Source organism: Pipistrellus hanaki (assembly GCF_964339955.1).
Source record: "Pipistrellus hanaki genome assembly, chromosome: 4".
In the NCBI taxonomy this organism is placed as follows: domain Eukaryota; kingdom Metazoa; phylum Chordata; class Mammalia; order Chiroptera; family Vespertilionidae; genus Pipistrellus; species Pipistrellus hanaki.
In genome coordinates, this window is record NC_140506.1 from 102,024,905 (window position 1) to 102,079,204 (window position 54,300).

Sequence of the window (54,300 nt, forward strand, 5' to 3'; positions counted from 1 at the left end):
ATTCATTTTATTTTACTTATTTATTTATTTTTATTATTTTTTATTTTCATTTTTTGCATTGTCTACTTAAGAAACTATTTTTTTCTTTTTTCCTCACTTAATTTTACCTTTTTAATTATTACAGTTTTATTTGCAATCAGCATTATTACTACTATTACTACTATTTTAACTTTTTAAAAAAGTGTCATTTTATTTTCTCTTTATTTTACTTTGGGATTAGTGTTCTACATTCTATTTTTTTATTTTTTTATTAAGGTATTATATGTGTACATATCTAACCATTGCCCCCACCTCCACCACACTCCCATACATTCCCTCAGCCCCCCAGAGTTTTGCATCAATTGGTTATGCATGCACACAAGTATTGATCTCTTATCTCCCCACCTCTCCCTAATCTTCCCACTGTAATTTGGCAGTCTGTTTGATGCTTTTCTGTCTCTGTATCTATCTTTTGGTTCATCAGTTTATAATGTTCTTCATTATCCATAAATGAGTGAGATCATTTGGTGTTTCTCTTTCATTGATTCGTTTATTTCACTCAGTATGATGTTCTCCAATTCCATCCAGGTGGCTGCAAATGATAAGAATTCCTTCTTTTTTATGGAAGCATAGTATTCCATTGTGTAGATGTACCACAGTTTTCTGATCCAATCATCTGCTGACGGGCACCTAGGCTGTTTCCAAATTCTAGCTATTGTAAATTATGCTGCTATGAACATAGGGGTGCATACGCTGATTGGTGTTTCTAGTTTCTTAGGATATATTCTTAGGAGTGGGATTACTGGGTCAAATGGGAGTTCCATTTTCAATTTTTTGAGGAAACTCAACACTGTTCTCCACAGTGGCTGCACCAGCCGGTATCTTTCTAGTCTGCTCTTCCTGTCTTCTGAGTTGGGGACCAATTAGGTTCCTCATTGGGGAGGGCCTCCCTTGCCCATCTGTCTGTGTCTAATGTCCCTGCCTGGGCCTGGGTCTGGAGCCACTTCCAAGCCTCTGTCATTACTCTCATGCGCTCCTCAGTGTTAAAGAATGCAAAAAGGAGCTGCTTGCAGTCCACCCAGGTGGGCGTCTGGGTCTGGAAAGTCATTTCTAGGAGATCCACATGGCCTGAGGTTTTTCAGAATAAGCTGGGGTGTGTTGCTTCCAATTAAGAATGTCACTTGTGGTAAAGGGCTGATAATAATAGACCGGCCTTACTTCCTGTAAGGTTCCATCTTAACCAAGCACTTGGGCTCCCTGAATCTCCCTGAGAGGCATCTGTCATGCCGGTTGTGGCTTGGGCCCTTGATTGGCTGAATGAAAGCACCACCCAGCTGGCTCTGGAGAGCCTGGTGGAGGGGAGATGGAGGGAGGCGGTGTTTCCAGACTTTCCAGACCTTCCAGGCTAGCAGGGGGGCACTTGGTGCTGCCTGTGGCTCATATGGAGGTGGTAACACTAGTGGGCCTTCCTCGGGGGGGTGGGTCCTGTAGAATAAGGGCTTGAAATTCCTCTGAGGGATCTGCTCCTGCCCTGCCTGCCTCTCCACTCCTGCCACTAAAACCTTACTCTGTCCCTTCTTGCACACGCAGAACCGGACCCAAGGCGGCAAGGTCTGAGCAATTTCTAACCAGCTGTCTAAGTAGGGAAACTGATCTGGGTGCCAGGGTCTCCTGTGACTACATTTCACACCACCCTGACCAATCCTTCCTCTAAAGAGCCTTCCAAGGGCCAGCCAACCCCGAAGGCTGGCCATTCCACTTCACAGAATTTCCTCAGTGTTTCAGAATTCATTTTAATTCCATAATCTCCAGCAAATCCCTTTTTAAAATTTTTCAACATGCAATTGAGAACAGTGGGTTTACTCTGTCCCGACCCCATAATAATCGGTAGCGAAAGACAGACAAGGGAGGGGGTGACCTGTTTTCACAGATCCTCACTCAGATGCCCGCCTGGCCGCGTCCCTTGGGAGCTTAGATTCGTCTTAGCTAAGATGCACCCGTATAAACCCCAGGCCTGTTCACCTCCACGTGGGGGTGAGTCACCGTTATGCCATATAACGAATCGCAGAACCGCAGGTTGGGGCCCACTCGGACTCCGTAACCAAGGTCGTGGAGCCACACAAAGGATAGAGAGGGCAGGTCCTCTCCCTCCACACTTACACACTTTCACCAGACATTCACTCAGAGTTTAAACAACAATCCACCCAATTCCTGATTAATTTGCCTGAGGAAGTTCTATGGCCTCTGGGGAGGTGATCAAGCTCCCCCTTCCACTCATTCGAGTGGGCTGAACTGACAGGGCCCCTACCTTACCGATTCTGTCGACAGGTCCAGAAGTGTCTGTCTGCTCTCTCCAAATGCTGGTTGGGTCCTGGGCTGAGAGATCAGGGAGTGCCCAAAGACCTCCGGTTTAATTCTGCTAAATCAGCAGAGCGGCGCCTCCCAGAGGCCAGTCCACTCACCAGAGGCTAAAAGACCAAGCATGGATTGGTTTTCCTGGCCAATGCACCAAATTATATTACAGAGTTCCCGAACAATCAAACAACGCAGGAGGAGAGTTTGGAGAGACTTATTTTATTCATCATGCGATGGGTCCAGAGAAAATGAATTCAAATTCTAAGCAAGGCTACAAGCAGAACTTCCCTTTTTATTAAAGAGCCAGCCCTATGTGCATTTAATGGTTATCTCGATGCTAGCCTTGAAAACAATACAGTTCTATCCAATTAAAAAATGCACCTGGCATGGTATTGAGATTATGAGCATATCTAGTCTCTGGCCTACAAGGTCATACAGCTAAGTTTATCTTCATCATTATTCAAACAGGCTAAAGCGGACTAGAAAGCAAACATTTTTAGAAACAGCAGGGTTTTTTTTTTTTGTTTTTTTTTTTTTTACAAAATAGGGGTTTTCCTTCTCATAACTGCTTTAATAAATGGGTTTTATCACAACACAACCAGGGTCTCTCGTTTATATGAGAAGACAAGAGCTGGGGAAGGAAGGGCCCATCCCTGCCCGCTCACGACTCCTGCCCTCTCCCGGGCTCTGGGGCTGCGGTGACTCCCTGTGGCAAGGGCCTCTGTGTACACAATGCCTGGAGAAAACAGCTCTCCTCTAGCAGGTGTGGCTGTGAGGAGCATTGCTGTCAGCAGAGAGGGGCCTGGAGATCCACCCATTCCCTCTCACCCCCCCTCTCTCAGGGCTGTGGCACACACATGGGAAACTATTAGCTAGGGACCTCTGTTCTGAGCTTCAGACCCAACCACCCACTGGACATCTCTGCTGAGCTGTGTCTTGGGCACCTCAAGCCCAGAGCATCCCAGTCTCGCCCGCCTCCAGGGACTCACTCTTCTTCTCCAGCATCTCTGTGTTTCTGCGAGTGTCCACCTGACTCCCTGCTGCCAGGAACCAATTCCAGCATGTAATAATTACAAGAGTTTCACCAAAATGCTGGTGAAGCTTGGGCAGCTCAACAAGGGTGAGCCACATATGTAGCTTACCTGGTGGAAATGGCTGAATGGCACTTCCCCCAAACCTGAATAGGATTTGTTAACTGCCAGACAACTCAGGGCATTTTATTGCCTCTTGTTGTGAGAGGACAGGGTGGGGCGAGGATGAGCTCCTGACTCCGCCCCACAAGAAGGAGTTATCTCTATCCCTCACACAACCAATCAGGGTTAGCAGAGGCAGTGACATCACCACCAACCGGAGTAAAACCCCTGGACTGGGCGAAATTCGCGCTCTCTTCCGCCATGCTGCCGGTGTGAGTGGGAAGAGCCCATGCTAGCATGGAAAAGGCTCTTTTGTTTATTGCATTGGACTCAGCTCCCTGGTGGTCCTTGGGGATCATGAAGTCTGGGTGTAACAGTTGGCCAAACACCAGAACAGCTGTTGGTTATTCCCCAAACTGACAAAACCCTTTGAAACCTTACCCTTTGAAGTGCGTATCTCCACCTTGCCTTAGGACAAATTGTGTTAAATAAATAGCACGGAGTCCTTAGACAAAAGAGTCTTCAGCTCCTTTAGCTGAAGATCCTCTGACCCCCAATGCCTTTCAAAGTTATCTTTCATCCTTGGACTCTTTAATCATCTGCACATCAGCCCTTTTCTCCAGAATGCTGAGCCTTTTGTAAGGCTGGGGAGAGAACCCTGGCATGGGGACCCAACCTTGGGCTGGACTTCAACCCTGGAGACACTAATGGAAAGCTTCTGGAGAAAGAAGGGTTCGCCTGAGCGGATGGTAAAGTTCACTGTGCACAGAGCCCATGTCAGCTTCAGAACCCCTGGAATCTGCAAGTGTGTGAGTGATACTTTGTGTTTCAGTCAGATTATATTGGGGAAAAATTTGGTCAATAGGCAAAATTATAAAGAAATTGGAATATCAAAAGGTACTTCTTTAAATCAGGCTGAAAAAAGAATGCCATGGTCATCTTTAATGTAGTTTCTTGTTCAAATTAAAATCTTAATTTATATTTGGAATCTAAAATCTGTAATAAGAAAGGAAATCCCACTACTGAAACCACCTCTAGTGCGGAGAAATTCAAAGGGCAGAGCTATAAGCTCTCCTGCAGAAAGATTACTTAAAGTTTTATTTAAAAATTACCGAAGAACATCTTATGATAACCAAATTTTGGCAAAGATAAGCTTAAGTGCTAGTTATTACTTCGTAAAGAGAAAAAAGAAAAAAAAATTTAAGATCTGTCTTTATCTATTAAGCATGAAAAGACACGCAGCCAGAAAGTTACTGAAAACTTCCCCCAAAGCAAGCAGGGTGTGGGGAAGGGAGACACGAGGCAAGCCAATATGGAGCCCACTCTCCCAGTACGCTGATTTAGAGTCTCCTTTCTCGCCATAAAAATTTAGAAATGCGTCTGGGATTTCTGTGCTCATGGGGAGAGAAGCCTGGCTTAAAACAAAATGTGTGCAACTGTCCACTTTTTGGAAATTTAGGGTTTTGAGCTTGACTCTCTGCCAAAGCCACAGAAATGAAAAACTCAAGACAGTTTTTTCCTGCAAAACGAAAGACTGCGAATTTGACCCAGGAAAAAACAGGATTGGCAATTCCATAATAAAGAGTGGTTTTTAAAATGCTAATGAAGCATGTTAAAACAACTTTAAGACCTCGGAGAAAATCAGTAAATTGTCTGTGTTACAAAAATTAGCCCAAGTAAAGGTCTTAAAGTAATTAGAATTGGATTTGAATCTCAAAAATTGTTGAAAAATATATTATAAAGATCTAAGTAGCCCAGGTAAAGAGTGGCTGTACCCTTTGTTAATGGAGGAAGGGGACGAGGGGGCAGGGCCCAAAGAAACCCCCTGCCGGTGTCACTGGGCCCGGGCTGGCCCAGGCCTCTTCCACTCCTGATCTCGGAGCTTCGTCCGCTGGACTTTCCCAGACACGGTTTTGGGCAGGTCCAAGACAAACTCCACCTGTTGGGACAGATCGGTCAGGGCTGGCCATCCATGACTCCGCAGGTTGGCTTTTTGGAGGAATTGCTAAGTGAGGGGAAGTTCCGGGGCTGGAGGCTCCAGGTGAGTGACTGCTGAGCTAGGAAAACTCCCAGGACATATGAAGGTGCAGCAAGAAGATTCAGAAAGTGAGGCAAATAGGACCTAAGAGTGAGCCGACTGGCCTCTGACGAACTGGGGGCAGGGAGAGCAGTGCAAGGGACTGACCCCTCACAGGAGGCAGACACCTGAGCCCTGACATTAGACTCTCTATGCCCCTGTCTCTCCCAGACCTTCTACCTGGCTTTGATGGAGGCTTTCCTGAGACTCATCCTTCCCGCCCAGTCACCCGGAATCACAGCCTGTGGCGCTGTGAGGATGAGTGCAGGCTGAGCTCCTGGCAGGGCCAAGCCCACGGTGTTAGCCCTGCGTCTGGATCTGGACTAGAAACAGGCAGCTGAGGTTAGGGAGCCTGGTTTTCAATGTCATCTCCATCATTTGCTGCTGATGTGTCCTCAGCAGAACTCAAAGCCTCTCCAACTCCACCTTTCTCACCCGGGAAGGAATGCTCGACGTTCAGGACCCTCTGTCTCTAGTTCTCCTGAACCCCAAGGTGTGGGCGGGGAAGAGAACTCACCGCTGGTCTAGAAGTCAGATGGTTTTGGTTTAAGGAAAGTAATAATAGGGACACTGGTAAGGAAAAAGTATCCTTTTAGCAGCTGACTTGCCATGAGGCAAGACTAACTTTGTAAAGGAAAGAATTTGTTAAATCACAGTTAGATAAAGCTGGGGGTTGGCAAGGGCAAAATCCAGCCCTTCTGTTTTTGTAAATAAAGTTTTATTGAAACAACAGCCACACGTGTTTATTTGCAGTTGTGGCTGGCTGCTTTCTCGCTACAGGGCAGCGCTGAGTATTCCCACAAGGAGTGTCTGACCTAAAACAGGACTATTTGGTTGGAGGTGTCAGTGGAGAGTAGAAGAAAACACAGGAGGCTCCCAGCGAGGAAGAAAGTGATGTGTGTGTCCGGAAGAAGGGAGAGGAGCGGTGGTGTGTGTGTGTGTGTGTGTGTGTGTGTGTGTGTGTGTGTGTGTGTGTAGGTGAGGGGGCGGGTGCTGGGAGGAGGAAGGTGTGGGAAGAACCACTGCGGGCATTCTAAGGGGACAGTACACTGCTACCCTGTATGACCCGACCTCTCCACTGGATCCTCAGAAATATTCAGCTACAAGTCAAAATTCATAATATGCTTGGTGTGGTCCGATTCCTAGCCGCTTTTAAAATACTTATTAAATTCTGGCTAAGGTACCTTACAAACATTAACTGTTCTTCTTAACAACCTGTGGAGGGGTGACACCATTATCCCCATTTTACAGGGAGGAAAAGTGAGGCACAGAGAGACTGCTGAGTGAGTAGTGGAGGTGAATGTAAGTTTGTGTGGTGGACTCTGAGGTACCACCCAGGTCCCTGCAGGAATGGAGGACTCACTTTCCCATTGCCAGGCCCCCCAGGGAGCACAGCAGCTCAGGGGATTGTCCCGCCCTTCCCCTCCCATGGCCCCGCCCCGCCCCGGCCCCGCCCCGCCCCGCCCCAGGCAGCTGCATCCAGGCTGACCTAAAGGGGCTGTAAGGCCCTTCTCCAGCTGCTGCTCTGGAAACTGAGAGGGTGTCTTAGCTTCAAGACTCCCAGGAGCTGGCTGAGGCCACTGAGCCACATCACAGTGCAACTCTACCTTCAGTCAGCCCTTCCCCTCCCTTCCCAAGAGCACCCCAAAGACTCCCTCCAAACCTCTGGCTGTCAGACCCTGAGTCTGCCTCTCAGAGACCCCGCCAGGACAGCTTGTGTGTGCGGACCAGTTGTTAGAGGGCACCTGGTTACATAGGAGCTGGGGGCTTTGTGGGGCTGCTCTCACCTTCCGCCCAGACTCCAAAGAGGAGAAATTAAACCCTTCCCTGGGGCAAACTCTTTCGTGCCCACCTCTGCCTCGGCTCCCTGCCCCGTGAAAGCAGACACAGTGGAGTGTATGCTTTTTGCCTTTTCTGACGACGGCTCTTCCATTTACCGCGGGAGCCACCCTCCTTCACTGGTCCCTGACCTGGGTAGGGCAGCCCTTTCTCCCGTCATCCTGCATGCCCTCTAGGGGTGACCATGTGACCCATAGCTGGCCAATCAGAGTGTTTCACCCCTTGTTACAGGGATTGGGTTAGCAGTGGACTCTGACCGGAAATGCTCCAATGGGAACCAATGTGCAGGCTGGTCCTCTGGGGACCACGGGGATTTGCACAGCTCTGGAAGAGTGTGTGGAGCTGCTGGGAGCACTTCCAGGAAGAAGGCCAATACCGAAAGGAGAGCCGGGGCAAGAGCCACCCCTGACTCCCCTTGCCTGCTGTTCCCAGCGTGTCAGTCTGAGCACTCGCCCCTGCACTCATCAGTGTGTGAGAAATAAACTTCAAGTCGGGTTTCTGCTGCTCGCAGCCCAGAGAACCCGAGTAACAGAGCGAGAGCTCGGTGCCGAGAGGGGCTGTGGCCGGTGTGGCGGGAACTGTGCAGAGCCTCCAGTTTCAATCAGGGTGAGCTGAGGCGAGGCTGCCCTCTGGCACCGAGAATGCTTCTGGATGGGTTGGGGGACTTTCTCGGTCACAGCCAGGCAGGACTTTGGAATAAGGTCCTGGCCCCGGCCAGAAGGGGACATGAGAGAGGCCGTCTCTCCTCAGGCTTGGGGACAGCCCTCACCTTCCTCGGGTACTTGTACGGGGCGGTCACCGACTTCACGTGCTGCTGCAGCTCCCGGGTGAGCTGCTCCGGGTCGCAGGACACGAACTGCGGCGCCAGCACCACAAAGGCCTTCACCACCTGCGGCACGGGCGAGGGCGAGAGGTCAGACGCGTGGGCACTCCGGGGTAGCACAGTCAGCGTTAGGACTCCTCCTCAGCCACTGACCCGTGTCCTCTCCACTGGGCCTCCAGGGGCTTGGGGCCAAGAAAAGGGAGACACTGGGGTAATAATGGCCAAAGTCCAGTCTCTCAAATGGCTTACTGGGAGGGCAGTGAGGACTGCAGCCTGAGACCTGCTCACCTCACATCCCAGAGGCAACAGAGGCAGGGAGAGGCTGGACAGTACAGGCTGTGGCCACAGACCCGGAGCTCTGTGCACCCCCACGCCACCACGTGCACAGCTGTGACATGGAGGTCTGACTGTCTTCCTTAATGCGTGGGTACTACAAGGAAATCATACGCAGCCTTCCAGGCCCGAGGCTTCGCTCCGTCCTGGCACAGAGTTTTCCCACTAGAGGACCCTCTTTGGGCCTCATTTGCCTAGTGGCTGCTCTGGTTTCCATGGTGACATGCCCCATACCTGCCAGAGGTATGAGTGTCCACATGTACCTGCAGAGATGCAGCTGAACGCTGACCCACACCTCTGCACCTTACTGCCTCTCCACACACCAGGCTCCTGCAGACCCCTCTGGACCTTTGCTGTAGCCTTCATTATTGTGAGGGTCTTCCATCTCCCCACAGCCCCACTGCAACCCAAGTTCTGATTCAAGTGCCAACAACAGCAGACCTTCTGAGGTGCTTGCTATGTGACAGATCTCATTGCAAGAGTCTTGTAAATATTAACACTTTACTCATCAAGCTACCCCTCATCTTACAGGTGGGAAACTGAGGCTCAGAGAGGCTAAGCAACTTGTCCCAGATCACACCGCAAGTATGCAGGAGGGCCAAGATGTTGGCTCAGGCCGTCCAGTGGCCAGAGTACACCCTCTTAGCCATCATACGTTATGCCCTTGTTGCCCACGTCTGCACCCAGCTGCTGCCCCCATCACCTCTCCTCGGACGGGGTCTGGGCTGCTGATGACAGCTGTCTCTGCCACAGCGGGGTGCTCCATGAGGGCGTCCTCCACCTCCCCGGGCCCAATCCGGTACCTGGAAAGGAACCACCTGTCAGAGGAGACGGGCACCCCTCTGGGCCGGGCCCAGGTCTGGAACCTTTAGAACAAGGACCCGGATCCCACTCCCGGCCCGGAACAGCTCACCCGCTGGAGTTGATGATGTCGTCTGCCCGCCCCACGAACTGGAAATAGCCGTCTTGGTCCTTGATGGCGCGGTCTCCCATGAGCCAGAAATCCCCCCGGATGTTGGCCGCTGTCTTCTCAGGGTTGTCCTGGAGCAGCAGAAAGACAGCGTGTGCTGCAGAGCCTGCGCCCCAGCCCGGGCGGCATGAGCAGCCGAGCAGCCACAAGGCGAGCCCTGCGCTGGCAGGCTGCCCGAGCGGCCACCCCGCCCCAGGGAGCTCGCGTCCCCTTTGGATCACTTATCCCCCAGGTGCCCCTGCCCCTCCCGAGGCCAAGGGAACGTGCACACCTCCACGACCCGTGCCAGGACGTCCCTGCCTGGGCCGCCTGACTCCGGCTCCGTTTCAGGCACCATCTAAGGGAGCCAAGGTTGACGGGATACTCTCATGCTCCTTTGCTAGGTTTGAAAATTCCAGAAATATAACAGCTGAGGCCGGTGTTGCTGACCAGGGAGAAGGCTTGGGGTTCACCCCTTTAGCATCTGGGTGTTTGTTTACGTGTAGGCGTGTGGGCACGGATGGCCATTCAGTCTCTGGTTCAGAGACGGCAGAGGGCATGCTCAGCTCCGGAGAACACGGGCGTGCACTGTGGTGTCCAAAGCCCATAGCCATTCCCGACGGCAGAGCAGAGACTGAGGCCAAACCCTGACCCCAGGCCGACCCTTACTCCAGCACCTTCGCCTGCCGGCCTCCTCTCCGGGCTCCCTCTCCTCACCTGGACCTCACGTGGGTGCTAGTGAGGATCTCAGCCTTCTCTCTTCGCGCACGCTCACCAGCGCTGTCTAAGCCTTTCCAGAACCATGGCAATGCTACGAGGTGCTGCAATTCACAGTCCACAGGTTTGGAAACCGAGGCTGAGCGTCAGCCACTTCCTCACACAGGCAAAGGGGGAGCAGGGCTTTGAACTTAAGCACTTTGGCTCCAGGGAGTTCCTAAGGGCCTCGAGGGCTAATGAGTGTGGTGTCCGCAAGGTGTGCGAGGGCGGTGTGCCATTCGGCAAGCACACACGGAGTGGCAGCAGCTATACCACGGATTTCCTGATTGGCTAAGGCTCAGGCAGGCCTTTCTCGGCCATGGCTCAGCAGTGGCGGCTCGCATGCGCCTGTGACCTCTGGTCTCAGCGTCCTCACCTCTAAAGCAAGGCGGCGGACTGAGGACACCCATTTCTAATGTTCCAAGATCTGAGGACAGGAAAACCCCAGCTCTGTGGTGAGTCCCAGGGTGATATGCTTACGAGGCTTGACAGAGGACCGTGTGAGAGAGGACCGTGTAACAGAGGATCGTGTGACAGAGGATCATGTGGCAGAGTATCGTGTGACAGAGGACTGTGTGACAGAGGATCATGTGGCAGAGGATCCGGGTGGCTGAGGATCGTGTGGCAGAGGATGGTGTGACAGAGGACTGTGTGACAGAGGATCATGTGACAGAGGATCGTGTGGCTGAGGATCGTGTGGCTGAGGATCGTGTGACAGAGGATCGTGTGACAGAGGATCGTGTGGCTGAGGATCGTGTGACAGAGGATTTGTGTGACAGAGGATCGTGTGACAGAGGACCGTGTGACAGAGGATCGTGTGACAGAGGATCGTGTGGCTGAGGATCGTGTGGCTGAGGATCGTGTGACAGAGGATCGTGTGACAGAGGATCGTGTGACAGAGGACCGTGTGGCAGAGGATCGTGTGGCTGAGGATCGTGTGACAGAGGACCGTGTGACAGAGGATCCGTGTGGCAGAGGATCGTGTGACAGAGGATCGTGTGGCTGAGGATCGTGTGGCTGAGGATCCGTGTGGCAGAGGATCCATGTGGCAGAGGATCGTGTGACAGAGGACCGTGTGACAGAGGATCCATGTGGCAGAGGATCCGTGTGGCAGAGGATCCGTGTGGCAGAGGATCGTGTGACAGAGGATCGTGTGGCTGAGGATCGTGTGGCAGAGGATCCATATGGCAGAGGATCCATGTGACAGAGGATCCGTGTGGCTGAGGATCGTGTGACAGAGGATCGTGTGACAGAGGACCGTGTGGCAGAGGATCCATGTGGCAGAGGATCCGTGTGACAGAGGATCAGTGTGACAGAGGATCCGTGTGGCTGAGGATCCTGTGACAGAGGATCGTGTGAAGGAGGACCATGTGACGGAGGATCCGTGAGACAGAGGATCGTGTGACAGAGGATCGTGTGACAGAGGATCGTGTGGCTGAGGATCGTGTGGCTGAGGATCGTGTGACAGAGGATCCTGTGGCAGAGGATTGTGTGACAGAGGATCGTGTGAAGGAGGACCGTGTGACGGAGGATCCGTGAGACAGAGGATCGTGTGACAGAGGATCGTGTGACAGAGGACCGTGTGGCAGAGGATCCGTGTGGCAGAGGATCCGTGTGGCTGAGGATCGTTGGCTGAGGATCCGTGTGACAGAGGACCGTGTGACAGAGGATCATGTGGAAGAGGACCGTGTGACAGAGGATCGTGTGACAGAGGATCGTGTGACAGAGGACCGTGTGGCAGAGGATCGTGTGACAGAGGATCGTGTGACAGAGGACCATGTGGCAGAGGATCCATGTGACAGAGGATCGTGTGACAGAGGATCTGTGTGACAGAGGATCGTGTGACAGAGGATCGTGTGACATAGGATCGTGTGACAGAGGACCGTGTGGCAGAGGATCGTGTGACAGAGGATCGTGTGACAGAGGATCGTGTGACAGAGGATCGTGTGACATAGGATCGTGTGACAGAGGACCGTGTGGCAGAGGATCGTGTGACAGAGGATCGTGTGACAGAGGATCGTGTGACAGAGGATTCGTGTGACAGAGGATCGTGTGACAGAGGATTCGTGTGACAGAGGACCGTGTGGCAGAGGATCCATGTCACAGAGGAGGGGATGAGGCTTGGTGCAGGGCTCTCGGGAGAGTCTGGACTGTGGCATGTGGCTCAGGGCAGAGGCATTCTGCCATGTGGAGCTCCTGTGCGTGGAGAAGGCCGTCCTCCTGATGCGGGCAGTGTCAGGCTCAGGACGGCAGCGTGCAGGGCCTTCTTTCTTGGCGAGCACCCTTTCTAGGCCCTGGGCACCCTGGCCCCGGGCACCCCTGGCCCTGGGCACCCTGGCCATTGCCTCTGGGAGTCCACAGCTCCGGGACCGCCCTCCTCCCTCCCAGAGCCCGCACTCCCACCCGGACGGCGTTACCACGTAGCCGGAGAAGATGCCGATGGGCCGGTGGGGCTTGACCCTGATGGCCAGGTCGCCCTCCGTGCCTGGCGGCAGGACGTGGCCCTGGTCGTCGATGACCTGTGGAGGGAGCAGGCGGGGTGAGCCGGGCCGGGCTGGCAGCAGAGGAGAGCCGGCTGGGCACCCGGAGCCCTCGGCTCCAGTGGTGGCCGAGCACCCGGTCAGGACCTGGGGAACCAGGCGCGTGGAGCCAGGTCTCGAACCCGCCTGCCTGGCGGGGGTCAGGGAAGCCCCATGGAGCTGGGGCCAGAGGAGCTGGGACCATCCGGTTGCGGGAGCTCAGGAGGAGAGTGGCCGCCCCGTTGCTTTCAAGGCCCGGGAACTTGGGCACCAGACACATCAAAAGGCACCCTGACTGGCCGCCCAGCACGTGGTCTCTAGGCAACAAGCCCTGTCCAGAGCCTGCATCTGCAGACGGAGGGGGCACGCTGACGTCACAGACTGCTGCGGGAGGAGGGCGGGAGGGGAGCGGGTGCAGAGGGAGGGAGGGAGGGGAGCGGGGAAGAAAGGCACACTCCGGCATAAATCTCCATGCATTGCCCGCTAGTGCTTACACAACCAGGGTTCCCTGTGCGGTGAGAACATTCACCCCCCTCCCCAGCACTGCCTCTCCAGCACCGCCCTCGGTGCAGAACGCCCCCAGGCCCAGCGGACCTGCACGTCGTAGTGGGGCACAGCAGTCCCCAGGCGGCCCGGCTTCACCGCCATGGTCTTGGACACTCTGCAGGTGAGGCCCTGTGGGAAGCAGCAGACAAATGGCAACCTCAGGAGGGTCATAGGTCACAGCACTGAAGAAAACTAAAGACAAAGAACCCTCAGCTGAGCAGTCCTCACCCAGTGGGAAGACAATTTCCTTCTGCCTCAGCTGCTCTCCCCTCCCCGCTCTCTCCCCTCCCTACTCTCCCCCCTGCTCTCCCCTCCCCGCTCTCTCCCCTCCCCTGCCCTCCCCTCCCGCTCTCTCCCCTCCCCGCTCTCTCCCCTCCCCTGCCCTCCCCTCCCCTGCTCTCCCCTCCCTGCTCTCCCCTCCCCGCTCTCTCCCCTCCCTGCCCTCCCCTCCCCTCTCTCTCCCCTCCCTGCTCTCCCCTCCCTGCCCTCCCCTCCCCTGCCCTCCCCTCCCCTGCTCTCCCCTCCCTGCTCTCCCCTCCCTGCTCTCCCCTCCCTGCTCTCCCCTCCCCTCTCTCTCCCCTCCCTGCTCTCCCCTCCCTGCTCTCCCCTCCCTGCTCTCTCCCCTCCCTGCTCTCCCCTCCCCGCTCTCCCCTCCCCTGCTCTCTCCCCTCCCTGCTCTCTCCTCCCCGCTCTCCCCTCCCCGCTCTCCCCTCCCCTGCCCTCCCCTCCCCTCTCTCTCCCCTCCCTGCTCTCCCCTCCCTGCTCTCTCCCCTCCCCTGCTCTCCCCTCCCTGCTCTCCCCTCCCTGCTCTCCCCTCCCTGCTCTCCCCTCCCCTCTCTCTCCCCTCCCTGCTCTCCCCTCCCTGCTCTCCCCTCCCCGCTCTCTCCCCTCCCTGCTCTCCCCTCCCCGCTCTCTCCCCTCCCCGCTCTCTCCCCTCCCTGCTCTCCCCTCCCCGCTCTCTCCCCTCCCCTGCCCTCCCCTCCCCTGCTCTCCCCTCCCCTCTCTCTCCCCTCCCTGCTCTCCCCTCCTTGCTCTCCCCTCCCTGCTCTCTCCCCTCCCCTGCCCTCCCCTCCCTGCTCTCCCCTCCCTGCTCTCCCCTCCCTGCTCTCCCCTCCCTGCTCTCCCCTCCCCTCTCTCTCCCCTCCCTGCTCTCCCCTCCCTGCTCTCTCCCCTCCCCTGCTCTCCCCTCCCTGCTCTCCCCTCCCCTCTCTCTCCCCTCCCCTGCCCTCCCCTCCCTGCTCTCCCCTCCCCTCTCTCTCCCCTCCCTGCTCTCCCCTCCCTGCTCTCCCCTCCCTGCTCTCTCCCCTCCCTGCTCTCCCCTCCCCGCTCTCCCCTCCCCGCTCTCCCCTCCCCGCTCTCTCCCCTCCCCGCTCTCTCCCCTCCCCGCTCTCTCCCCTCCCCGCTCTCTCCCCTCCCTGCTCTCTCCTCCCCGCTCTCTCCCCTCCCCTGCCCTCCCCTCCCCTGCTCTCCCCTCCCCTCTCTCTCCCCTCCCTGCTCTCCCCTCCCCGCTCTCCCCTCCCTGCTCTCCCCTCCCTGCTCTCTCCCCTCCCCTGCCCTCCCCTCCCTGCTCTCCCCTCCCCTCTCTCTCCCCTCCCTGCTCTCCCCTCCCTGCTCTCCCCTCCCTGCTCTCTCCCCTCCCCTGCCCTCCCCTCCCTGCTCTCCCCTCCCCTCTCTCTCCCCTCCCTGCTCTCCCCTCCCTGCCCTCCCCTCCCCTCCCCTGCTCTCCCCTCCCTGCCCTCCCCTCCCCTGCTCTTCCTCCCTTGCTCTCCTCTCCCCTGCTCTCTCGCCTTTCCTGACCCTAAATTGTTTTGGAAGAAATCTGACTGACTACTCCCCCGAACGGAGGAACTAACAACCACATTTTAATCTTTTTTAGGGAGCTGTACTGTCCTAAGGGAGCAAGGGCACCCGAAGTTTTTACACAGAATGGAATTAAATTACCTCCCTAAGTCCCAGCCTGGCTGTGGCCAAAATACACTGCCACCGCCATGGGGGCCTGGGCAGACTCCCTCTGACCACCCGGGGGCCCTGCCCCCGCCCCTGCCCCTGCCCCTGCACTGTCCTCCTGCACTGCAACCCCCACCCCCCTAAGCTCAGCCCTGCAGTTCCTGGTCCTCCTCACACTGCACCCCCAGCACAGCCCTGTAGTCCCCATCCTCCCGCAGGAGCTGGAGGGGTGGCGGGTGGTGGGGAAGAGTGGCAGGGAGGGGGTGGCGGGGATGGAGTGGCAGGCGGGGGTGGTGGGGAGGGGGAGAGGAGGGGGAGAATTGTTGAGGCCCAGCAGAGGCGCTGGGGAGGGCGCAGTGCCCGGTGGCGGCTAGAAGCACCCGTGGTCCAGGTGGCGGACAGGGACGTGGACAAGAGCGCAGAGCACCTCTGGCCACCTCACCGGCCACACGGAGGTCGCAGCGCGTGTCCCCTCCCTGCAGGCCGGCTCCTGGAGGTCCCTTCCCCTGAGCAGCTGTGCTGGTCGCCTGAAGCCAGGGCTCTGCTGAGGGCCACTCAGAGGGCCACCTGCCTCTGCCAGCCGCTCAGCCTCTCCTCCCCGCGGTGCCTCCACACCGCTGTCCTGTCTCCACTGCCCCCCACCCCCCAGTGCTCCCTCCACTCTCAGTGCCCACCCGCAGGGCGCCCATGGCACTGAGGGCAGCACCCAGGAGGCTGGCTGTATGCTCATTGTCAAGTGGGACGGGGAGGGGGGAGGGAGCAGGGGGCAGCTCCTGGCCCCGGCGGCAGAGGGGGTACCGTCTCCGTCTGGCCGTAGAACTCGCGGATGTCCAGGCCTGTCTGTGCCCGCCAGCTGGCCAGCGTGCCCGGGTGCAGGGCCTCCCCGCCGCTGAAGCAGCCCTGCAGGTGCGGGAACCGGAACCTGAGGGGAGAGGGGAGAGGCAGTGTCTCCTCAGGCCCGAGCTGGGTGCTGGCCGTGGGGTAGGCAGGGGAGCGCGGGGAGGGGATCACCTGGACAGGTCCTGCTGCACCAGCATGCGGTACACCAGCGGGGCGCCCGCCAAGCTGCTGACTGGGTAGCTGGACAAAACCTGTGGAAGACAGCCAGGTGAGACCCCTCCTGTGGGCGTGGCTGGGTCTGCGTTTCAGCCTAGCTTACTGGTGTGTCTGCTCCAGGCCAATGAGCCCGGTTCTCCTGTCCCCTCACACAGACCGAGCAGAGGAACAAGCTCCGATGGCGGAGAGAAAGCCAGTGACTGTGCACTTTTGTCCGGTCGAGCTGCTTGGTCCTGCCGCTGCAATGACTGTCCTCACACCCACAGCTGCAGGCCGTGGAGCGGCCGCTGCGGCTGCCTGGCTCGGGAGCCAGCGGCTGAACCTCCCGCCCAGCTCATGATGGGGCGGGGCGGGGGGAGGAAGAGGGCCTCAGGGGAAAGGCCTATGACTAGTCAGGAGGTCCTACAGCTCAGCTGGTGCTGAGCCAGACCCGGGCCAGCACTGCTCTGCTCACAAACCACGCGTGCGTGATCACCCCGGCCAGAGGGAAAGCCGTGGCTCAGAGGCCGGGGCACACAGCCGGCGGAGCGGGCAGCATTGGCTGCTATGCCACGCCACCTCTGTCTGCACAGAGCTCACAGGAGAAGGACTGAGGCAAAAGCATAGAAAATGGTTAGCATCAGCGAATCGTGCCATTATTTCCTCCAGGCACTCTGTTTTAAACCTCACCCAAGGATATATATTTCATTGTTCTTGGTGGCGAGGGGGAGGGATGGAGAGAGAGAAACGCTGGTTGGTTGTAGCCATGCCCCACTGGGGACTGTATGCACCGGCCAGAGGTGGAGCTGCGCCCGGGTATGTGCCCTGACGGGAACCCGACCCGCGCCCTCAGTGCACGGGAGGGCGTTCTAACGCCAGGGTCTGCGCTCTGGGCTCGTGAGCCACAGGCGGCTCTCTGGCCCTTGAGTTTTTAGGCAAGGCCAGCTTAGGAGTGCCCTAATTAAGGTAATAACAATGTGCCTGCCTATATAGTTTAGGTTTAAAATTGTGGCTCTCCAAAGAAACGTCAGTTGTTGTCCTGTTGGTGTTTGGCTCTGCGGACGGATGAGTTTGCCGACCACGGCTCACACCAGCAGAGCAGCGCCGGTGGGCATCCTCCAGACAGCCGCTGAGCTCTCCGAGCCTCGGCCCGTCTCCCTGCACCGCCTCGGAGGGGCCCTCACTGTGGCGCCTTCCCCCGTGGCGTCCCGCCCCAAGCCCGGTCTCCTTGCCAGCCGGCTCCCAGGAAAACTGCTCCTCTTCACGGAAGGCAGAGCACATGGTTTGTGTAGGAGGCAGAGTGAGAGTGTGATTAGAAGGGAAAGCGACGGAATCATGTGAGTAGAATCCCCTGAGAGAATCCAGGCCACGCCTGGCCGGCGGTGGACACACAGGAGTGAGGGGCGACCCTGGACTCCCGGAGCCCCTGGGCAGGGTCCGGCCTGGCTCCTCAGAGCCCCCGACTGGGCGCCCTGCAGAGCAGCCCCCTCCCGCCTCCTGCAACAGCTGCAGGCGGGGTCAGTGCTGCCTGGCGAGGCCTGGTGAACGGACTCCTCAAACCCACCCCGCCCCCCCGTGGCGGGACCACCGCACCTCCACCGAGGGGGGAGAGAGGGTGACGGACCGCACACGGGGGAGAGAGGGTGAGGGGGCCGCATACGGGGAGAGAGGGTGAGGGGACCGCACACGGGGGAGAGAGGGTGACGGACCGCACACGGGGAGAGAGAGGGTGAGGGGGCCGCACACGGGGGAGAGAGGGTGACAGACCGCACACGGGGGGAGAGAGGGTGACGGACCGCACACGGGGAGAGAGAGGGTGAGGGGACCGCACACGGGGGAGAGAGGGTGACGGACCGCACACGGGGGAGAGAGGGTGAGGGGACCGCACACGGGGAGAGAGGGTGAGGGGACCGCACACGGGGGAGAGAGGGTGACAGACCGCACACGGGGAGAGAGAGGGTGACGAACCGCACACGGGGGGAGAGAGGGTGACGAACCGCACACGGGGGGAGAGAGGGTGACGGACCGCACACAGGGAGAGAGAGGGTGAGGGGACCGCACACGGGGGAGAGAGGGTGAGGGGACCGCACACGGGGGAGAGAGGGTGACGGACCGCACACGGGGGAGAGAGGGTGAGGGGACCGCACACGGGGGAGAGCGGGTGAGGGGGCCGCACACGGGGGGAGAGAGGGTGAGGGGACCGCACACGGGGGGAGAGGGTGACGGACCGCACACGGGGGAGAGAGGGTGAGGGGGCCGCACACGGGGGAGAGAGGGTGACGGGCCGCACACGGGGGAGAGAGGGTGACGGACCGCACACGGGGGGAGAGAGGGTGAGGGGACCGCACACGGGGAGAGAGGGTGACGGACCGCACACGGGGAGAGAGAGGGTGAGGGGGCCGCACACGGGGGGAGAGAGGGTGAGGGGACCGCACACGGGGGGGGAGAGAGGGTGACGGACCGCACTCGGGGGGAGAGAGGGTGAGGGGACCGCACTCAGGGGGAGAGCGGGTGACGGACCGCACACGGGGGGAGAGAGGGTGACGGACCGCACACGGGGGAGAGAGGGTGACGGACCGCACTCGGGGGGAGAGAGGGTGACGGACCGCACACGGGGGGAGAGAGGGTGACGGACCGCACACGTGCAGTTGGGGGGGGGGGGGGAGAGGGTGACGGACCGCACACGGTGTGGGCGGGAGAGACTGCAATCCCCCGAGCGCGTGGTGTGTGGGCCTCACCTGCAGGATGACCAGGGGGTCGAACCTGGGCAGCAGGTGGACGAACACGCAGGCACCCGCCATCCAGGGCTCCAGGAAGGAGCACAGCATGTTCAGGATCCAGGCCGTGTCCGAGATGGTCCAGACCAGGTCCGAGGCCTGCAGGCCCATCCACAGGCTGAGGAGAGAGCAACACACGTGCACATGACATGCGTGCTGGGGAGCGGGGCAGGTGTGTGCCTGCTTCGTGGGAGCGTGTCTGCGCAGAAGCGACGGAGGAGAGTTGTCTGTCTGCACTCTGCTCCCAGGAGGAGGGTGTTTGAGGGTGTGACCCGCTGAGGTCCCTGAGCGGAGGTCTGGGGTGGCTCTCACTGGTCGCAGAGCGCAGTGGCCGGCTGGGCCACAGGGCCGCTCAGCACTCCTCGCACACGGTGGTCGCTCCGGCCGGAGCCGCCGAGCTGGCCTTTGTGCCCCCGGAGCACCGGCACGACCTAAGCCTGCCCTCTCTCCGGGGACAAGCCAGTGGGTGGCCTGGCACGGAGCGCCCCCAGTGGAGCCCCGTCCTGTCTGCCGGAAGGAGGCTCTGCTGTTACTGCCCAAAGAGAACTGGGTCACCGCCACCAGGACAAGTGTGGGGCAGGTGAGCGTTCACATCTCAGACACACGGAGTGACTCGGCCTCCACACCATAGAAACTGCATGTGCTGTGGCTCCTCTAGCTCATTCCCTTAATAATGAGGCTTCCTGGCGTCTCCGAGGGCCATGCGGTGTCTGAGAGTCTCCGGGCCGGCCTCCCGCGAGGCCGAGGCCTGTGCCGCCCGGCGGCCTGGGGGCCCTGCCCACCACGCGGGGAAGGGAGGTGGGCGTCCCCAGTGCTGGCATCGGAGGCTGTTCCCTCCGGTAACCCGATGGAGCTCCTGGAAGGTCGTCTGCTGCTGACAAGGGCGTTAGAGCGAGCCACCAGCACCTCACAGGCGAGGCGGCTGGGTCTGCCACGCTGTGCGCCCAGCTGTCAGCGGCAGCGCAGGCTCAGGGCCGGCGCCTGGTGCTCTGTGGTCAGGCCGTTGGCCGTTGGCCATGCCCAGCCCGCCCTCCTTTCCGAGGCCCCAGGCAGCCATGGGCACTGGGCGGAGTCAGACCCCTGGGGTCTCTGTAGCGAGGGGAGGGTCTGCTTACCCAGCGTCCATCTTGGCCTTGATGCCCAGGCTGGCGTGGGAGTGCTCTGCCATCTTGGGGAGCCCGGTGCTCCCGCTGGTGAAGTAGATGGCCGCCGCCTCCTGGCCCGCCGTCTCCACGCAGCGGTGAGCGGGGGCCGCCCCTCTGCAGGGACAGGGCCCTCAGGCTGCCGCCCAGGGTCCCAGAGGCCCCCCTCCCGCTGGCCGCAGGGAGGGAGGCTTCCGGAGCCCCGGAGCCCGGACCGGCCTAGGCAGTGCCACGCGGGTGACACCTCCGGGCGGCGGGACGGGCTGAGGACCCGGCTCCCTCCCTCCCGCCCAGTGAGGGCCTGGGCTCAGGAGAGAGGAACAGCACACAGGGAGCTGACTCAGGTCATGCTCCTCCACTTGCTGTTGGGATCTCTGACATGGCACCAGGTGGGGTGCCAGCCATTCCCTCTAAGCATTGCACTCCTAGACCCCTCCTCCAGGGCCCCGATCTCGAGTCCAATGCCCTGGCCGCTGTCGGAACACGGATCACCAGAAGGAAGCGCTCGGCCCCCCAGGCTGTCCTGGGCTCTGTGTCTCTGCGTCCCCGGGAGGGATTGCAGACACGTGACGGGAAGCGGGTTGGCCCCCAGTGCTGCCCTGGCTGCAGCAGCCAGGCCGAGGAGTGGGAGGAGGAGGGGAGGCAGGGAGGAGAGGCCAGAAACCGGGGTGCCAGCCATCACTTGTGTGTGACCTCAGAGGCTCCGGCCGTGCCCTGGTCCTTCCACTGACCAGGCTGCTGTGTCTCGCCCACTTGGTGTTGCTGGTGGGGCCCGGGGCTCACTGTGGCCCCAGCTGGACCCGCAGTTACATGCATGCACACGTGTGGCCCGGGGGTGTGTGTGTCCCCTCAGGGCAGTGCTCTCCCGGTGGAGTCCGGTGGTGCCCATCCTCCCATGAGAATCTGAGCCCAGCATGTGCCCCCGAAGGCCGCTCCCGCCCTGACGCCGGCATGACCCTCCCCCTCACCGGTCCCCATGCTCCTCCTGACCTCCCGACCTCCTGACCTCCCGACCTCCAGGCCACGCGCTGGGCTTGTTCAGGCCCCTGCGGGGAGACACTCACTGCAGCAGCGGCTGGAAGTGCAGCCAGCCCTCCCGGCCGTGTTCAGATACCAGCAGCTTGGTTCTCAGAGATGGGCAGTCAGGGGCCACCGTGTCCACTGCCTGGGCCACGTCGTCCCCGGCCACGATGGCCCTGGCCTTGGACGCCTGCAGCCGGTAGAGGATGTCCTTGGCCGTCATCTGGATGGTCCCGGGCATGAAGACCAGGCCTGGGGAGTCAGGAGGCTTAGAGAGAACCGGGGGGGGGGGGGGGGGGGGGGAGGGGAGGGATCGTGGGGAGTGGGGGCTGGTGTCCTCCCTTCCCGCAGACACTGAGGGATGGACAGGGGCTCCGGTGGAGGGGAGGGGAGGACCAGGGGCCAGAGAGGGGGTTACACACAGCTTCCCTGGGTTGTCAGAGCTGTGAGAGGGCTAATGTCACACCACAGACAGTCTAAGCCTGATAACCCGCCCTTAGTCCCACACACCCCAACAGACACACATTGTCACACAGACACACACAGATACACACACCAACAGACACACACAGATAAACACACAGACACACAGACACACACATAAACACACACAGATATACACAGACAAACACACACACAGACACACAGATACACACAGATACACACACCAACAGACACACAGACACACACACACACACAGACACACAGAGAGACACACATAAACACACACAGACCTACACAGACAGACACACACATAAACACACAGACACACACATACAGACAGACACACTCAGACACACACAGACACATATCGACACACAGGCACACATTCAGACACACACAGATACACAGACACACAGAGAGACACACATAAACATACACAGACACACAGCCACATGTATACAGACACACACCAACTGACACACACAAACACACAGACACACAGAGAGACACACACAAACACACACACACATACACATACAAACTGACACACACATAAATACAGAGACACACATACAGACACATACATACAGACACACACACAGACACACTCAGACACACACACACACACACAGACAGATCCAGCTCCTCTGCAGTTCCCAGCCTCAGTTCCACTCCACTGAGCCGCCCAGGCAGCTGCAGACCCGCCACTCAGGCTCCTCTGCAAGGGCTGATGGGAAATGCTTAGGCTTTGGGCCAGAGCTCTCCGTCGATGACTCACAGCTGCCCTGTCTCCTGCAGCACAGGCAGGGACAGCACACACACCACGCTGTGCTCAGTGAGGCTTCAGTGAGCCAGACCTTTAATGGTTCTTAGGAAAGTCACATGCCGCCTGTCAAAGTGGTGGTGACGTGCCGATGCACAGTGGACGGTTTCTGCTCTTTCTCCGACGCCTGCAAGGCCCACGAGCACACGGCCCGTGCGTGGAGCAGGCGCTAGGAGAGTTTCCTACACCAACGGGGACGCGTGCCGTGCAGGCATCTTCTGGGAGGAGTGGTGGCACTCTTTGCCATCGGCCTCCCTCTGAGAGCCAGTGCCAGCCCAGCGGGGCCCACTACCCACCTGCTCGCATGCAGCCCAGCGTCACCAGCCACCACTCGGGCACCCGGGGCAGCACCACGGCCACGCGGTCCCCACGCTGCAGGCCGCACGCTCCCTCCAGGACGTTGGCCGTCCGCTGGCTGAGCTCCTGCAGCTGGCCGAAGTCCCAGCGCACCTCCTCCCCGCGGCCGCTCACCCACCACAGTGCAGGGCCCGGCGCCCTCCTGCCGGCCTGAGGGGGGGAGGCTGCTGGTGAGGGGCTGGGAGGCAGCCTGGGAAAGCTTTCTGACCTCAGGACCCTTACTCTTAAAAGTATTTTAAAAACCTTAAAGAGTTTTTAGTTCTATGGATTCATCATCTATATTTCAATTAGAATTTATGAAACAGTAAATTCCGTACTGCCTATCAGTTCAGCCGGTATGCAGGAACTGAGAGAAACACAATCGTAAAGCACAAAGTGAAAGTAGCCCCTCCTCACCCGCCCCCCCCCCCATCTTTCACAATATTTTCTGTGAAATGGTTTTGCTTCTCAAAGGACAGTTATGAGCACTAGTTGAATTGGTATCTCTGTCTCAGTTCTCACTCATAAAAAACTAAAGGCCCTGTGCATGAAATTCATGCAAGAGTTCACAGCCCAGCCTCATCCGGAAGGCCATCCAGAAGGACGTCTGGACGGTCATTCTGCTGTTGAGCCTTTCAATCGATTTGCATATCATGCTTTTATTGTTATAGATAAGCTGCCAACACAACTAATGCAGCCAACGAAGCTGGGGCACAGTCAGGGCTTGCGCAGGGTAGTGCCGGGTACTTGCATTGTACACGTTCTCATAGGCCTTCCCTCCCTCACAGCCCGGCTTCCTCTGGAAGGTCGTCCGGAAGGACATCCGGTCTAATTAGCATGTTGTGCTTTTACTATTATAGATAATGAATTTTGATTGTCTTTCCTTATTTAAACATTTTTAACCTAAAAGCTTTGCTGTAATTGTACGTTTGTGTTTCTGATTTTAAAGTCAGAAAACTGGCCCGCAGGTGACCGAGGAGGCTGCAGCCACGAGCATCATTGCTAACACGATGTGCATGCCCTCACCGTCCTCACCTTCAAGTCTCAGAGCCCAGGGAAGCCACCCCAGCTGATAAATACCGGAAATACGGCTCACAGTATCATAGCATTCATTCCTATTTCATTATTCCTTGATGAAGAACTATCTGAATGGCTTCTCTGTGAATAATACATTTTCCATTACTGTTCATGACTAAAGCACAATACTTATGGAAAACTGGCCATTATTTAAATAGTATCCCTATTTACTTATAATTAAGATTTTGCTCATAGATACATTAGAAAGAACAATTATTCAGGAGTTATAATGTGAAAAAATTATTAGAACTGACTGGCCAGAGTAGCTCAGTGGTTGAGTGTCAATCTATGAACCAAGAAATCACAGTTCGATTCCCGGTCAGGGCCTGGATTGCAGGCTCGATCCCCATTGTGGGGGGCATGCAGGAGGCAGCCCATCAGGGATTCTTTCTCATCATTGAAGTTTCTGTATCTCTTTCCCTCTGAAACCAATAAAAATATACTTTAAAAAATCATTGGGACAAAAAACGTTTTTTAAAACAAACTATTATGTTAGAAGTTAAAGATGAGAAAATTTATACATGTATGCTTTTAAAAATCACAGCATGAATTCATTATATATTGCCACAAATAAGATGTGAATTGTCTCTTGTTATACCTCACCCACTTTTATATTGGGTTGTGTCTTTTTATTTTTGATTTCTAGGGTCTCTTTTGTATTAGTAATATTAACTCTTTTGTTTTTATATGAGTTGCATATTTTCCCCCTGGTGGTCACTAACTTCTTTGTTGCCATTAATCCTTACCAGAGGATATTTCCCCATTGATTTTTAGAGAGAGTGAAAGGGAGGGAGGAGAGAGAGAAACCGGGAGACATAGGTATGAGATGGGTTGCCTCCTGCACACCTGAACCAGGCCTGGGATGACCCTGCAATCCAGGCATGTGTCCTTGCCTGGGGATTGAACCTGTGGCCTGGGGCGCATGTAGACACCCTAAGCACGGAGCCACACTGGCCAGGGTGTTGTTTAAATGTTGCTCATGCTGTTTGTCAGCAGAGCTGGGTTTTGGTGGCTGTGTAGTGAATTTATTACAACACTTCTTTTGTGACCTCAGGATTCTGAGTCACGATAGTAAAGACCTTCCTTATTATTCCAAGGAGGTATGTATAACTTTCAGAGAAAGGCCAGAAATCTACATTTTTATCAGAAAGCTTTAGATTTCCAAGTGTTGGCCGGATGCTGTGGGAAGTGGGCCCTGCCCTGCGGGCCATGCCGCCCAGTGGCAGACATGCGCAGCCTCCGCATGAAGATGGTGCTGAGGTCAGGGCCTCAGGGCCGCCTTGGTGTGGCTCCCTCCGAGGAGTGCCGTTTGTGCAGGCCCACTCCTCCCCGGTCCCGGCCCAGAGGACCCTTCATCCTCCGAAGGCGCACAGAGCCCCGGAAGGCAGTGCGGGTCAGCCATGGAGGGTGGAGGGCTGAAAGTCCAGGGTGGAACGGGGAGAGACATGTTCTCATCACTCTTTCTCTGATGCCGATGCTGGAGTCCTTTCGACAATCTGCCTGGTGACCAACCTGCTTGCTTACTCCAAATGGCAGGAACACACAACTTTCTGAGAGCACTGACTCAGTGTGTGGTAGGTGCTGATTCTCTTATTAAACCCAAATCTGCCTCTTGGTGACCCCAGCCCACTAGTCCTGTCTCACCCTGGGATGTCACAACAGAGCATGTGCAGAATGTGTAGGCAAACTGGGTGCCAGTCGCCCAAGGACTTACCAGATTGTCCCACCTGCACTAATCCCCTAGGCCCTTCTTTTTGCCAAGCTCTAGCATCTCTTGCTCCCACCAGATGCGGCCTCCATGAGAGACAAACATCATAGTTCATCATGGTACCTGGCACGTAATGTGTTCACTATGTACTGAATGTATGGCTAAATTAGTAAACTCAGCACAATTGTCCATCTGGGTCTCTTCTCCTCCCACCCAGTACCTTCTCCATGCCAGCCCAGTAATCCGTCACGTCGCTAGCGAAGTTGAATCTGGCAGGGACTTCCTGGTGGCCCCACTGCAGTGATGCCAGCTGCTTGGCATGAATGTGGACAGTGCGACAGGCCATCTGCGTCCTCCTTCGGATGCAGATCCCCTGGAGCTTCCGCAGCCAGTGCATGGCCAGACCTGTGAAGGGGTGACAGAGTGAGCCTTTCTTACTAGAGCTGCTCCATTAGGCAACAGCGCTCGTGGAGATCAAGCCCACCTCACGGCTTCTTCCGGAAGTGGAATTGCTTTGGGTGAGTGCATTGGCACTCACGTCCATTTCAGCCGAGCACACCCTTCTCCTCAAGCACAGCACCAGCCAGATCTTACTGCTCTAGCACTGCTGGCAGCTTTGTGGACACTCGGTTCTGTGTAGCAAGCCCCTTAGTGCGTAAAGTACAGGGCTGTGGTGGGCTGATTGTTGTTCCCAACAACTTGCTCCTTCCCTGTACTGGGATTATATGTCCCCATTAATTTTCATATGACTCGCCTAGTGCATTCTGGGGAAGAGTATGTGTCTCCCTCATGCTGACTTTGGCTTGCCCACAGATGTGAGTGGATGTGATTGTGTGGTTGGTCAGGAGCCCTTGAATTTGTTCCCTCTCTCATGAGTGTTGCATACCCCAGGTGGTCTCTACCTTCAGCTTGGATCCCTGAATGATAGCACCTGTAGGCTGAGCTGGGCCCAGCACACCCACAGCCTGCCCAAAGGCCCATGGGAAAAATATATGTGGTTCCAAGCTCCTGCGATGCTTGGATATTTGTTACTACAGTGAATGCTGATTAATACAAGTGGCATCTATTTCCTTCAACTGAACCTAGCACTTAGCACCTGGCACACAGCATCACTTTAGAAATTGTAACTGCTGTCACTGTTGTTCCATATGGGCTTCAGGGACAGTGGCTCAAGGCTGCGTAGGGTGGAGTTCCAACATGTGCACCCTGGTGGAGCCTGCGGAATTTAAGTCTAACGACCTTTGCTTTAAGAAATCAAGCCAGGAGTCCCACCTGCTGTCTGGTTTCCCATTCCCCTTTGTCTGGCCAGCAGCAGCCAGAATGCTCAAACTCTCAGACACTATGCCTCCTCTTTGATCTTCCAAAAGAACAGAAGTGAGATTGCCTGACCAACCTGCGGGTCTTACCCTATTTCCTTGGCTGCCTCTTTTGCATTCTTCAGGTCTCACCTCCTCAGAAGGCCTCCATTCTTGACCACCACTCAATCCCCGTTCTCATCTGACTGCCTTTCTTCCAGCCACCCCACCCTCTCCCTTTGCCATGCAAGACACCGACTCCTCTGCCCATTGCTGCTTCATCGCTAAAACCTGGCAGATACTCCCTTTCACCAACCCTATGGAGTGCAGACTGTGTTTTCCCAGTCCTGAATAGCTCTGGCTTCTAAAGTCTGGTTAGTGCTGTTAAGAGACATGATCCATGGAGACCGGTTTGGCACAATGGATAGAGCGTTGGCTTGGGGACTGAAAGGTCCCGGGTTCGATTCCGGTCAAGGGCATGTACCTTGGTTGCGGGCACATCCCCGGTAGGGGGTGAGCAGGAGGCAGCTGATCGGTGTTTCTAATTCTTTATCCCACTCTCTTCCTCTCTGTAAAAAATCAATTAAAAAAAAAAAGAGAGAGACATGATCCCATCAGTCCATTCCCTGCAACAGCGCTCACCTGCCAAGTCCTTTGAGGAAGTTTCTCTGGGGATCTCTTGTTCCACCCTCCTTCTGAGCAGACGGCTCCAGAATCCCTGTAACTTTGGAGGAGAGCACAGCTCACCCAGCAGATAGCTCAAGAGACCTGGGAAGCGTCGTGGAGGGCAAGCTAATCATTAACTGTGGACAGTCCCAAGCCTTACTTTCGGCAATGTCAATCTATGTAATCATTATTCAGAACTCTGTATCTGGTAAATTTCTAACTTCCACTTCAGTTGGCCCTTCTTCTGGAGGATTCTCTTGTTTGTTCATTTGGGGCTTGTTTTTGGTCTCCCCATTTGGCTGCCTGTTTGGGTTTGTGTCTATGTATTAGGTGAATCTGCTATAACTCCAAGTTTCTGGTGCAGGACAATGTCAGACTCTCTTTGTGACTGGCCCTGAGTACTGTTTGGAGCTATCAGAAATCCACAGCTTGTGGCTCCCTTAGCTGGGGCTGGGAGCCTTTGGAAAGAACGAGGATGTACAGCAAGGTTTGCTTTTCCTAGTCCCAGGCTCAGAAAGAGATCAGGCAGAGACTCAAAGCCTCCAGAGATCTGCCTCTGCCTGTAGTCTGATAATTATTCTCTGAGTCTTAATGCACCTCAGGCTATAGATCACAGCAAGGTATGGACTCCACAGGGTGGGGCCAGAGGTTTTTCCAACAGGGTGGGGCAATTGCTTCCCCAAAGGCAAAAGCTGCGTGGATGGTAAATGTCTGCCTGAGAACGATGTCCTCTGCAGATGAGGGAATGACTCAGCACAGAAAACCCAGGTCTGTGGATAGCTTGTGGGAACCCCCAACCCTGGATTCTCCTCACACAGCTCTAGATCACTCTGCCCTCCCTCTGCCATAGCCCAAGGTGAGTGGATGCACATGGAATTTTGTGTGTTTGCCCTTTAAATAGGGTGCCTGCATTTCCAACCATTTGGTTTAGATGCTGTAGAAGGTAAATGTGGGATTAGTATCCTCCCACAATCACATCAAAATTACAACTAAACTACAGAAAACTATCATCCAAAACCTCCTGAAGAGTAGCTGAACAGAAGTCTTGCAACTAAGGACATAAAGAAGAAGTTTCATGGAGACACGTGGGAAGGACAGAGATGCAGAATGGTACCCACACCCATGTGTGGTAGTTAAAAGGAGAGATATTTGAGCTGTGAAGGTCACTCCCTGAGGAGTAAGGGGCTCCAGAGCTCAGGGTTCGAGTGCCAGGAAGAGAAGTCCCCATAATGACCTCTGGCTGTGAAACCCAGTTGGATTGCTGCTGAATGAGATAGAGGGCTACAGAAGTTCCAGACAGTCCTCTTAGAGGGTTCGTGCATGAACATACATTGACTTACTCACTCTGAGATCCAACACAGGGTCAGCACGTCAAAAGGTATAGGGCACACATGAGTAGGAACTGAATAGTCTGGATATGACACAAGAGATGGGGGGCAGCTTTTCCCCCCCACACTGTTGCTGGCAGAGGCCATTGCTCCTCTGGTGAGCTCTCCCTATGCAGTCTGAGTCCCCATCAACCTGACTTATACTGTTTTCCTAGCCCTAATGATTTATTAGACCACAACCAACCCAACTTGTGGGCCCATCCAAGCTATTTCCAATGGCATTTTCATACAAATGGCCAGTCTTGGCTTATTCTTTAAACTTTCCTTAAATCTCTCAAAGCTTCACAAATTCAAAACAGACATCATCTGGCTGTTATGTGCTCTGTACCTCTTGCTAAGTGGTGCAGGCTCTGCACTAGTGACAGTTGGGCTCAGTCTGCAGCTTGGCTTCTCATTGGCACTTCCAAGCCCAACACAACTAGTAGCCATCAGAAGACTACTTTGTACTCATTCTGAGTAGCTGGGGCATGGCACAGTCAGCAGCTGACCTTGGCCTAAACCTCCCACACAGGCAACAGAGCCAGTGTGCACATGGCGAACAGCTTCAGACCACACTGGACACCACCAAACCACCTCCATGACTAACACACTGAAGGAGCAGACTCAGTTGGCACCAGAGACCTGCTAAAGTGAGTCCTGCTCTGTGAGGTTGGCCCAGCTGCTGTGGCTGCAGCTGGTTATTTTTGCCAAATGACCTGAGGGTCAATCCCTTCCATTGATATGCCAATAGCAATCAAGACTTAACTGCAACAAAGGGTGCAACTTGGATGACTGGGGGAGCTGCACCATTGGTTCCTATAGGATACCTATTACACAAGGTCATTCTGCTAAGATGGGAACATGGCAAATCAACCTAATACATAGAATCAAACACAGGGAGGCACATGAAATGGGAAGACAAAAAAGTCCTAAATGGGAGAACAGGATAAATCATTAGAAAAAGAACTAAATGAATGAAATGAAGGCAAGCAGACAACCAGATACAGAAATCAAAACAATGGTTATAATGATCTCAAAAAACTCTGTCAGAACTTCACCAGCACAAAGAAAAACATTAAAAAATTATATGTAAAAAAGAGAAATGAGGAATGTAAGAACTGAAATTAAGAATACACTAGAAGGAGCTTTCCCTTCGGCGTGCCACTGAAGATCGTGGTGTCGCCATAGGTCGCTGCCCCGCCCGGTGATGCCAAGATCCGCATCTTTGACCTGGGGCGGAAGAAGGCCAAAGTGGATGAGTTCCCACTCTGTGGCCACATGGTGTCGGACGAATATGAGCAGCTCTCCTCTGAAGCCCTGGAGGCTGCCCGTATTTGTGCCAACAAGTACATGGCGAAAAGTTGTGGCAAAGATGGCTTTCACCTCCGAGTGCGACTCCACCCCTTCCACATCATCCGCATCAACAAGATGTTGTCCTGTGCTGGGGCTGACAGGCTCCAAACGGGTATGCGGGGTGCCTTTGGAAAGCCCCAGGGCACTGTGGCCAGAGTCCACATTGGCCAAGTCATCATGTCCATCCGAACCAAGCTGCAGAACAAGGAGCATGTGATTGAGGCCCTGCGCAGAGCCAAGTTCAAGTTCCCTGGCCGCCAGAAGATCCACATCTCCAAGAAGTGGGGCTTCACGAAGTTTAACACGGATGAGTTTGAAGGCATGGTAGCCGAGAAGCGCCTCATCCCCTATGGCTGTGGGGTCAAATACATCCCTAATCGCGGTCCCCCTGGACAAATGGCGAGCCCTGCACTCCTGAGAGTCTCGGTGCTGCCCCCACCTTAACCCACCAATAAATCAGTTTTCCATCCAAAAAAAAAAAAAAAAAAAATACACTAGAAGGAATCAACAGTAGACTAGATGAACAGAGGGTCACTTGAACAATTTATAAAACAAGGTAGTAAAAAACAGCCAATCAGAGCAGCAAAATTTTTAAAAATCTAGAAAAATGAAGATATTTTAAGAAGTTTTTGCAACATTAAGCATAGCAACATTTGTATCATAGGGATACCAGACAGGGGAGAGAGAGAGCAAGAAATTGAGAACCTATTTTAAGAAATAATGACTGCCAAAACTGGTTTGGCTCACTGAAAGGTCCCAGGTTCAATTCCCGTGAAGGGCTTGTACCTTGGTTGTGGGCACATCCCCAGTAGGGGGTGTGCAAGAGGCAGCTGATCATTGATTCTCTCTCATAGATGTTTCTAACTCTCTATCCCTCTCTCTTCCTCTCTGTAAAAAATCAATAAAATATATATTTTTTAAAAAAGGAAAGAAAAGAAATAATGACTGAAAACTCCCCAAACCTGGTGAAGGAAAAGATACTCAAGTCCAAAAAGCACAAAAAGTCCCAAACAAAATGAAACCAAAGAGGCCCACACCAAGACACTTCATAATATGCCAAAGGTTAAAGACTAAGGGAGAGTCTTAAAAGCAGCAAGAGAAAAGCAGTTATTTATTTACAAAGGAGCTACCATATGACTGTCAGTTGATTTCTCAACAGAAATTTTTGGAGGCCAGCAGTATTTTCCAAGAAATACTCAAAGTAATGAAAAGCAACTAAGACTAACCACTAAGGGTGTCATTTAAAGTTAAAGGTGAAATAAAGAACTCCTCACACAAGAAAAAGCTGAAGCAGTTTATTACCACCAAACCATATTACAAGAAGTGTTAAAAGGACTTATTTAAGAAGAAGGACAAAAAAGATCAAAATATGAATAGTAAAATGTCAATAACTGCATCTATCAACAATTACTTCATTTTTTTAGTAAGTAGAATGTTTTTTAATTACCTTTAAAAGGTTGTTTTCTTAAAGGTTGTTTACAGAGATGTGAGTTTACATAACTTGGTGACAATATTTTGAAATGTACAGGCTATTTCATACAGAGGGTTATAAGAAAATATTACAAAGAACTATATGCCAATAAATTGCATAATCTTGATGAAATGAATAAATTCCTAGAAACATACAATTTCCAAAACTGAATCAGATAATCTGAATACACAGATTATAGCTAGTGAAACTGAAGCATTAATTAAAAAAAATTAAAAAACTTTTAATAAACAAAAGCTCTTGACTGGCTGGCTTTACAGGTGATTTTTATCAAACATTTAAAGAAGAACAAACATCTATCTTTCTCAAAATATTCCAAAAATTTCTAGAGGAGGGAAGACTCCCAAGTTCATTTTATCCCAATTCCAAAACCTAATAAAGACACTATAAAAAAAAAAAGAGAGAGAGAGAAAATAATAGGCCAATATCCTTGATGAACATAAATGCAAACATACTCAACAAATATTAGCAATCTGATAATAATATATAAAAGAAGATCATACACTATGATCAAGTGGAATGTATTGAGCACCTTCCCCCTAGTAGTCAGTGCATGTCATAGCTACCAGCCAGTCATCCAGTTGATGTGTCAACCAGTTGTTTACACTTTTATATATATAAATAATGAACTATAAGTAGACAAACTAAGAAAACAACCCCATTCACAGATGCTTCAAAAAGAACAGGAGTTCCAAAATGGTGGTAGAGTGATTATAAACTTCATGGACACTCTCCTAGGATCAAACTGGAATTACAGCTAAAACACATACACATTATTCTTAATAATCAACTGGAGTAGCTGGTGAGAACCTGATAACCAAGGACAGAAAGTGGAGACACGTAGAGAATGGTAGGAAGGGCGGAGGTGTGACAAGCTGGCCAGTTTCCTGCAGGTAGCAGCTGAAGTTCAGGAGAGATATCTCAGCTGTGTGGGATTCCCACTGATAACTCTGGGGTCTAAATCCCAAACTGGGTCCCTTACCCAGAGCACCAGAACTGAGAAGAGTACTCATATAACATCTGGCTGTGAAAAGCAGCAGGGTTGCTATCAGCCAGGGAGAGATGGTTGGAAATGCAGGCACCCTATTTAAAGGGCAAACACACAAAATTCCATGTGCATCCACTCACCTTGGGCTATGGCAGAGGGAGGGCAGAGTGATCTAGAGCTGTGTGAGGAGAATCCAGGGTTGGGGGTTCCCACAAGCTATCCACAGGCCTGGGTTTTCTGTGCTGAGTCATTCCCTCATCTGCAGAGGACATCTTTCTCAGGCAGACATTTACCATCCACGCAGCTTTTGCCTTTGGGGAAGCAATTGCCCCACCCTGTTGGAAAAACCTCTGGCCCCACCCTGTGGAGTCCATACCTTGCTGTGATCTATAGCCTGAGGTGCATTAAGACTCAGAGAATAATTATCAGACTACAGGCAGAGGCAGATCTCTGGAGGCTTTGAGTCTCTGCCTGATCTCTTTCTGAGCCTGGGACTAGGAAAAGCAAACCTTGCTGTACATCCTGGTTCTTTCCAAAGGCACCCAGCCCAGCTAAGGGAGCCACAAGCTGTGGATTTCTGATAGCTCCAAACAGTACTCAGGGCCAGTCACAAAGAGAGTCTGACATTGTCCTGCACCAGAAACTTGGAGTTATAGCAGATCCAATACATAGACACAAACCCAAACAGGCAGCCAAATGGGGAGACCAAAAACAAGCCCCAAATGAACAAACAAGAGAATCCTCCAGAAGAAGGGCCAACTGAAGTGGAAGTTAGAAATTTACCAGATATGGAGTTCTGAATAATGATTATAAGTATGCTCAATGGTATGAGAAAAAAATATAAAAAATGACCAGTCAGAAATGAAGAATGACATAGCACTAATAAAGAACATATTGGAAAAAAAATGCACAGCAGATTAGAGGAAGCTGAGGATTAAATCAGTGATTAGAAGACAAGGTTGAAAGAATCATTCAGAGAACCTAAAGGAAAAAATATATTAAAAAAAGGACAGCTGTGGGACAACATGAAATGTAACAATGTTGACATTATAGGAATGCCAGAAAGTGAAGAATGTAAGCAAGAGATAGAGAACCTATTTGAAGAAATAATGGCAGAAATCTTCTCTAATGTGGTGAAGGAAAAAGTCACACAAGTTCAGGAGGCACAGAAATTTCCAAAGATGAACCCAAAGAGGCCCATGCCCAGACACATCATGTTTAAATGCCAAAAATTAAAGAAAAGAGAGAATCTGAAAGACAGGAAGAGAAAAGCTATTTGTTACCTACAAAGGAGCTCCTATGAGACTGTCAGTGGATTTCTTATGAGATATGCTGCAGGCCAGAAGGGAATGGTATGAAGTAATCAAGGTAACGGAAAGCAAGGGTCTGATACCAAGAATACTACATCTAGCAAGGCTATCATTCAAAATAGATGGTGAAATAAAGAGCTTCCCAGACAAAAAAAAATGCTAAAGGAGTTTATCACCACAAAACCAGCATTGCTAAAAATGCTAAAGGGACTGCTATAATAATAAGAAATATATAGAAGAGGAACATAGGTGTAAATAATTAAAATGCCAATAAATAACTACCTATCAATAGTAGCTTTAAATGTAAATGGATTAAATGCTCCAGTCAAAAGACTTAGGGTAGCTGGATGGATACAAAAACATGACTCAAATATATGCTATCTACAAGGGACTCCCTCAGAACAAAAGACACACTCAGAATGAGAGGGAAGGGATAAAAAATAATTTCCCATGCCAATGGAAATAATAAAAAAAAAGCTAGAGTAGCAATATTCATATCTGACAAAATAGACTTCAAGATGAAGGCTATCACAAGAGATAACAAAGGTTACTACATAATACTCAAGGGATTGATCCAACAAGAGATATAACCCATTAAACATATATGCATCCAATATAGGAGCATCTAAATATATTAAAATAACTACTAGAGGACTTCAACAGAGAGATAAACAACAATACAGTAATAGTAGGAGACTTTAACACCCCACTGACTTCTCTAGATAGATTGTCTAGATAAAAAATCAACAAGAGCTGAAACCGGTTTGGCTCAGTGGATAGAGCGTCGGCCTGCGGACTGAAAGGTCCTGGGTTCAATTCCGGTCAAGGGTATGTACCTTGGTTGTGGGCACATCCCCAGTGGGGGGTGTGCAAGAGGTGGCTGGTCGATGTTTCTCTCTCATTGATGTTTCTAATTCTCTGTCCCTCTCAATTCCTCTCTGTGTAAAATCAATAAAATATATATTTTTAAAAAGTTAAAAAAAAGAATGAAATCTTGCCATTTATGACAATACTAGAAGCCCAGTGCATAAAATTTGTGCACCAGGGGAGGCGGGGGGCTGGCGTGGGAGGGGGTTGAGGTGTCCTTCAGCCCAGCCTACACCCTCTCCAATCTGGGACCTCTTGAGGGATGTCTTCCTTTCTGTTGGTGACTCCTGAGCAGAAGTTAATGGTGCTCTTGGGCCTGAAGCCGAGCCGGCCATGCCCACCCTGCGAGCAGTGAGTCTGGCCCGCTGAGGATGGAGCGGGGCAGCATCATTGGGCAGATCTCCGCCTTTAAAGAGGGCGGGCCCCCAATTCCCAGCGCCGTGTCGTGTGAGGAGCGGCCAGCGGGTCCAGGGGCATCGCCAGCTGCTCATGGGCGGGGCAGCGAGGAGCGGGGTGCAGGGCCTGCTGAGCTCAGAGGGTACTGTGGGTGGTGCTGTGCAGTGCGGACAGGCACCTCCTGGCCTTGACCTCTCCCGTGGAGCCCATGCCCTGAGGTGCTGGAGCTTGGGACCCTCCCTGGCTGCAGGGGCAGCTGCCGGAGCGTTGCTGTCAGAGTCAGGGTGCATGTGGCTCAGGGTGCTGGGACAGACAGCCAGAAACCACATCGCCTCCCCGACCCTCTCTGAAGCCCTGGCTCCCCACACAGGCCCCTCACTCAGGCCGCCCCACACCCAAGAGAACCCCCACCCTGATCTGGGACACTGTTCAGGACAAAGCAGCCTGCCCCCACCCATGCAGGCCTCTATCCTATCTAATAAAAGAGTAATATGCAGATTGACCATCACTCCAACACACAAGATGGCTGACCCCATGTGGTCAAAGATCCTGCCCCCATGTGGACACAAGATGGCCAGCAGGGGAGGGCAGTTGGGAGAGACTAGGCCTGCAAAAGATGGCAGTTGTGGGTGATCAGGCAAGCAGGTGAGGGTAGTTGGGAGGCACCAGGCCTTCAGGGGAGGGCAGTTAAGGGTGACAGGCCAGCAGAGGAAGGAAGTTGGGAGCAAACAGGCTGGCAGGGGAACAGTTAGACATCAATCAGGCTGGTATGGGAGTGGTTAGGGGAAATCAGGAAGGCAGGCAGGCGAGCAGTTGGGAGCCAGCAGTCTTGAATTGTGAGAGGAATGTCCGACTGCCTGTTTTGGTCCGATCCCACAACCAGGATCAGCCTAAATGGGAAGTCAGACATCCCTCAAGAGGTCCCAGATTGGAGAGGGTGTAGGCTGGGCTGAAGGACACCACAACCCTGGCATGTGCCTGACTGGGAATTGAACTGACGACTTCTTGGTGCATGGGTAGACACTCAACCACTGAGCCACGCCAGCTGGGCCTCAGTGACACTTTTTTTCCAGTGATGCTTTTTAAAAATTGGTCAGATCATGTCACTTCTCTGCTCAAAATACAGCCACATTCCTCCAGAAGTCTGACATAAGATGGCCATGTGACCTGGCCACGCTGTGCTGGGTACACACCCACAGGAACTGAAAGCAGGTTTCACAGGGATGTTTACGCCCATGTTCACTGCAGGTTACTCAGAGAGCCGAAAGGTGGCAGTGGCCCGAGTGTCCTGCCAACATGGATAAAAGGTGTTGTGTGGTCGAACCCTGGGTTCAGAATAAGACCACCGGAGTCTGATGATTGATTAAAAAAGCAGGCAAGGATTTATTGAAATATCTGGCCAGGACAGTTGCAAGAGTACCACATGCAGGTGGACTCCACACGACTGCACCGTTTCAGGGGTAGGCAGTCCCTTTTAAAGGTTCAAACCACAGGAATTTTCCTTTGTTCTAAATTTTAAATCCTAGAGACTACATTCTAAAGACTGGGGTCAGCCCGCAGGGTCGATGCTAGTCACATCCTGCTGGACATTGGAATGTGGCCCTATCTTGCAATAGCCAGTAACACAGAAGCAGAGCTCAGCAGTTAGTCTCTAAAGGTTATCTACAGTTTCTATCCCTGAAGCTACTGAGTCAGTGGGAATCAATCTCCTGTGGTCCTGGTCCCAGGCAAGGGAAAATTGCCTTAGCCTCCAGGTCTCCACCTGGAAGCTGAGGTTAGTACCCTGTGTTTTAATCAGGTGCAGGAGCCAAACTAGAAGGGTTAAAATTCAAACAGCAGTTTTTACCAAAGTATGGTTGCCACTATATTTCAAAGGATAAAAAATGGGCTGGCCTGGACGACGGGGCAGTGCTGAGCCTGCGAAGGAGGGCACCTGCCACCTGCGAATATGGATGGGCTCTGAAGGCACGCTGCAGAGGGACACAGCCAGGCCAGGGAGGAACGCCACATGGCCCCGTGAACCGGCTTCCAGAGTCAGATCCAGACAGAAAGCAGGGTGGTGGTGGCCAGGCCTGGGGGAGGGGAGTGACTGTGCACTGGGGGCCGGTTCCAATTTTGTAGTAAACCATTCTGACGATGGACGCACAGTGGCTGAACAACAATGTGACAAGACACTGAGCCATACACCTAAGGTGACTATATTCCAATAGTGAATTGTGTGTTACGTATGTGTTAGTGCAGCTTAAAATGCCTTCATGGCTCCTCCTCTCTCAGTGTGAAGCCCAAGCCCTTGGATCCTCCCTGATTACTTCTTTGTTAGCTCCTGACCTTGCTGGGAACCGAAAACTAACATTGTCACTGGTAATAAAATGTAAAAAGAGCTAGCTAATTTTGATGGCTCTGAATGGTCAGAGATATTAACTCATTGACTCTAAGTTAAGTCACTGGTGGTAAAATGTAAAAAGAGCTGGCTAACTGAAACGAAACATTTGTTCCCTGGTAGTAAAATGTAGAAAGATCTGGCCAACCTCAATGGCTCTGAATGGTCGGAGCTATTAACTCATCATCTAGTTGAGATAGTGGTGGTTAAGGAAACTTTAATTTGTTAATCATGTGTAAATTCTTGTTGATTTTCTGTTGTTGGAACTTCCCGCCTAAGAGATGTCTTTGTTTCAGGATCTCAATAAAAGGAATGGTCAAAGGCCAGAGAGCGGTCAGTCTTCCCACTAGAGGTGGACTCCCCTGCTGGCCCCCATTTCCCCAAATTAACTTTTCCAGTCTCTCTCTTCATTTTAGTGTGCGGCCTTCTCCAGAAACCGGACCCTGAGTGGGCCCTGAACCACGCGGGTTGTGTTAAGGCATATGTGTCAAACACAAGGCCCGCGGGCCAAATCCAGCCCGCCAGGCCTTGCAATGTGGCCCGCACCGCGCTGTCATCACTGCACTCCGCTGTCAGTTTATGACATTGTCAGTTTATGACTGTTCAGTAAACCATTCGGCCCGCGATTTAGGCTGGATTTTAGATTTTGGCCCCTTCTCTGATTGAGTTCGACACCCCTATGTTAAGGGATCCCACATGACCTCAGCTCCTACCACGTCACCCTTGCTCGCTCCTCCAGCTCACGCGCCTACTTTCCATTCCTTGGACCCACTAAGCAAGCTGTCCCCGGCTCCTCCCCAGGCCAGTCCGGAGCTGGTGCAGGAGAGCCGGGCCTTGGGGTCCTCGTGAAGCTGCTGCCAGAGGGTCCCGTCTGGTCCTCACAGGTGTCACTGACAATAAAACTGTCATGGTGGCCTGATATTCATAGCGAGCCTGGCACAGCCTCATCAGTGCGGTGTGAGGCTGAAATATAGTGGCAACCATACTTTGGTAAAAACTGCTGTTTGAATTTTAACCCTGCTGAGTCTGGCTTCTGCCTGATTAAACATGGAATACTTACCTCAGCTTCCAGGTGGAGACCTGGAGGCTAAGGCAATTTTCCCTTGCCTGAGACCAGGACCACAGGAGATTGATTCCCACTGACTCAGTAGCTTCAGGGATAGAAACTGTAGATAACCTTTAGAGACTAACTGCTGAGCTCTGCTTCTGTGTTATTGGCTATCGCAAGATAGGGCCACATTCCAATGTCCAGCAGGATGTGACTGGGAACCAACTCTGTGGGCTGTCCCCAGTCTTTAGAATTTAGTCTTTAGGATTTAGGAACAAGAGGAAAATTCTTGTGGTTTAAACCTTTAAAAGGAATTGCCTACCCCTGAAAAGGTGCAGTCATTTGGAGTCCACCTGCATATGGTGCTCTTGTGGCTGTCCTGGCCAGTTTAATAAATCCTTGCCTGCTTTTTTAAAAATTAATTAATCAGCCTCCGGTGGTCTTATTTTGAACCCAGGGTTTGACCCCACAACATTTGGAGGCCCCAGCGAGATACCTGAAAGAGAGGAGAGAGGGACCCCCCAGAAGGGGCAGGAGGCTTGTCCTCCACAGGAGGCTCTCCCTCCTTTCGGGGACCTTAGCCGGAGACAGAAGCCACAAGGATTTATTGAAATCAGGGAGACCGATCTCATAAGGTAAGGCACCCAGGTTATGGTTGAGATCTCAAAAAGGGTAAGGGTCCTCGGAGGGCTGGACGCTGCTTAACCTCCAGACTCTAGTTGGAGGACACGACGGTGTCCTCGGCTCAGGGGGGACACTACGGTGTACTGGGCCCCAGGTGTCTGGACTGGTTGTCTTGTGTTTTGTTGTGTTTGTGTCAGGCCTATTTGTTTTGTGTTTTGGTCTCGGTCAAAATGCTCAAGGTTTGCTTATGTCTCCGTGTTCCCCCCTACAATGTTTTTTGAAAAATTTCCAGGGCTTCAAGAAACGGGCGGACGAATACGACTCTGATGTTAATGCTTTTGATTTAACCACTCTTTTTCCCAGGTCAACGCCGGTCTGTAGGATAACTTTCCCCCCACAGTTCCCAGAGTATTAGTCTTATTTCCTTTGTCCAACATGAGTGCCATTTCTGTTTTGCTGAAACATTGTAATGTTACTTGTTTACTGAAAAGGTATAAGTACAGATGTTTGTTTGATATTTTGTTTATCTACTTGGGTATAATTATTTGTTCATGTAAGTGTGAAAATCTGTGAGAAAGAAAAAGAAAAAAAAAAAGAGAAAGAAAGAAACCTTTCATTTGTTTAAAGCTGAGGGCTCTGACAGCTAGCAAACTGCCCCGAATGGCCACTGGGATTCCTTTTTCCCAGGGGTGCTTTGCTTTCTGTCAGAGGGGAATTGGCCCACCTAACAAGATTTATATGTTTATTAATTTAAAGGTATGAAGTTGTAACAATTGTGGTACAAAAGGTTAAAAGCAGAGACCAAATTCTAAAATTAACTATTTACAAGAAGGAAGCTTGAGCTGGCAAAGTCACCAAGGCTGTCCAGCAAGCTCAAAAACTAAATGAATCTTATTACAGACACCTGCCTCCACCCAGTCTTCATCAGTGGTGGAGGAACGGTCTCAGAACTGTTTGTCTCAATTGGCCATTTAAGTTTAATGTAATGATTACAGTACATTGTAAAATCTTTAAAAGAAAAGGAAAATATTTTGAGGGCAACTTGGTCCTTGTGTATGTGTGTCAACTCTTAAGTTATAGTTTTAAAATCAGTAATATTAATGGAAACACATGCAGAGGAGCTTTTCAGAAAGCTCAGGGAGTCTGATTGCAGTGTAGGGGTCACCGGGGCCCCCACGGCACCTTCGCCAGCAAGAGGCAAGCGGTGGACAGCCTGATGAAAACACCCTGATGGAAGCACCGCCTTTGCCACCTGGGACCCTCGCGCTCCCTGCCTCTGTCCACCTCCAGGGTTGTTTTGAGTAGCTGGAGGCAGCTTCTGCGAGGAGAGAAATTCCTCTGTACCCCAATATGACCCCCGGTACCCCAATAAGACCCCAAAACCCCCAGTGACTGCTTGGACACTTTTCACCGTGTTCTGTTAGGGGGCCTAAAGGCACAGTTAGAAATTCTCCCGTTCCCCTTTTTAGGCTTATCAGAAACTGAGATCCTTATCTGTAGGAAAAATGTGGCAGTTTAAATTTCAAGTGGCTGGAGGCCTGGGAACAGGGTGCTGAGCTTGCTCCCTCTTCCCTCTGCCCTTTCTAAATATTTTAAAATAATGGGAGGTTTTGAGGCATGGTTATGCATTTTTAAGAACATAAAAAGAAGATTTGAAGGCTAATTTAAAAGAATGAAAGTTTTTATGAAGGTTGTGCATGTGATGAGAAGGGGAACAAGAAAGGGTTGAAAGGAAGAGAAAGCCAGCAGCCAATAGGACACTGGAAGAGAGGACATCCTGGCAGGTTAGCTGGAGAGGCAAGAAGGGAGATTTAGACTCCAAAGGTTTTGTTTTTTTCTAACTTAGAGGAAGAAGACTGACAGGACTGGGGTTCCTTTCCATTAAGCCCCCAAGGGTAACCTTACAAGTAGAGGGCAAACCTGTTAATTTCCTGGTGAGCACTGGGGCAGTTTATTCAGTCTTGACAGAGCCGATGGGACCTCTAGGAAGATATCAGTCCAGGGAGCCACCAGACAAACTGACTTCCTTGGACATCAAGAAGGACTGTAGATCTAAGAAGGAACACGTACTGGAGGAACGCAGCCGCTAAACTGGACTGAAGTAGAACAACGGGCCTTTGAGGAGCTAAAGAAGGCTCTCATCTCAGCACCTGCCCTAGCCTTGCCAGATGTCACAAAGTGAGTGAGGTAAGGGGCATTGCCAAAGGGGTTCTCACTCAGACTCTAGGTCTCTGGAAGAGACCTGTTGCCTATCTGTCTAAGAGGCTAGACCCTGTGGCAGCAAGGTGGCCAGTGTGCCTCTGGGCAGTGGCCACCACAGCATTGCTGGTGAAGGAAGCAAATAAGCAGACTCTGGGCCAGGAGCTAGCCCTAACAACACCCCATGCTGTTGAGGCCATCCTTTGAGGTGCTTCAGAGAGATGGATGTCAAATATCATCCAGTGCCAAGCTCTTCTCCTGGACCAGCCCTGCATCTGGTTCCATAAGACACTGGCCATCAACCCTGCCAGCCTGCTACCAGATAATCCAGAGGAATCCATTCATGACTGCATAGAGGTAACAGACGCAATACTGACAGATGTCCTGCCGTCATCAGCAGAAGAGGTACTGTACACTGATGGGAGCAGTTATGTTCAGGATGGGATCTGATATACAGGAACAGCAGTAGTCACCATGGACCACACCATTTGGGCACAGTTCCTGAACAGAGGAACATCAGTAAACTTTTGGCCTTAATCTAGGCCCTTTGATGGGGACACTGATCCATCCACCGGGAAAGAGGGTTACCAACTCCAGCCAGAAAGGACATTATTTTAGCCTTATTTGAGGCCATCTGACTCCCAAAAGCAGTTGCAATAGTGCACTGCAAAGGACATCAGAAAGGGGAGACAACTGAAGCCAGATGAAGTAGAGCCACAGACCAAACTGCTAAGGAAGATGCCCAAAAACCAGTGGGGCCTTTACAAGTCTTAGTAACCCTGCCGGACCCTGACCTACACCAAACAAGAGGAGAAATTGGCTGAACAGAAGCAAACCATCAAAGGGCCAGATGGTTGGTGGCCCCTGCCAGATGACAGACTGCTGGTCCCAGAGGCTCTAGGTCGGACATTAGTTGCTCAGTTACACAAGGTTACCCACTTCGGTGTCACCAAGACTTCTAAACTTCTGTGAGGCAGATACTACAAAGCTTAAATAAGATAATCAGAAGCATAGTTGCTAGAAGTACTATCTGTGCACAGGTAAATGCTAAGGTAGGAGGGTCCCCCTGGGAATATGGGCCCCAGAGAAATTCCCCAGGAGAGCATTGGGAGGTAGATTTCACAGAGATTAAGCCACCAGCATTAGGTCCAAGTACATGCTAGTTTTTATAGACGCCTTCTCAGGTTAGGTTGAAGTATACCCCACTAGGACAGAAACTGCCTTTATAGTAGTCAAGAAATTACTTCAGGAGATTATACCTAGATTAGAACTGGCAGTAGTTATAGGATCAGATAACAGTCCAGCCTTTGTAGCAAGGTATCTCAAAGTATAGCTCAAGCCTTAGGACAGGCATGAGCAGTACTCTAAAAAGTTTAATTAAATTTGTCCTGAAAAATGGTGAAAATTGGACCAACCCCCTGCCCTTCACCCTCTTATGGGCCAGGTGTACCCTCTACCAGGAGAGGTTCTCCCCCCACCTTTTTTTTTGGATCATGTATGGTAAACATCCCTCCATCCTTCCCGGGGTCAGGAAGAAACTGAAAGCTGGAATTCATAACCTTTCCCTTGCTCAAGCCCTTACAGGCTCTGCAGTTTACCCAGAGAGCCACCCATAAGCTCGTTCCAGATGCACTGCCAGTGCCCACCGTGGATCCTGTATACCCCATCCAGCCCAGAGACTGTGTGGGTAAAGAAGTTCACTGTCCAAGGACTCACCCCAACCTGAAAGGGATGCTACACTGTTACCCTGAGCACGCCCACGGTTGTTGAAGTAGACGGCACCCAGACCTGTCTACACCACTCCCAGCTCCTGCACAGAAAACAACTTGGATCCTGGCAACCAGCAGCCTCACCAGTGAGGTCCCTAGCCTGGGCTCCATGCAGGCCAGGAGGAGACTTGATGCCTGCAGGAGGGGAATTGGACTTCAGTGAGGACAGTACTAATGGGAACTGTGGTACTAGGGGTTTTGGTAACTGTAACATTTTTTTTGCTAGCCAGTGAGAAAGTCCAGGGCTAAGTAAGACTACATGTGCTATGGGACTGGAGAACAAGAACAGAATAGAGCCGAAACCGGTTTGGCTCAATGGATAGAGCATCGGCTTGGGGACTGAAAGGTCCCGGGTTCGATTCCGGTCAAAGACATGTACCTTGGTTGCGGGCATATCCCCAGTAGGGGGTGTGCAAGAGGCAGCTGATCAATGACTTTCTCATCGATGTTTCTAACTCTATCTCTCTCCCTTCCTCACTACACAAAATCAATAAAATATATATATATATATATATATATATATATATATATATATATATATATATATATATATATATATATTTTTTTTTTTTTTAAAGAACAGAATAGAGAAGTAGGATGAGTCAATAATTTGACCATGCACATAAAACCAGTGGGGAATGAAATATAGTGGCAACCATACTTTGGTAAAAACTGCTGTTTGATTTTTTTTTTTTTTTTTTTTTAGCAATCAAGTTTTTTTTTTTTTTATTAATTTAAATAGGCTAATTGAAATAAGTGAATATTCAAAAAAATTTAATTGTACTGCACAAAAAGCTGTTCCTAAAGTAGTAACTAAAATTTCTTTTTTTTAAAATATATTTTATTTTATTGATTTTTTTTGACCCCCCTCCCTCCCTCCCATACATACCCTCCCTCCCCAGAGTTCCATGTCCATTGGTTGAACCTATATGGATGTACACAAGTTCTTCGGTTGATCTACTATCTCCCCCAGATCTTCCTCCCCTCCCCACTGTAATTCGACAGTCTGCCTGTTGTTTTACTGTCTCCATATATGTCTCTTGGTTCATCAATTTATAATGTTCTTTATCATCCACAAATGAGTGAGGTCATGTGGTGTTTCTCTTTCATTGATTGGCTTATTTCACTCAGCATGATGTTCTCCAATTCCATCCAGGTTGCTGCAAATGATGAGAATTCCTTCTTTTTTATGGCAGCATAGTATTCCATTGTGTAGATGTACCACAGTTTTTTTATCCAATCATCTGCTGACGGGCACCTAGGCTGTTTCTAGATTCTAGCTATTGTAGATTGTGCTGCTATGAACATAGGGGTGCATATATCCTTTCTGATTGGTGTTTCTAGTTTCTTGGGATATATTCCTAGGAGTGGGATTACTGGGTCAAATGGGAGTTCCATTTTCAGTTTTTTGAGGAAACTCCACACTGTTCTCCACAGTGGTTGCACCAGTCTGCATTCCCACCAGCAGTGCACGAGGGTTCCTTTTTCTCCACAACCTCGCCAACACTTGTCGTTTGTTGATTTGTTGATGTTGGCCATTCTGACAGGTGTGAGATGGTACCACATTGTTGTTTTGATTTGCATCTCTCAAATAATTAGTGACTTTGAGCATGTTTTCATGTGCCTTTTGGCCTTCCTTCTGTCTTCTTTTGAAAATATTCTATTTAGGTCCATTGCCCATTTTTTAATTGGATCATTCATCTTCCTTTTATTTAGTTGTATAAGCTGTTTGTAGATGTTGGAGATTAAACTTTTATCAGTGGTAACATTTGCAAATATGTTTTCCCACACAGTGGGCTTTCTTGTTGTTTTGTTGATGGTTTATTTTGCTGTAAAAAAGCTTTTTATTTTGATGTAGTCCCATTTGTTTATTTTCTCTTTAGCTTCCATTGCCCTAGGGGCAGTATCAATGAAGAAGTTCTTTTGGCATATGTCTGAGATTTTGTTGCCTGTGGATGTTTCTAGTATTTTTATGGTTTCCCGTCTGATGTTTAAGTCCTGTATCCATTTTGAGTTTATTTTTGTGTATGGTGTAAGTTGGTGATCTAGTTTCATTCTTTTGCATGTATCTGTCCAATTTTCCCAACACCATTTATTGAAGAGACTGTCTTGACTCCATTGTATATTTGTGCCTCCTTTGTCAAATATTAATTGAGCATAGTGATTTGGGTTGATATCTGGGTTCTCTATTCGATTCCATTGATCTATATGTCTGTTTTTGTGCCAGTACCAGGCTGTTTTGAGAACAGTGGCTTTGTAATACAGTTTGAAGTCTGGTATTGAGATACCTCCTACTTTACTCTTCTTTCTCAGGATTGCTGTGGCTATTTGGGGTCTTTTATTGTTCCAAACAAACTTTTGGAGAGTTCTTTCTAGGTCAGTGAAATATGCCGTTGGTATTTTAATGGGGCGTGCATTGAACCTATAGATTGCTTTAGGAAGTATGGACATTTTGATGATGTTGATTCTACCAATCCATGAACATGGTATGTTCTTCCATCTGTTTACATCTTCCTCTATCTCTTTTTTTCAGTGTCGTGTAGTTTTCCGCGTATAGGTCCTTTACTTCCTTAGTTAAGTTTATTCCTAGGTATCTTAATTTTTTTGGTGCGATGGTAAATGGAATTGCTTTTTTAGTCTCTGTTTCTATAAATTCGCTGTTGGTTGGTGTATAGAAATGCCATAGATTTCTTGGCATTAATTTTGTATCCTGCTACATTGCCAAATTCATTTATTAAGTCAATTAGTTTTTTAATGGAGTCCTTTGGGTTTTTTATGTACAATATCATGTCATCTGCAAATAAGGATAACTTTACTTCTTCTTTTCCAATTTGGATGCCTTTTATTTCCTCCTGTTGTCTAATTGCAATGGCTAGTACTTCCAGTACTATGTCAAACAGGAGTGGTGAGAGTGGGCATCCCTGTCTTGTTCCTGTTTGTAGAGGGAATGGTTTTAGTTTTTGCCCATTGAATATAATGTTGGCTGTGGGTTTATCATAAATAGCTTTTATTAGGTTGAGGAATGATCCTTGTACTCCCACCTTGTTAAGAGTTTTTATTAGGAAAGGGTGTTGGATTTTATCAAATGCTTTTTCTGCATCAATTGATATGACTATATGATTTTTATCTTTCAATTTGTTAATGTGATGTATCACGTTTATTGATTTGCGGATATTGTACCATCCTTGCATTCCTGGAATAAATCCTACTTGGTCCTGGTGTATGATCTTTGTGATGTTCTTCTGGAGTCGATTTGCTAGAATTTTGTTGAGGATTTTGGCATCTATGTTCATGAGGGATATTGGCCTGTAATTCTCTTTCATTGAGTTGTCTTTATCTGGTTTTGGTATTAGAGTGATGCTGGCTTCATAGAAGGAGTTTGGAAGTGTTCCTTCCTCTTGTATTTTTTGGAATAGTCTGAGGAGGATAGGTTTTAGTTCTTCCTTGAATGTTTGGTAAAACTCTCCTGTGAAGCCATCTGGCCCTGGGCTTTTGTTTGCTGGAAGCTTTTTGATGACTGTTTCAATTTCTTCCCAAGTCACTGGTCTATTGAGATTTTTAGATTCTTCCTGATTGAGTTTTGGAAGTGTATGTTTTTCTAGGAATACATCCATTTCCTCCAGGTTGTTCAGTTTGTTGGAATAGAGTTGTTCGTAGTATTTAGTAACAATCCGTTGTATTTCGGTGGGGTCTGTTGTTATTTCACCTCTTTCATTTCTGATTTTGTTTATTTGGGTCCTCTCTCTTTGTTTCTTGGTTAGCCTGGCTAGAGGTCCATCTATCTTGTTTATCTTTTCAAAGAACCAGCTCTTGGTTTTGTTGATCTTGTGTATTGTTTCTTTGGTCTCTATGTCGTTTATCTGTGCTCTGATTTTTGTTATTTCCTTTCTTCTGCTTACACTGGGCTTTTCTTGTTGCTCTTTTTCTAACTCTTTGAGTTGTAGAGTTAGATCACTTGTTAGCCTTTTTTCTAGTTTTTTGCAATAGGCTTGTAAGGATATGAACTTCCCTCTCAAAATTGCTTTTGCTGTGTCCCATAGATTTTGGATTGTTGTGTTTTCATTGTCATTTGTTTCCAGGATGTTTTTAATTTCTTCCTTGATTTCTCTGGTAACCCAGTCCTTGTTTAATAGCATGCTATTTAGTCTCCATGTGTTTGATTTCTTTGGATTATTTTTATTGTAGTTAATTTCCAGTTTTATGCCATTATAATCTGAGAAGATGCTTGATATGATTTCTATCTTCTTGAATTTGAAGAGACGTTGCCTATGTCCCAAAATGTGGTCTATCTTTGAGAATTTCCCATGTGCACTTGAGAAGAATGTATATTCTGTGGCTTTGGGGTGGAATGTTCTGAAGATGTCAATTAATTCCATCTGGTCTAGTGAGTCATTTAGGATTGATATTTCTTTGCTGATTTTTTGTTTAGATGATTTGTCGAAGGGTGACAGTGGGGTATTAAAATCTCCTACTATGATTGTATTGCTATTAATCTCTCTCTTAATGTCCTCCAGCAGTTTTTTTTTTAATGTATTTGGGTGCTCCTGTATTGGGTGCATATATATTTACCAGGGTTATTTCTTCTTGTTGGATTGTTCCCTTTAGTATTATGAAGTGGCCTTCATTATCTCTTGTTATGTCCTTCACTCTGAGATCTAATTTGTCAGATATAAGTATTGCTACCCCAGCTTTTTTTTCATTTCCATTTGCCTGGAAAACTTTTTTCCATCCCTTCACCCTCAGTCTGTGTGCATCTTTTTTTCTGAGGTGGGTTTCTTGTAGACAACAGATGTATGGGTCTTGTTTTCTTATCCAATCTGACACCCTATGTCTTTTGATTGGAGCATTTAATCCATTTACATTTAAGGTTATTATTGATAGGTACTCATTTGATGCCATTTTTATTCTATAATCGTGTTCCTTCTTCACTTCCTATTTCTTTATTTTTACAGTAGACCCTTTAGCATTTCTTGCATTGCTGGTTTGGTGGATATAAATTCCTTCAGTCTTTTTTTGTCTGTGAAGCTCCTGATTTCCCCTTCAATTTTGATTGATAGCCTTGCTGGGTACAGTATTCTTGGATTCAGACCCTTCCTTTGCATGATTTTGTATATTTCATCCCATTCCCTTCTGGCCTGATATGTTTCTGTTGAGAAATCAGTTGCTAGTCTGATGGGGTTCCTTTGTATGTCACTTTCTGTCTCTCTCTGGCTGCTTTTAAGATTCTTACTTTGTCGTTGTTGTTAGCCAATTTAATTATAATGTGCCTTGGCGTCTGTTTTCTGGGATTTATTTTGCTTGGTACTTGGATTTGTGTGGGTTTTTTCTTCTCTATCTCAGGAAAGTTTTCTGTCATTATTTCTTGAAATACTTTTTCCATGTCTACCTCAGTTTCCTTTCCTTCTGGAACCCCTATTATTTGAATATTATTTTGTTTTGTATTGTCCCAAAGCTCCCGTAGGCTCTCCTCCTGCTTTTTAATCTTTTTTTTCTAGAAGCTGCTCTAATTGGGTATTTTTTTCCATCTTGTCTTCTAGCTCACTGATGCGGTCCTCTGCTTCATCTAGTCTACTCTTGATGCTTTCTATTGAGTTCTTCATGGTAGTGATGTCATTTTTCATTTCTTCTTGGTTCTTCTTTAATTCCTCTTGGTTCTTCTTCAATTCCTCTTGGTTCTTCTTCAATTCCTCATGGCTCTTCTTCAATTCCTCATGGTTCTTCCTCATTTCTTCTTGGTAATTGTCAAATTTCTCTTCCATTCTTTTTAGCCATCCTATGATCATTATTCTGAATTCTTGCTCTGGTAGGCTGATTGCCTCTGACTCCTTTACTTCCTTTTCAGGTGATGCCTGCTTTTCTTTCATGTGTGGGCTATTTCTTTGTCTCCCCATGGCCTCTCTTTTCAGGATGTCTGGTTATGTGGTGTTTCTTCCTCTGTGTTGATTTAAAGGTACAAACTACAACACTACCAGGTATAACACAAGAGGCACTTAACAGGAATGTATTTACAATATTAATAACCTCCAACAAAGGTGACCACTAGAGAAAGGCAAATTGGGGGAAAGGAGAGAAGGAAGAAAGGTAAAAATAAAATAAAGAAAAATTTAAAAAAATAATAAATAAAATAAGTAAATAAGATAAAAAAAAAGAGGGATAAAGAGATAGAAAAAGAAGGAAAAAAGGTAATGACAAAATGAAGTTGGAAAACGGAAAAAAAGAAGAGAGAGAGAGAGAAAGAAAGAGAGAGAAGAAGGAAACTAAAAGAGAAATGGGAGACAAACTATATATCTGTGGAGAAAATTGCCATAGAACAACCTCTGAACCCAGCCAATGCCAGTAACAATACTTGGAGATCAATACAAACTATAATATCCACTATTATTAAGTAAGGCTATGATATACAGAAGTACAAGAAACAAACAAAAACAGAGGATTTTTTAAAAAAAATACAAAGCAACAATAACAACACAGGTATAAGCATAACAATTTCACTAAAAAGCATAAAAGTTCACAATAATCAACCATCACACAAACAATGAGAAAAGGATAGAGAGGAGAACCTTTTTTTTTTTTTTTTTTCTTTTTTTTTTTTTAACTAGATAATATAGTGCAGAGAGTGATATTTATACACTTGGGTCAGGGGTTGGAACTTAGGTCTATAAGTATAGTGAGAGCTTTAGCAGGGAGTATGCAGAAAGAATAGATGAAAAACTAAAGCAGGCAAGGGATAGGATAAACCAGAGACTAAAAGGGTAAAGTTTAGTACGAGAGTGATGGTGTAAAGGTCAAGTTGAGAAAGGGTTGAATGATGATATAGTAGAGATTAAAATAGAATGAAGGTTACTCCCAATGTAAAAAAAATAAAATAAAATAAAATAAAATGGTAGTGGAGAGGGGGAAAAAAAAGAAAAAAGAAAAAAAAAGAAAAAAAAAGAAAAAAGAAACAAAAATTGCAAAATAGCAGTAGTAATAGTGATGAAAGAGATTGAAAAATGTAATAATTGAAAAGGTAAAATCAAGTAAGGAAAAAAGAAAAAAAATTCGTTTCTTAAGTAAAAGATGAAAAAAGTGAAAATTAAATAAAAGATTAAAAGCTGAAAATAAAATAAAGAATGGCAAAATTAGCATAAAAATGACCAGTAGTGGTCATTCACTTCCTCTGTTACTGTATTTGGCACGCCTGATTCACGGAGCAGACAGACGTGCAGTTCCCAGCATTCCACTGCACCTCAGTTTTGTAAGGTCATCCTTAATTTTAAGTAGGCTATATCTTAGTTATTTGTGTCCATTTATTTTTGATTAATTAAAAGACAAAAGAAAAGAAAGAAAAAAAAAGAGAAAAAAAAAAAAAAAAGGGCAGTTTGTAATTCAGCTCTTAGGTGTCAGTGTTTCCGGTTTGCCCTCCCAGTCCTTTTGGTTGCTCTGGCCTTCTTTCTCTGTGGCTCTAGCTGGCAGAGTGCCAACTGGCTCCCAGACTTTCTCTAAAGCTCCGATCCCTTGTTTCCAGGAAGGCAATTTCCCCGGATAAGCCCAACTGAGCAGTCCTTCCCTAGTTTTCAGAAGCAAGGGGGTGAAGGGGGTCAGGCGCCAAGGTTTCCAGATGATCCGCCCTTGTCGGGACAGCCGCGATTCTTAACAATCTGTCCCGTGTCTCCTGGCGTTTTTTTTAAAAAAAGTCCCAGATTACGCCAAACCCAGCACTGGGTGTCCCAGGCAGAATTCTCGCTGCAGCCTTCTTTGGGCGCGCTGGCGGCTATAGTGGGGGGCGGGGCCTTGCCGGAGCTCAGCGGCTACCGTCACTGCCTGCGCCGCGGGACCCAGATCCCTCAAATTTTCCCCGCAAACTCTGACCTTTCTGTGGGTGACTGAAGAACTCCCTTGAAACCAAGTGTTTGCGCTGATTGGGCTGTCTCAGCTACTCGATGGTCTCCGCCGCTGTGGGTTTTTCCAGGCTTCAGAGAAGCTCTTCCTTTCCTGGTAAGCTGACGCCGCCTTCTCTCCAAGCCCGGAGCTCCGGGAGAGCCGCGGCGGCGGCCGCAGTGCTGGCCGGTTGGTCAGGAAATCCTGTCCAGCGTACCTTTTCTTACCCTCCTTGAGATTTCCGCTGTCCCTCAGCTTCCAATCAACTTTCCCTGAGCGACTCAGACGCTGCTTTTTTCTGTTCTGGGACCGGAGTCAGAACAAGTCCGTCTGTTCGGTCGCCATCTTCAAGCTCCGCCTCTGCTGTTTGATTTTTAACCCTGCTGAGTCTGGCTCCTGTCTGATTAAACATGGAATACTTACCTCAGCTTCCAGGTGGAGACCTGGAGGCTAAGGCAATTTTCCCTTGCCTGAGACCAGGACCACAGGAGATTGATTCCCACTGACTCAGTAGCTTCAGGGATAGAAACTGTAGATAACTTTTAGAGTCTAACGGCTGAGCTCTGCTTCTGTGTTATCGCTATTGCAAGATAGGGCCACATTCCAATGTCCAGCAGGATGTGACTGGGAACCAACTCTGCGGGCTGTCCCCAGTCTTTAGAATGTAGTCTTTAGGATTTAGGAACAAAAGGAAAATTCTTGCGGTTTAAACCTTTAAAAGGAATTGCCTACCCCTGAAATGGTGCAGTCATTTGGAGTCCACCTGCGTGTGGTGCTCTTGTGGCTGTCCTGGCCAGTTCAATAAATCCTTGCCTGCTTTTTTTAAATTAATTAATCAGCCTCCGGTGGTCTTATTTTGAACCCAGGGTTCGACCTCACAACAAGGCCGTGTGCAGGAAGCCTCAGCTCCCCGTCTGACCCCGCAGCAGGCACGGCCCAGGAGGTACTCTCATCGTAAGGCGGCGCAGATGAGGAAGCTGAGATTAAGGAGACTAAATGAAGGAGCCACATATTTGACAACAATACGTCTGACAAAGGGTCAATATCCAAAATATATAAGGCACTCACACAACTTAACAAAAGGAAGACAAACAATCCAATTAGAAGATGAACAAGGGACCTAGATGCAGCTCCAAAGCAGGCATACAGGTGGCCAAGAGGCAGATGAGAAATGCTCAAGAGTCACTGATCATCTTAGAGATGCAAATCAAAACGACAGTGCGGTACCACCTCACACCTGTCAGAATGGCTGTCATTAACAAATCAACAAATGACAAGTGCTGGCGAGGATGCAGAGAAAAAGGAACCCTTGTGCACTCCTGGTGGGAATGCAGGCTGGTACAACCACTGTGGAGAACAGTCTGGAATTTCTTCAAAATATAAAAAAATGGAACTCCCATTTGGCCCAGTGATCCCACTTTCAGAACTATATCCCAAGAAACTAGAAAGGATATATGTACCCCATATGTTCACAGCAGCACAATTCACAGTAGCTAAGATCTGGAAATAGCCCGAGTGCCCATCAGCAGACCAGTGGATAAAAAGCTGTGGTACAGCTACACCGTGGAGTACTATGCAGCTGTAACAAAGAAGGAGGATCTCTTACCCTTTGAGACAGCATGGAGAGACCTGGAGCGTACTATGCTAAGTGAAATGAGCAGTCAGAGAAAGACAAGCATTACATGATCTCACTCATATGTGGAATCTAGTGAACAAAATAAACTGATGAACAAAATAGATCCAGAAACATGGAAGCATGGAACAGACTGTGGAATCTCAGAGGGGAGGCGGGAAGAGATCAACTAGAGAACTTGTATACACATACGTAACCCATGGACATGGACAATAGGGTGGGAAGGCCTGGGAGGGGTGGGCTAGAAGGGGTTAATGGGGGAAAAGAGGGCGCATGTGTAATATGTTCAACAATAAAGATTTAATAAAAGCAAGACCACAGGACTCACTGAAGGAACCCCTGCTGGAGGACGGCTGAGCCCGTCACATTCCTGCCCGTTTGGCACTGTCAGCGCCGCAGCGTCCTGGTGACCAGGTCCGCTTTGTATCCTTGCGGTCTGGGTAGTTGCCACAGTCACCCACTGATTCTCACACTAGCTGTGCCTTAGAATCGGGGCTACATTTACAGCAGAGACACCGTTGCCTGGGCCCCGCCTGGAAAAAATGAATCAGAGCCTGTGACAGTGGCCTTGGCATTGTTTTATTAAAACACTAGAGGCTGTATGCATGAAATGTGTGCAAGAGTGGGCCTTTCTCCTCCTCCCCCTCCACCCCTCCCCCCGCCAGCACCAGCTTCCCCCTGGCACCTGGGACCCAGGCTTCCCTCGCAGCCCCGGCTTTGTCCAGAAGGTCACTCGGTCTAATTAGCATATTATGCTTTTCTAATTAGCATCTTATAGATTACTTAGGCCATTCTAATAACAGCCCAGCGAGCTCCACTGACAGCAGTTTATGGGAACCATCTGGACAGATCTCTTCACGTTCACATTCCTCTCGCAGCTCCGTCAGGACAGTCGTCAGGTGGGGAGCCTTGGAATCTGTATTTAAAACGGACCCATAAATAAATATCTTAAAAGATAACTTTGTGGTAAACGCTTACATTTCAGTGCAGGAAAGAACGGGGACTGAGGCGTCTCAAGCTTGATCTCCCATGTTCTGAAACTTTAGATATATAGTTTGTGCTTCATTTTTTTTTATTTTTTTATTTTTAATAAATATATTTTATTGATTTTTTTTTTTTTATAGAGAGGAAGGGAGAGGGATAGAGAGCTAGAAACATTGATGAGAGAGAAACATCGACCAGCTGCTTCTTGCACACCCTACTGGGGATGTGCCCGCAACCAAGGTACATGCCCTTGACCGGAATCGAACCCGGGACCTTTCAGTCCGCAGGCCGATGCTCTATCCACTGAGCCAAACCGTTTTGGCTGTGCTTCATTCTTAATTCTCACACGTACCGAGGCGTGGCCAGAGTGGCTCAGATGGTTGAGCATTGTGCTGTGCACCGAAAGGTTGCTGGTTTGATTTCTGGTCGGGGCATACACCTAGGTTGAGGATTT

General features: G+C 50.4%; 2 protein-coding genes across 4 annotated transcripts; one reads left to right on the forward strand and one right to left on the reverse strand.

The window, feature by feature from the left end:
- Positions 1-2,540: 2,540 nt before the first annotated feature.
- Positions 2,541-22,391, reverse strand: LOC311622045 (acyl-coenzyme A synthetase ACSM2B, mitochondrial-like). Of its 3 annotated transcripts, none has more exons than XM_084882753.1 (12): positions 22,305-22,391; positions 21,275-21,453; positions 20,184-20,327; positions 19,030-19,186; positions 16,268-16,347; positions 16,055-16,178; positions 13,358-13,438; positions 12,662-12,763; positions 9,453-9,580; positions 9,243-9,342; positions 8,153-8,272; positions 2,541-5,406 (listed from the first exon to the last, which is right to left on the reverse strand). In XM_084882753.1, exons 2-12 carry the CDS (start codon positions 21,451-21,453, stop codon positions 5,302-5,304), a joined length of 1,320 nt encoding a protein of 439 aa, XP_084738879.1. In that variant the 5' UTR covers positions 22,305-22,391; the 3' UTR covers positions 2,541-5,301. The 3 variants fall into 3 exon arrangements, with proteins under 3 accessions (XP_084738879.1, XP_084738877.1, XP_084738878.1); XM_084882751.1 differs by having other exon boundaries at positions 21,275-21,482; positions 22,305-22,387; XM_084882752.1 differs by having other exon boundaries at positions 21,275-21,482; positions 22,309-22,377.
- A 7,714-nt stretch (positions 22,392-30,105) lies between these two features.
- On the forward strand, positions 30,106-30,758 carry LOC311621797 (large ribosomal subunit protein uL16-like). Its single transcript, XM_084882161.1, has one exon. The coding sequence runs from the start codon at positions 30,225-30,227 to the stop codon at positions 30,741-30,743; it is 519 nt and encodes a 172-aa protein (XP_084738287.1). The 5' UTR covers positions 30,106-30,224; the 3' UTR covers positions 30,744-30,758.
- Positions 30,759-54,300: the final 23,542 nt, after the last annotated feature.

Bases quoted from the DNA above. Each gene is read 5' to 3' on its own strand.
- LOC311621797 (XM_084882161.1), top strand. From the start codon at position 30,225: ATGGTGTCGGACGAATATGAGCAGCTCTCCTCTGAAGCCCTGGAGGCT.
- LOC311622045 (XM_084882751.1), bottom strand. From the start codon at position 21,471: ATGCCCGGGACCATCCAGATGACGGCCAAGGACATCCTCTACCGGCTG. The intron at 20,328-21,274 runs GTGAGTGTCTCC...CTGTCCCTGCAG, and splicing joins CACTTCCAGCCGCTGCTGCA to AGGGGCGGCCCCCGCTCACC. The intron at 9,581-12,661 runs GTAACGCCGTCC...CTGCTGCTCCAG, and splicing joins GCATCTTCTCCGGCTACGTG to GACAACCCTGAGAAGACAGC.